We start from the raw sequence: 70,598 nt of genomic DNA, 5'->3' as shown, positions 1-70,598 counted from the left end.
CCAAATAAGCACGAATTAAACTGGAGTGGTTCAAAAAGAACCACACCCCCTACTCTAAAATAAAAAATAAAAACCAACCTACCTACAAAAAACATAGTCAATCGATCATAACCAGATATTTTCTTTCCTAACTAGATGAATTCCTTCTTGCAGCATAAACACGATAGGCAGCCAACCCGACTACAGCCACAGCAGCTCCGACTGTAAGATTGATAAACTCAGTAACAGTATGATGAATAAAATGTGCAAGTGCACTTCAGAATTTTAAACGCCGTGAAGAAGAAATTGAACAACAAATGAATATTACAATCATAAAGGCCATATCACAATCCAGAAAACAAGTAAATCGTTTATTCGAAACTCCCTTAATGCATCCCACAACTTATGACATGTCCCAGCCCCTCTCAAACTAGGATCAAACAACTGATGAAAATTCGTAAACCCATCAGTCGGGCGACACAGAATGGTTGTCAGTCATTAAAACTATGTTCGCATTCTCTGTCATTCTCCTTCAATTGGATCATTCAGTTAAAAATCATTTTCAAAATATGCAAAGTGTGAAAATAAAGCGCAACATTGCAACACATGAAAACATTTTGTAAGAAAGTTTATGATTGTCTGAAATGTAACAGAATGAAGGTTCCCATAAATTGTGAAAAGCACAAAAGAAACATAGGCGGCATCCGGTTGGGCTCCCGATCTGACTCAACACCAAATTTTAACAAACAAACTCAAAATGATTTTGAAATACTGTATGGAAATCAATATTGGAAGTTGATGTGATCTGCAAAGAGAGATATAATGTAATGATTACATGGAAAAAGTAAAATAGTATAATAACTACTATAACTGCTCCAAATAAGACATAGTTGTTCAAGTTTTATATTTTTTATAGTTGTATTGAAATATAAATGAACCTGTAGAGAAAATATTTGAGAAAAGAAACATGGAGGGAGATGTTTGAAATTTGTAGCCAACAATGGTTGGCTCTGGAGTTCAACCAAAAAAAGAGCCATAATTCTCTAGACCAAGATACCTGAGACAAACACAAGGGACCGGTTAATCATCTTGTGATACTGCTTACGGCTTTTCCCTGCTACCGTCTCAGGAATGCTCAAATGAGGGTGTTCTGCTGCCCTCACAATCCTCTGAAATATGTTACTCAAATCTCCCAGCTTTGTGCTCAGGGGTATAGGTGCCTCTACTCCCATATCTTGGCTTACCTTTGAAGAGAAAAAGAAAGAAAAGAAAAATTATCAGCTTCAGAAGGAAGAAACCATATTCAGAGCAAAATAACAATTTAAATGTGCACTAGTCCAGATGCGCAGCTCTTCTTCCCACATCAGAAAAAACAATCAAGAAAATAGCTCCCATATGGTGGACACTAATAGAGGCAAGCAAGTGAGATTACACGTATTCCACCGTCCATACTAGCACTTAGGCTGTTAATCCGTCCATATAGCTAAATCCATGACTTCTAAAGAAACTCAGTTTTTACAACTTGAGCCATACTAGAGGAATCAATGATAACATTTGCTAGAACCAATAGCTCAGGGAAAAACACTTTCTTGATTTGTTGCCAACAAACACCACGGATAGAGAAAAGAAGAGAACTTTGGGTCAACACTGAACATATTTTACAAAATACTGGTTATAGATTCCATGGTTTACTACACAAATGAAGCCATTCAAATTTCATATATTATGCAGAGTACAAGCTCTACAAATAGACAACGCCCAATAGAAACAAAGAGGGTTGAATTTGAACTCAATTTATGCTCATTCTACACAATATTACCCTTGTAGAATCTTGAATCTCTGTCAAATAGGGGTCAAGGTCATCCTTAGCAGCCACAATTAGGCAAGGCACCTCATACCCAGTAGCTTCCCCTTGACCAGCGACCTCCACAAGCATCTCAGTGGCTTTCTCCCAGGAAGGTTCACTAGAACTACAGAGGAAAGATCACATATTAACATTGAACTATTGAAGAAAATAGCTGTTTGAAAAAGGGAAAAAAGGAGCAGCAATGTTAAGATAAAAGAAAAAACAGTAAACTTGTGTGCTAATAAATGGGCGACTCTGGTTGATTGTCAATATTAGGGTACAAAGCAAATCAAGAAACTGGAGGCTTTTCCAACTTGTTCGAATAAAGCACAAGTGCAAATCAATTATGGAGTTCAAATCAATTCAACTTTCCATGTTCAACTTGAGGGGCATTGTACAGATCAAAAAATATATTTTGAATTACATCATATCATTCACATTATATAATTGTGATTTAGTTATAGTAGGAAATTTCATTCTACCCCTTGGGTAATAGCCCAGAGTGCATCCAAAGGTGGACGTGTATCTGGTTATAGTATTTATATTGATATAATTGTAATTTAGTTGTAGTCTTCACTATTCATATCAATAGTCGCAGTATTCATATCAATATATTTTAACATACGTATAAAGGTGATGGTTATAACATAAACCAAGAGAGATTGATAGATTTTAAACCTGCGTGCATTTATTGTATAATGAACATAGATCTCTGTGGTTGAATCACGTAAAACCTATAATGCTTTCTTCGCTATAGTATTATTATTAAATATTCAACATGGCATCATAAAAGAAATCCCCATCTCGGGTTTTTTTCATGTGTTGTCAGAAAAATCTATCCATGTAGGAAAAAATAAGGACAATACAGCAATACGAACAAAATAACTGTCAGGACCAATTACTGAATAGCATATAAGAACCATGGTTCTGACTGCCTGATTGTCATGGTTACAAGTTGAACAACCCATAATTTTACTGTCTACAGGTTCGATTAATCCTTTTGAATGCAAAAGTAAGAAGACCATGTTGCTACTCGGTGAAAGGTCTCAACCTGCCTGCACAGTGTCTCTCTAGCTATGAACACAACATTGCGCAATTTTTTTGAAGACACTTCTGTTCAAGTTGAATGCTTAAAACATGATTCTATGTTCAACTAGAGAGGGAGCGTTGGAAATAAAAAAGAATCATGAAATAAATTTGTAGTTTAGTTATAGTAAATATTTCCTACCACGTTTATTTTAATCAATTTTCAACTATGCGTAGAAGGCATGATTTTTAATCCAAATCAAGAGAGGTTAATAAAGTTCTGGTCCTCTAATGGCACGGGTGTAGGTTTCATGGCAAAGCCACGTAAAACCTTTGTTGTATCGTGTTCTTGATTCATTATATTTGTGTTCTTCCAAATTCAAAATTTATATTTTACTATCTATTCCTCTGAGTAAAATCTTTTGTTGGTTCCGATAACTAAAGATTTATATTTTGCTGCTTGTTTTTTTGTTTTCCATTTTTCCATGTTGAAATCTATGAGCTAGTGTTTTGATTCCTCTTTTTGACAGTACCGAGAAAGTGACAAATGGAATTTAACATGCCAGTAGAAAGAAAGCCAAGCACAAACTTAATATGATTTAGTCCAGCACAAGCTCAAATTAAGCTTAAATTTTCAACAACATTTAATTCAAACTCAAGTTAGAACTCTATAATACAACTAATAATCAACCGACTTGGCTAGTCTAGTAACCCTAATCAATAAAAAAATGTATGAAGTTAAGGAAGAAATTCTGGGATGAGCTAACTGATATGAAATTACAACATACAAAAGACCACCCAAAGAAGTAAAATGATGTATTTTTAACTCATCAATATCTTCAGGGTGCACCATTATTACTTTTTCGCCCTATCAGATGTCCAAAATCACATTCATTTCAGACTACTAGCACACAACCAGAACTCTATATACAACATGCAATTGTCAGCAAGAATATAAAAGAAGCCAGGAAATGGAAGATACAATTTTTTAACATTTAAATTTATATTCTTGCTCGCCTGTGTATTTTGACCTTAAATTTTTGGGATGCTTTACATAACATTTCTGAAACCGAGTTCAAACTACAAAAAGCTGAGGAACGAACAATGTACAAAACCATTCACGACAAGGGTTTGTGTCATAACCCATAGGTAAAAACTATAATTCATGCTATTGTATACGAGATACTGCTCCAGTAGTCAGTAGATTTAGTGTACATTGCTAACAGCGAAAGTACTCTAACAGAAAACATGAGTGGCCATGGGAAACAAAATGGAATATGATTTCTGATGTTAAAAAGGAAAAAAGGTGTCCAAATTTCCACGACACAAAGGCAGTTTTCTGGGACATTTCATCAAGATATTTCTGGTACCAGTGAAAGAAGAAATCCGCTACCTGTCATGTACAAATACTGCAACATCACAAGCTGCCAGGGAATCCTTTGCAGTTAGTAAAATTTTCACTCCTTCCTCTGGAATCTCTCGTAATACAAGGATTTTTTTGAGTCCCTGCCAACATAAAAATCGTAGCTTCTTCAAAAATCCAAGTATCTCCAGCACACGAAATTAGACTAACACATCCCACACTTATCAATCAAAAAGGAGCACAGAATGCATTCTCATGCCATATTCGGACTTCAGGAGACAAAAACAAAACCTTCTTAAGGAGGCCCCAGTCAATGGACCATAAAATAAATTCTTAAAAGTGTCAAATATTTCCACCAAGAGGTACAAGGCTCAAACGAAAACACTCAAAATAAATTTGGGATCATTTTCTTCTGTTATATTCGGATAAAAGAGAAAAATTTATGATGTAGCACCCAAGAAATCAGTATGACACTAGCATCATCAACTCACAAGCGCTTTTCTCCGATGTAATGTTCTGATTTCAATAAGCAGCTATTAATATCCTTACTTTTCAGTTAGAGTAAAATTCACATTTTTCCTCATGCAACTATTGTTTATCCACCTGCCAAGGTTTTCAAATCTCACTGTGAAAATCTATATAAAATTTTGATTGTACAATATAATATGTTTCAAAGCTTGCGCAGGTCGAAACTATCAAGTTACCTTGTTTTATATTTCAATGAATCATTTCTAAGAAATGACAAGATGTGACATACCGATGGTAGATCAACCACATTAACAGCATATCTGTCACTGGTGGTGGAAACATACTCTTCAGGGAAAGGCCTACAAAGAAAACAAATTCATAGCGACTAGCGGAATAATCGCATCTTGTCGACTAAAAATGCAACAAAATTAATCCTCATATAAAAGTTGTATATTCGGTGAAGACAAAACTTACTTTCCAATAAAAGAACTCAACAAAGCAGATTTCCCTGCTTCCTTTGGCCCAAAAACATAACACAAATGAACATTTCTTTCTGCTTGCTGCTTCTTACGATCTAATCGTCTTCTCCGAGTTACTCGCATGGCAGATGAAGGATCACCACCATATCCAATATATATAAGTGTCTCGATGCAATGAATTGGGTCCAGAAGCATCATAAGTGCCCACTGCAAACTTGTACGTCATTGTCAGCAAGCTTTAGCATTATTTTTACTAGTGAAAGTACATGATAGAAATTATTAAACAGACATACTAAGTAATTTAACAAATAAACATCAATAGCCATTATCACATAGAATACACTAGGTTAATTTTGCGAATAATAACAGAAAGAAGATATCAAGCAAGCATGAAGAAGAAGCTCAAACATGTGTTGATCATAATGCACTTTGTGTCACACCATAATAGCTGAAAAATAACAGACCACAATTGGAGCAGCTTATAAGGGTGAGGTGAAAGTTGAATATTGTAGTCAGAAATCAGAACCTGAGCCTAGAGTTGACAACACATACTTAAGACCAGGGGCAGATGAAACATAGTTTGTAAAAGCTAGGGAAAAGATAATTCAAACCTCTAATTCTTTTTCTTAACAGAAGCTGTCATAAATTTTCTAGAGTTTGGAGGTGGCAGGGATAGGATGTATTCAGTAAAATGCATGAACACAAAAGATATCACGTATTTTCCTCTTTCAACTAGGCTTATGAAATAAAGAATGCTTATGAAGGCCAGGCAGCTAAAAATAGCGAAATTGAAATGAAAAACATGGGCAATCAAAAACTTCAAGTGCAATGATTGAATTTCACACACCGTTGCCAAAAATCCATCCAGATATAACCATCCCAAAGCAGTCTTCTCTGAAGCATCCTCATATGGAGCTTTGTTCCAAGGACTAATTTCCAAAGAAGAAAAGGAAATGTTAGGGCAAGCGAAAAAGATAGGTTGTGTAACCCAACAAAATAGATGCATACAAACTTTCCAGTGGTCAAAATTCAAGATTGATCTAGCAAAAAAAAAATAAAATTGTGTAACCCAGCAAAACAGATGCATAAAAACTTTCCATTGGTCAAAATTCAAGATTGGTCAAAGGTTATGTGCAGAAGTCATTACAAGCCTACCGTTGCACCTAATCCACTGAACAATGCATTTTTTTAAGGGAAAAGTTAAGGTTGATGTAGGAAAATCCTCAGAAGGAAAAAGGCTTGGAAAGTAAACCCAAACTGCTTCGCAGAACATGACTCGATGACTTATCCATTAAAAGAAACAAAAAGTCATTAACAGTCAAGCCTGCAGTTATACGAGAGAATTTCTAACAGGGAAACAAAGAAATAGTTGTTTGTAGTTGTCCTTGGAGTGTCTAAATACATTAAAGAAACAAATATCAAACGGAGATGTAAAATGGTCACTCTAAATCATCTTAAGCCAACAACAAATTCTTAAAACCAATTTAAAATTAGTGTGTCACAGTTCTTTCCATGTCACCTAATCCTCGAATGAGTATTTTCCCCCCACTATCTTGGAGAATGGATGCTGTAAGCTATTCTGTTTGAGTTAATTATCTAAAAAACAAAGCTACATATGAATAACTGGCTCGTGCAATAAAAGTAGAAGAGCATCTATATTCGAGAATTTTAATGGGCTCTTGGGTAGTCTTTAGCAGATGTATCTCAAAAATCCAAACCAATCTATGAGTCTGAACCCACTTGTTGATAATTAACTCGACCTTGAGTAAAACGACATAGATGTAAATGTATCAAAAATTTCCCTTCTCATTTTAGCAGTTCATCACAGATATCAAAACTGTTCGATAGATTCATTTAAATATGATCTCCAAAACATCTGTAGTAAAAAGGGACCAATTTGTGGAAGTAACAAAATGTGAAGATGCCAAACAAAAATCCATTACTTTTCAGGCGCAGTAGAAAACAAATCTTCAAGCTCGGCAGATCGAAGAGCTCCATCCTTTAGAACATAGAAACAAAAAATCATGTTAACGTACAGCATGAAATAAGAATTTAATAACAAGCAATTGAATCACATTGATGATTGTAAGCAAATAGTGCAGATTGGAGCACCTTAAAAATAATGAATACCTAAGCATACCATGGAAATGACGACTAAATTACGTCTGGTTGAGAAACAATTGTGAGGCAAGTAAGGTGGCTGGAGTTGGAAAAGAAGCCGAAAGTGGAAAAGGACACAAGAGGTTCAATGGGACTTTACGAAGGGAAATGTATAGATTACATAGTGGTATAAACTACGAGAGAGGCTCAACTTCAAAGGGTGCCAATGTCTTCCCATGAAAATTTGCTCATGGAATATAAGAGGCGGAGGGGGAGTGAGAAGGAGACAATTGGTTAGGAAAATCATTCGCAACGAAAAACCAGATATTGTGGCTATTTTGGAGACAAAAATCGAAAAGGTGGACAGAAAGTTTGTTGCTAGCGTTTGGAAATCAAGATTTGTCGATTGGGTTTGCCTGCCATCAATTGGAAGATCTGGGGGAATTCTTGTGACGTGGGATCCAAGAGTGGTATTAGTCAACAATAATTTGATTGGGGAGTTTTCGGTATCAATTGAAATCAGTCGGAATGATGGCATAACTTGGTGGTTCACAGCTGTTTACGGACCTGTTAAGCCGAGGGTGAGAGAATTTTTCTGGGATGAATTGGCCGGACTGAAATCGATTTGTGGGGATAATTGGTGTCTAGGAGGTGACTTTAATGTTGTAAGGAATTCAGGTGAAAAACTGAATAGCCATTCGATAACCACAAGCATGTCTTGCTTTGATGCTTTGATAGAAGAGTTGCAGCTCATAGATCCACCACTGTTGAATGCCAAGTTCACATGGTCAAATTTTAGATCGATACCGATTTGTTGTCGCTTGGACATATTCCTTTTCTCGGGGGGTTGGACGAATTTATTCCCCAATTATTGACAAACAGTGTTACCAAGAATCACATCGGACCATTGCCCTATTCTGATTGATACTGCTAAGTTGAGTTGGGGTCCAACTCCTTTCAGATTTGAGAATGCTTGGTTATCACATAGAAAATTCAAAGATCTAGTCAGGACATGGTGGACCAAGGGAGGATTTGAAGGGTGGGAAGGATACAAATTTAGGCAAAAACTGAAAGAGATCAAAACAGAAGCTTGCAAATGGAATAGAGAAGTGTTTGGGGATGTGGGTATCAGACTCAAAGAGTCAAGCAATAAGATTAAGCAGTTGGATGGGATTGAGGCAGAAGGAAGATGGTCGGAAGCTCTAAACATTGAAAGAAGGGAAGCAAGGAGTGAGTTGGAAAATGTGTCGTTTACAAATTTCCAAATTCAAAGCCAAAAAGCAAAAATTAGATGGCTCAAAGAAGGGGATCATAACTCAAAATTTTTTCACTCGTTACTGAGCAACAGAAGGAACAGAGCATTGATAGACAAAGTGGAATTGGACAATGGTACAGTGATAACCGAGGAAAAACAAATTAAACATGAGATCCTAAAATTTTACGGCCAACTATTTAGGAAACCTGCCGGGGAAGGGGAGACTTTTGACGACGTAGAGAGGGGTCTTAATGGGCTCGACTGGAGCCCTTTACAGAGAGGAGATGCTGATGAGCTGGAAAGAAATTTCGAAGAGGACGAGATTAAAAAGGCAGTGTTTGATTGTGACGGTTCAAAAGCTCCGGGACCGGATGGATTCACAATGGCTTTCTTTCAAAAAAACTGGGATACAGTGAGGATGGATTTATTAAAGGTCTTTGCTGAATTTTTTGAAGATGGAATTGTCAATGGAATTACAAATGAGACATATATATGTCTTATCACAAAGAAAAAAGATGCGCTGACATATTAAAGACTTCAGGCCAATCAGTTTGATCACGAGTCTCTACAAAATCACGGCTAAGGTCTTGACAAGTAGATTGAAGAGAGTTGTGAGTAACACCGTTGCGAAGAATCAGTGTGCTTTTATCAAAGGAAGACAAAAACTTGATTGTTGACTTATTGCGAATGAAGTTGTGGAAGAATATCGACGAAAGAAATTAAAAGGATGGGTGCTCAAAATTGATTTGGAAAAGGCGTATGACAACGTAGACTGGCGATTTTTAGACTTCGTGTTGGAAAAAAAGGGATTCGGTGAGAGATGGAGAAGGTGGATCAAGGAATGTGTTTCTAATGTGTCTTTCTCAATCTTTATTAATGGAAAGCCGCAAGGAAAGTTAAAAGGGGAGAGAGGTCTCAGACAGGGGGATCCATTATCACCGTTCTTATTCAACTTAGTAGTCGATGGGTTGGGGAGAATGGTAGACAAGGCATGGGCAGATCATGAGATCATGGGACTCGAAGTAGGGAAAGAAAAAATTGAAATAACGCATTTACAGTTTGCGGATGATATTCTGTTTTTCGCGAGATCAGAAAACGACGTGTTGGCAATACTAAACATTATAAAATTGTTTGGCAACAACTCTGGGTTGAAAATAAATTTGGGCAAAAGTGTTGTGCTTGGATTGAATTGTTCGGAAAAGGATGTAGATGATTTGGCAGCAAGTGTTGGGTGCAAAAAAGATAGTTGGCCTATTAAATATCTTGGGCTACCACTGGGAGGTAATCCAACTAAGAAGGATTTCTGGGAACCCGTGCTCTCGAAAATGTCAAAGAAATTAGCAAGCTGGAAAAAATCGTTTTTATCGAGAGGAGGTCGTCTCACTTTGATAAAGGCCGTGCTTTGTGCGATGTCATCCTATTTCATGTCCCTTTTCAAAGTGCCAATAGAGGTTGCCGGTAAAATGGAAAAAATGATGAGAGATTTTTTGTGGGATGGTAGTGACGGGGAAAACCATTGCCATGTCGTCGGATGGAAAAAAGTTTGTAAACCAAAGGAAAAAGGAGGTTTGGGATTGGGGAATGTTTGTCTCAGGAACAAGGTTCTTCTTGGCAAATGGTGGTGGAGAGGTTCAGTGGAAAGGGGATCGTTGTGGAAAAAAATAATTCATAGTTTATATGGGATACAGGAAAACAAGTGGGATTTGGGGTTGGCGGAGAAGGCAACTTTTAGAAGTCCTTGGAAGTGTATTTCTCGATCTTACCAGGCTTTTCATGAACTTATCAGGGGGGTGCCAAAACAGGGGAATATCATTCGTTTTTGGGAGGATGTCTGGGTGGGAGATAACTCGTTTAAAATAAGATTTCCAACTTTGTTTCGTATTTGTATTTCTAACAATAAACCGATTAGTCATTTCATTGAAGTTGTCAATAGTGCGGGTAATGTTTCTACCATTTGGGACGTTAGATTTAGAAGAGATCTCAGCGAGGATGAGGTTCTTGAGTTCAACAACTTGTTTCGAGTCTTAGAGAGTGTCAGATTAGAGATGGGTACTGAGGATGTTAGAGTTTGGAGGGGGGACCCTTCAGGTTTGTTCTCTGTTAGATCTTTTTATTGCTCTTTTTCCCTATTTCCATCTTTCCATTATTCGATTTCTTTAATACCATTTGGAAAGTACATGTCCCACAGAAGATTAAGATCTTCTCGTGAATCGTGGCCTTGGGGAAGTTGTTGGTGTTGCTTGTGTCGAGAGCACGAGGAGAATCAAGATCATATACTTCTACACTGCTCTTTCACCACAAGGATTTGGATTAGAGTTTGCAACGAGCTGGGAATACATTGGGTTATGCCGAGGCACGCTAAAGATCTCTTTCATCTCAATTCAGTGTGCATTTTCAACAAGAAATACAGTGAATTCTGGTACATGATCATTCACGGCATATTTTGGTCCATTTGGTTAGAGAGAAACCGTAGAATTTTTGAAGACAAATCGGATTCTGTTGATCAAGTATGGGAAAATATCAAATTTAGGGTTGCATCTTGGACAACTACCTTGCAAAAGTTCAACCATTTATGCGTTTCAGATTTAGTGAGGGACTTTAAATTTATTTGGTCATGAAAACTTTGTCTCCTTGTAATTCTGGTGTATTTTAAGGCTGTTGTTTGCTGTAATGCTGTCGTGGAATGCTCATCCACGTACAAATTGTATTGTCCAAGTATTATAATAAAATTAGTTTTCTATAAAAAAAAAACAATAACACGACACTGTCACAACTTTCTAAGATCAGCAAAACAAAGTTTGATGTTGGGGCCGAAATGCTCCTCAACATATCAAAAAGGGTGTCTTTATGTGTGTTTTAAAGTCATGGCTAAAAAAAACTCCCTTAGTCGCACCATCTGATAATCCCACTTCCACCAATTCACATGATAAACTTGTTGCCAGTTGCCACCACCTGTGAACTCCGTTATTTGTTATTTTTCTCCAAAATATGGTGTGGCTCAAAATCATCATCCCTATCCTGGTGACTCATCCTACACTCCCTGTACAGTGGATTAAAAAGAAACTAAAAAGACAAATAAATTTAACTAATCCCAAAAACCCTTTTGTTAGCTCCTACAGCGATGCCAACCACGCTCTAGTTTACTTCTCCTATTACGACCAAACCATCTCAGCTAAATATATCTCCTTCTCCAGCTGCTTGCTGTGGGCGACTAGATGGCATGTTTGAATCTTCTATGGCTGCAGATGATCATCATCCATCTTATTTGAATCTTCCATGGCTGCAGAAGATCATCATCCATCTTATTTGAATCTTGTACGAAGAGTATCACTCCCGAAAACCAAAATTTATATTCGAACCCATTTTATGTGACATAAAAAATAATGAACCAAATGTCAATTTTATATTTGGATTTGTACCACTCCAAAGACATCGCAATATCAACTGAAACATAATCATCTAACGCTTCAGAGTTAAAATTCTGGAATGAAAATATGATCAAAAAGTTGATGTAGCGGAACTTCATCTGTTGAGTTTGAAAAAATTCTTTAGTTTTGAATTTAAGTGCAATCGACACAGATAAGCTAATTGATGACGGATAATAGCTTTTTCCAATGATAAATCATCAATCCAGTCCCATTTTCCACATATAAATAATAAATAACATTTTGATATCTCAGTTCCAGACCTTTAAAAAGCACACTCAAATTGACTAGTGTTATATGAAACATTAACAAGGAACTGTTCCAAAGGAGACCAAACTGATCACATAAAGGACAATATCAAGCAATTAAAATAACTCAATACTAAAAAAATATATAAAATCAATAGTAATCAGAATATTATAGTTATATATAACTTAATTATGAGGGAAGAGACTTCACTTACACAATCAACACCGTATGTGAAGAAAAATCAGAAGATTACAGTTATATATAACCTAATCAGTACGAAGAGACTTCACTTACACAATCAACATCGTATGTGAAGAAAATTTTTTTGAGAAACTCCACAGCTTCGTTAGTCAGCTCCACACTCTACAAAGATGGGAATCAAGCATTAGAAAATAAAACAAAAAAAATACACTGCACAATAAAAATTATCTCAGAGGAACCATACAGGAGAGGCAATTCACAAAACCATGAACTCACAAGAAAAAGGAAATCAGAACGAGTCATCAGAACACATCAGAAAGTTGAACTTCAATTGGTGTTGGACTTGTGAAGGTTTATGAATCGATAAAAGTCACAGATCAATTGATAGGAACTTTAATAATATGATGATTTGTTTGCTGATTCCTAAATCCTAAGCAAACTTAGCTACAATGTTTATCATTCCTCGGGTGTGACAAACAATAGGAGAAGAAAATGTGTGGTCATAAGAATGCAACATATAGTTTCAATGCAGCCGATCGAAAGTCAATGCAACTAAAATTGCTGGAATTGGGAAAGCAAAACAACCTTAAGATTGTTTCCTCTTTGAAATCATGCATAAACAAGCATAAAGCAGAGATTGTATCCAAAAATGAAGTCTATCCCAATATAATTTAATTGATGTAAAAGTAGAAATACTAAAAACTAGGAAACTGATTAATTGGAAAAGAGGCTACTTTGGACTATAAAAAAGTAAAAATTCATCTCTTTAAATGAATATTGAATAACCTTCAATCGCAAACCCACCAAAGAGACTTCCGTTACTTATTACTATAAAAAAGACATACTTCATTACAAATGAAGCCTCGCAATAAATTTTCAAATTTCAAAAATCCCATCAACTCAGGAAGGACCTTTCAAGAATAATAAAAACTTTATATTTCATCTCAAAAGTTGGCCTTTGAAATTTCAACAGGAAATGCCATCGTAACCACATATTAGTAGATACTTCTGGGCTATAGTGTTCTGGGTGACAGTTCTCCAATCATAGGTTCAAGTTTGCTTATGAATGCCATACAGAAAAGAAAAAACAATGAACCATCTCACCAGGAATGACGACTCCACGTTCTATTGACACTGGATTCCACCAATCAATTTTTAAATAAAAAAGATGTTAAAATCACTTTCAATTTCCAAATGCGAACCCTTTTAAACAAAGGCATCACCAGGTTCTTTCATATTTTCACATGTGACCCATTGAAATTCATGCTAATATCTTACAATTAATACCTGGTCAGGATATCTCTTTATTGGAGGTGGCAACTGATCATCCCGGAGCTTAATTTCGTTGTTATATCCAAATTTTCTAAGGACGGTCCAGGTTGTCTCTAATCTTCCCTTCTCAATAAAAAGTGCATGGAGAAACAGGAAGCCAGTCAATGTAAGACCACGTTCATCGACACCTTCCGGCAATTTATCTCGTACAACTCTCTTAACTCCAACTATTTCAGACGGCTGCAGTGGAGCATTGAAACACTTCACCTGCACATTTACTACTTACATAATTTAACTTTCCATATGAAAAATATGAAACTTATACATGAAGCCATAAAGCTAGTTATCCTTAATCAGAAACAACAGTGAGACATATATAGAATTTCATGGTATCCAAAGAAATTGACCTGAAAATCATTTAACTCTGAATCACTGAGGGCCCCATCCCTGTCATTGTCACAAAGAATAAAAATCCTTTTCAAAGCCCTCACACATCTCGGCTTCAAAACTTGTTGTTCCTGATCAAACAGAGGGGCAGTCGGGTGCAGTACTGCTTTTTGTGCATAGTAGAACACCTCAGGAATCTGCAAGAAGAAAACAACCACCATGAGAGAGAGAGAGAGAGAGAGAGAGAGAGAGAGATAAACCTATCACTAAACTCCAAACAACTAGCAGGCATGATAGTCAATTATTTGGTTGAAAAATACAAGAGCATATCAAAATAAATAAAATAAAATATACTAAAAAGTAGGAAAAAGGAGACATTGGCATTATATCTTAACCTGAATATGGTTTACTGCTGAACATTCAATACAAGTTTCAATCTCCCGGAACTGTTGCATAATTGGTGACATAACCTGCTCCAGACTAACAGGCTGTTGATCACCTCTTTTATCTAGCATGCAACCCACAACAATAACCGGCACTTTAACCTGTAAAAAATCTATTTTTATGTGCTATTTAAACCGAGGAAAGATGCTGCTTGAAATGTTAAAAACTCGTCGACTCCTGCTTAATTAATAAATTATATGAGCATGAGAAAGTAACCTCTAATCGTCGAAGTTCAGGAAGCCAAAATGAACTCAATCGATCCAGTGTTTCTGGTCTATCACAGGCGTAAGTGAGAACAACAGCATCAGCTTGTGTTAGTTGTTCAACAAGCTTGCCTCTATGCTCGGGACTGCATTCCCAATGGTATGATAAAGAAATTCAATTTTTTTATCAGATGGGAAGAAGAGAAACAAACACACAACAACAACAAAAGGGCTAAAGATACATTAAACACAAATTTGCGCAAACTTAAGGCACAGGATAACCGAAAACAAGAACACAGTTCAAATATGACTACAAAAAGAGGCATAACTTTACATTTTAAAGATCACAACCACCTTAAAAGCAAACCTTATGCGTATAAAAAAAATAAGTCAAAAGAACATATGAATCATATATCCAATAATAAATGCACTTTTCTTAAAAATCAAGTAACATATTTAAAGACCTTGATGAAGTGTCAAAAATGGTGACTGGGACACGGTCCGGGTACAAGTCCTCTGGCAGCCTGGTTGGTGGTAGCACTGGAGGAATACTTGTGGGAAAGTTCTCAGCCGCAGCTGTGACTATCAAACTCGATTTTCCTGTCTTGGCATCTCCAGCAACAACTATTCTCACCCCTGCAGCATTACCTGCCGCACCAGAAGCTGAAGAACCTCCCGCCATTCACCAACTCCACCCGATCAAATGATAAAATATCAAAGAAAAAAGGACTGATTGATTGGACAGCTTCCGCCAATCCTGGGAACAGATATATATAAAATAAACCAGAAATGAGATCCATGCCCACCACTGCTAGTGCTGAACAAGCATAAAGAGCAGAAGTCTGTTACCTTGCAGAAGGGGCAAGAAGAGGCAGAAAAACAATATCTTGAGAGAGAATCAGAATTCCAAATTGCTTGTTCGATCAATTTTAGGGTTTAAGCAGCGGAGATGATAATAAAAAAATTAAAAAAAAATTAGGAAAAAAAAATGGATGCACGGATCCGACGGTGGGGATGGGATAGTCGAGACAAACGTAAATGAGATTGAAGAGAGGCAAGCTTAACTCCATCCCCGAAACACTCGATTTTACAAATTTTGAAGAAGTGGGTTTTTTTTAAAAAATTAAAAAATTATAGCTTTCCTTCATTTATTCTAGATATCATTTTGGAAATATTATATGAATTTTTTCTAAATATTTTGGATAATTTTACGCACAGATAAAGTTTTTATTATTTGACATATATTTTTTTACGATAAATATCGATTGATTATGGAATTGATTAAATTTTATATTCAAGGTCAGTTTGGATACACAAGTTGAAACATAAAAAAATAATTAAATAAGTCTGATTTTCAAAGTGTTTTTTTTTTTTTTTAAAGAATAAGTTTTGACGTTTAGATAAATGATGAAAAATATTTTTGTTTTTATTCTTAAATTAAAATAGAAAAAGAAGCTCAAAGAATAAAAATTATTGTTTCCAAAAAACACTTTTTGCTTATGAATCGTAACTCAAATTACATCAAAGTTTCAAATTTAAGACGAAATATTAAGTTCGACCAAATAATATTGTTTTAGAAAATCATTTTTTATATAAACAGATATTTTAGTTGTTGGTTTCTCTAACTAAATGACTCTTCGTATGTTTAAAAAAAACTAAAATGGGCTTCTCTTTCTTTCATTATTTATATTTATAAGCCTTTATTAAGGAAAAAAAAAGAAAAAGGTAAGTTCTCGCTTTTATTATTCGATAATTTTCGAGTAGTCGTTGATATGGGTGGGAAAAAATACTGAATTTTCGATATACCGAAGTTATCGTACCGAAATATATCGATTTGTTGAAATTTTCGGTACGGTATGGTACCGATACCGAAATATTCGGTATAATGACAATATGAAATTTGAAATTTTTGGTATATACCGAAATAATATATATAAATTAAAATATATATAATATTTTTAAATAATAAAGTTAAATTTTTAAAAAATATAAGGTATTTCTTTGTATAAAATGATATATGTCGATACCGTATCAAAATAAATAATTTAATTTCTGTTTGGACTCATCATGTTGGAATAGTCCAAATCAAACTTCAGTGAAGCAACTCGACTCATAGTTGAGAATTTAAATTGTTGAGAAGTCTTATTTCTGTTGTGTAACCTTACAGCTAGCTAGAACACTAAATGTTGGGCTTTGACTGGTTAAAAAGCTGACAGGCTTCAGAAATCACAGGACCTCAGGATTGTTGCAAAGATAGCGGATGAAGAAGTTGCACATGGTGCTGTTGAAGTTTATTAGCGTTCATTGATGTCTTGGATCTCTAGACACATTTTGCATTTTGTGTTTATTGTCTTGATGGATTTGTTTTGTATATATATTTCTTGGTGTCTTTGATTGTCTTGAGATATTTGTTTAGTATTGGTGGTCACTGACCTTGAAATTACAAGATAAAGAATTTTTTATATATATACTTTCGATATGACGGTATTTTACCGATACTGTATCGAAACTTCAGCATACCAATTTTTTGATATATCGAAAATTCGGTACGTAACTGTATCATTTTTCTCATACCGATATTTTCGATATGGCATACGATATCCGATACCGTACCGACAATCTCTGGCTGTTGATTTGAGTTTCGGAAGGTTCTCGTTGAAAGATGTAAGTGACAACTTTAGGGTTAGCTCGTTGGATTTGCCAGAGCTTCACTCAAGTATCTGGATTGGTCCACTCGAATTCAACGTACCCATAGTTTCTTAAATAAGAAATATGGGCTACATCAAATATTATATTTGTAAGCCTATATATGAACATTTAATATTTTAAATAAAATATTGTGCATATTTTAAAAAATCAAAATTTTTTAACAAAAATTTAATGAATTTTTATTTTAATTTTCTTTAAAAATAAAAATAAAGATATTTAATCTCGTAATATTTTTATTGTTAATTCTAAAAAATTATTATTTCACGTTATTTAAGAATCTAGCTTCAACTTTGAAATTTATTGATGATATGTGTCTATTTTACATGTTTAAGTGTGTGATTTTCGTTCCATTATTGCATATTCTTGATGATATGTGTCTATTTCACGTTATTTAATAACTCAGCTTATGTGGAACACGGAAGGTTGGATATATGTTCATGACCATAGTGCAACAAGTCAAAAATTAGAGGATTCTACCGTTCGTTAAGGTGGTTGTAATTGTTAAATAAAGTAATGACACTCAGTTACTGCATGTCGATTAATTATAGTTCAATATAGTTCCACATAATATATTGATAAAACGAGGAATAACGTCAAGAATATAGTTCAAGAATTGAAATTCAATTATTAGAGAATATTAAGAAATTATGAACCATTATAGCATTATCTAACTAGTTCATTGTTTAATTGAAATTATTGATTTATCATATCTTTTGTTTTATTATCAATTGCTAACTTAGGCTGCGTTTGATAGGTTGGATAAAATAAACTAATGATTAGTATGTAAATGATAAAAAAAAATGATTGTGATAGAAATGTAATATATGATGTAAAATAGTATTATGTTTGGTATGATTTTTAAGTATGAAATAATTTTGAATGTTTTGATGAAATGACAAAATTGTCCTTCTCCTTCGACGGCGGCGACGGCGGAGGTGGCGGTCGGTTGGCGGCAACGGCCGGCCGGCCGAACGACTGGAAGTGGTCAGCTGGCGGAAGCGACGGCGGCAACCGGCCGGCTGGAAATGGTCGGTCGGCACCGTCTGCGGTATGCCGACGTCGTCAGTCGGCCGACGGAAGTTGTCGGCCGGCCGGAAGTGGTCAGCCGGCGGAAGCGGCGGCGGCTGCGGTATGCTGACGTCGGCGATCGGGCGGTGGGCGGTCGTGGCATGAAGTGGTGGTGAGTTTGGATATATGAGAAATGTAAAATTGGAAAAATATGATGGATTAAGTGTTGGATAAATAATCCTAAGGGGTGATGAGTGATTATTTTATCCCACCTAATACAACCTAATCATTTATAGGAAGGATTGAGTTGGTTAAATAAAAATCGTACCAAACGCTTGATTAGGTGGCTTTAGAAATCATAAACCCACCCAATCACCCAAACCAAACGCCCCCTTATTTTATTAAATTAATCACTTATCATTTTAGTTAAATAGAGAATAATCAGTGAGGTAAAATGGTCATATATATATATATCAAAAAATGTTGGGATGATATTCATATTTATTATATTATATTAAAATTTGACTCGTATATTTATGATAATATCGAGGAGCTTGGAAAAATTAATGTGTTTGCATATCCAACTGACTCACCCAAACTATTTTTGTTTTTTTATAATGCAAATATCACATACTTTTTATTGTATAGATAAGTTACATTGTGATTTTTGAAAATTTTCTATTTATTTTAATATTTGTTAGATATTTGACTTTTATAACAATGGTTTCTTTTATAGAGAATTAACGTTTTATATAATTAAATTATTAAATTTAAATATTTAAACTCATGAAAAATTGTCAGTGAAGTTTTGTTATTATACTTTAAATTAAAATATTATTAATACGTGGTATGAATTTTTATTTAATTAGTTTTTTAAAGAATAAAAAATAATATTTCATAATAAAAAATCATTGGGTTGATTCGAGTTCAGTTTATAGCTTTAGGATTGATTCGAGTTCGAAATTTTTTTCAATACTCTCGTTTTAACCCGATCCGAATTGACAACCCTAACAACACGACATCTCATATATCTTTTTTTAAAAAAAAAAGTTCTGAGATATAATTACTCATATCCTCATTATTTTTTTTTAAAAAAATTAACAGTGACATCTGTGTATGTGTTTCAAGCATGTACGTTCTATTAAATATATCATTATGATTTTGTAAATTATACTCCAACATATATCTCATCATCTCATGATTATGTCAACTGAATGTCGGCAAAATTTTAGTTTTGAAGAGAAATCTCATGAATGCCTCAAATACGTGCTAAAATTTGGATCTTGAGATGTTTGGTCCTCTTGCTCTTTACGTGCAACAAAAAATTCAATGAGACAAAATGAAAATTGACATATCTCATTTGGATTACACAGAATTGTTGTTTTTAATTAGAACGGTCAAAATGAGTTGGACCCGTTTGATGGTTCTTGATTCGTCAAATAGATGAGTTGGGTTGACAATTTCTCAATCCGTCCAAATAACAGGTGTGTGGTGGGCAGCGGATAATCTCGTCTCAAAACCATCAAATATGACTAAACATTGACGAGATGACCCTCCCACGTTACCAAATAGATAGATTGAATTGACAATTTTTTAACTCACTTCGTTATGAAATGATATTTTGACAGTTCTGTCATTAACGTTATAAATTTTTTTGGGATGTTTTCTCATTGAGTTTATTATGTAAATGTACAAATAATGTTACAAATATAATATAACGACGGATATAACATATTTGACAGGTAGAACCCCTTAACCTCCGATAAAGGTCGGGGTACCTTTGAATTTAGGTTCAAGCTTTAAACAGATCGAAATGGTATCGGGTCCTTTAAATTTGTAACGGGTCGGGTTTATGGTGTTAGTTAACCCGACCCATTCCCTCCCGTTTTAACGAAACTAGCTCAAAATATAAAATCCTTGTATATATAATATATACACGCAAAAATTGCGAAGCATATCATCAGCTCGTTATTTCACGAGCGACGTTTTGCAATTACAATACGGTTGTGGATCACTCCGGAGTGAAGAAGATGATGTCCGGCAACTACACGTCCATTCACAATCAAAACCTCACCGGATCTGTTCCGGTCGGTAATTACTTCTTTTACCTCATATATCAATTTTTTTTCCTGATTTACTGTTATTTTGTATTATTAATCGATTAATTGATTTCGGAGGAGGTGATGTTTTGCAGGCAGTTGCCGATCCAGCTGTTATTGGTATAATTTTTATCATTTTTGAACATGTAGCTCGTATGATTGCTGTCGACCGCGGTTTCAATTTACTTTGCAGTTAATATGTTTTTTTCCAATTATATTGTTTCCAGAATCGAATCTCCAGACATTTCCGCCCGTAGTTCCTCAGGGGAAGATATCTGGCGCCTCACGACCCCCTCGTGACGCTGACGGTATATTTCTTCTTTAATCATTTTTTGTGTTGGCAAGGTGGGTTTATTGATTTGAGATGTGATCAGTGTGGCGTTTTTTTCTGCGCATTGAAAGAGTACAACAACCCTGGTCATAAAGAGCTATACTAGATGTGAATGTTAAGTTCATTGGATGAATCTATTTTGCGAACTTCTTATATTGTTTGTCATTAAAAGTTGAAGTGCATGTCTTTAGGAGTTGATCACAAAACAGCAGTCACGATCCGAAAGAATATATGAGTCAGGAATACTTTTCTGAGGTAATATTTCTAGTGTTGTGTAGTCTCGTGGGTAAGGCAATGGGTTTCAGTTACGGGGTGGGTAGTTATTCTGTTGGTTTGTAGCAGAGACGGCTCAAGTTGTGAGTTATCTCACGACTCTCACCTGAATCATGGTTGGCTACGGCAAATAGTACTAAGGTTTGCTAATTGATTGGATTTTGGGTACTTTTTAATAGGGTTGGATTCACGGGTCACATCTTGAGGCACCTGGATCATAGTTGGCCAGGGTTAAATGTAGTAAGGTTTTCTATTTGGATTGAGTTTTAGTTATTTTTAAGCAGGTTTTATTTTGCTGAGCCGCACATATTGAGTTTGATAGTTTTCTTTTATAACCGTGAAAGGTGAATGGGTGATTATCTTAGTATTCCTCGAAGCTGTTTCTCATTTCTTGTCATATTGGTTTCACTATATTTCTTCTTATTTTTCTTGTCTTGCTTTCATGGTGATATCATTTTCTTCTCTGAATATCAAATTGTAATTACCATTGTTTATACAGATACATTTACCAAATCTGCATCTGGTTCTGATGAGCCCCAGCAAACTTCTTGGTTTCAATCTTTCACAATTGCTGCATATAGGCCTTATTTTGATGTTGACACATCTGATGTTCTAGAAAGGATGAAATATTCTCTATTTCCTTTCAGTGGAAGCTTCAATGAGAAAACTGCCAACCAACCAGATTTGTAAGTTTAACTACTATTTTTTAATGTCTAGGAATCAGAAGTGGTTTGGGCTTGAATACTTGCAAAGTTTTCGATTCTAGAGAAAGAAAATTGTTATCGAACTTATTCCAATGTATATATTATAGTCATTTAATCTAGTATTCACTTCTATGTTGGGGCTCACTGTTTGCATGATTGAATGCTACTCTAGTGCATCAACCAAAAAAACACAATCGTCAGCTTGAGGCAAATCTGCACCTTCAGTGGCATCTCTGTTATTCTATATGCATGACGGTATAACCTCATAATAACCTCAACCCAAAAAAACACAATCCTTAGCTTGAGGCAAATCTGCACCTCAAGTGACATCTCTGTTATTCTACATGCATGACAGTTTAACCTCATAATAATCTTTCTCGCTCTCACTGCTCTGGGCAAGGAGCGATTTGAACCCCCGACACAGTGGTTCGTAGTCACGTGCTCTAATCCTCTAAGCTACAGGCCAACGGATAATCCACCGATAGAGAGTGCCATTTATCATGGTCTTTGATCAACAAAAGAAACATTAAGCAAGGCATTAATATTTCAATTTGGTTCATTTGATTAAAATATTGAGTTTCTACTATATATGCATTTCTTTGTTTGTTTGTTGTGCTTCTGGGTTGCAATGTAACTGATTTTTGTTCTTGTATGTTTCCTCGTCCAGTACCTTTAGTGGAAATTCATATCCTGTATCACCCATGCTAATGAATTTAATTATTTTAGATTGCTTCATTATATCAACCGTTGTTGTTAGCTCCTGGAGGCTTAGTGCACTTTTGTCTTTGTTTTTACTTTTTACTGTTTACCCTTTTTAACATGTTTAGGTAATTATGATGAGTGTGAGTTGGAAAATACAATCCATATATCCCTTACACCTATCAAAAGATTGTGACCCTAGAAATGTTTGGTGGCTTAAATATCCTTGGCTGTACATATTAATTTGGCCTGTTTTTCATTCTCGTGTGAGGCTACTGAGCGCATAGATGACTTGATGAGTGTGTATTTAACAGAAGGGTGCCAATTTTGTATAACTGTACTGAAAATTTGAGTATATATTTGATACCTAGCAGATACAAAATAGTTAGTCTATAACAGAAAATGACATTGACCATAAAATTGATCGCGATGCAAGCTTAGCATATTTTCGATCACCGTGTTTGATTTGTTTTGAATTTTGAATTTTTTACATCTTATTTAATTCATATAAGCTGGCAAGCTGGATTATTCTTTTCCTTATTTTTATTCGCACCCTAATTGCAAATTACATCAATAATTTTTTTTAACAAGCAGTGTATAAAACATGTTTTATTTGTTAATTTTTTTGCTTTCAAATTAAGCGTCATTATGAATCTGTCATGATGTTCAGGTATGGACCTTTCTGGATCTGCACTACCTTAATATTTGTCGCGGCTTCCATTGGTACATTTGTTACCTATTTAGCACACAAACTGCAAAAAAAGGAATGGGATTATGATATTAACCTGGTTACATGGTCTGCGGGTTTGTTCTATGGCTATGTTATTATAGTGCCTCTACTCTTGTATATAGTCCTCAAATACTTCTCAGCGCCATCTGGTTTCGCGCAGCTGCTGTGTCTGTACGGCTACTCTCTGTTTGTCTTCATTCCTGCTTTGGTAAACTTAAAATTACAGTTTTTTTCTCATGGTTTTAACGCTTTTGTGCTCTCTCAATGTATGATCTTTCTTGTGCATTATGATTTACCTCCATGCACCTATGTTGCTGTTCTGGAGTTAAAAGGTTTTGAGTTCTTCAAACTATTTATGTATGTAATTTTTTGGTATAGTCTAAATATTTGAGCAATTCACATTACATATTTGACACTTTTTTGCCTGGTCATTTCAATTCCTGTTTCATGATCAGTTGTCTGTAAATCATCTGTTCAATGGTTTCCAAGGTTCCCAAAAATCCATCACGTTGACCGCCTGAAGTACTTCTCGCGACTCCTTCAAAGTATTTCTTGATCTGCAAGAAAATTCATTTGGCAGTTAGATGGAAAATATTGTTCTTAATCCCATCAAAAGCCCTGAGTTTTGAATTTTATTAAAAATTGAATACTGTGCTGAGATTAATCTAGTTTTCATGCTAATGTAATAACTCAACCTGCTTTTGTTTCAATTTCTTTTTCATGTTTGCATGATCTGATATGTTCTAATTCTTCTAGTTTGTTCAATGCAGTGTTTATCTGTTGTTCCATATGAAATCTTCAGATGGGTGGTTGCTGGTGTAGCGGGTTTAATGTCTGCTACCTTTGTTGCTATTAACCTCAGAAACCACATCAAGTCTGCAGGTGAAAGCTGGGTTTTGATTGTAGCTGCCATATTCTTGTTGCAGCTAGCTCTTGCTTTGGTCCTTAAGTTCTACTTGTTCAACATCTCCATATAGCGACGAGCAATTGTAGCCATTGGTGGTATCAATGAGGTACTCATCTGCAATGATCATGATCCTTTTTTGAATCAAATATATATAGCTTCATCATGTCACGAAAACCATCTGTATTCATTCTGTTTTTATGATTTCTGTCATTTATAATTGTAAAATGGGTATTTTTTTCTACGACATTTGAATATGGAGAGGTCTGATACGAGCATCGAATTTAATCTAGTATGTTTTTGGTTCAGATGTAGAATTTGTAGTATTTTTTATATCTTTACCTCTCATCAACGATCATAAATCCTATTTAAGACTTTAATTCAGACTATGTTGATGAGCATGGAAAGAATCACGCAAGTATTTCTCATTCCAACATCAAGTATTGAATGAAATCTTACCTTTTCCTGCATGTACTTTGAGACTGGTGGGTTTGCGCTTTGCACCCTAATTTTTCAAGGGTGAAGCATGACCAAAAGTAGAACTTTATGATGCATTGTGATGACCTTAATTCAAGTGTAAATTTACCAATGATTCGGAAAATAGTATTTAATTTTTAAAAAATCTGTTTTTTTCCATATCGTCTATTCCAATAATTTTTATGCTGAGTTATGCTAATAAAATTTAAATTTTCGACATTGTCGCTCATTTATTTTGTTGTTGTTGTTATTATCAAGAATAACAAATTAAATTTGTAAATACAGTCAAATCCAATTCCGAATTAATTGTCTACCTTCGCAAAACATCCATTAGCCATAATAAGCCCTCGATCAAACTCGGAACAAAAATCCGAAATTGTTTAAAGTTGATCCTAACAGTCGAACCTTCAATGTCGAGCCCCTGCAATGGACAAGCCACATTCGAACACAAAGGAACGTGAGAATGTTGGGCACTGCAAATAAATCAAACAAGTTTTGAAGACTATTTCCTCACAAAAGTCAACAAATTAGTATTAGTTTTGTAAATATTTTTAGTTGTTTACAAATACATGTAGTTGTCAATTTCAACACTACAAGAATAATCAGTTTTGATTACTTCACAGAAAATGATCTAATTTTTCCACAAAAAGAATTTATTTGTGATTTTGTAATTACTACTGAACAACAATTGTAATTATTTGCCCAAAATTTGAAAATTTATGTGGAATAAAATTTGATCATTCATGTTACAATGACCAACACGGATTGTTTGAAAATAATTACATCACTACAACACTTTGACTTAAATTAGTATCAAAATATTTGTCAACAATGAGTCAGTGCTCCCACATCCAAAGTAGAAAGTTTTGCCGATCTCTTTTGGTCCAATGAAGAAAATTAGAGTTTTTAAACGGGACAAAAAGATTTGTTATTTATGATAAACTTGTATGAATTTCAAAAATTTTATTTATTTTAAAAATTATTCAACAGCTTTCTCCAGACAACATTTTTGCCATGGTTACCAGAGTCACATAGAAGAAAAGGATCTCAATTTCGTCGGTCTGTATAGCTGCACCCACAATGAAACTGAGTGGAATTGGGTAGCATGATCATTCATTGGCAGCACAACCAGTTTGTGCCAACAAAGTTCTACAAGTGTTACACTGGTAAATAAAGGATAAAGATATTTTGGTAACTTATAAATCATAAAAATTTTAAAATATGCAAACAAAACAAGCATATGTGATCGTAGCATGAAAAGTCACAGCTTCACTCTTCACCAAACTTACAAGATGAAACAGAAAATAAGCAGCAAAACCTCATAAGATGTTTCTTTCTTCTTGTCACCATTAGTAACATCAACATTACTGCAAACTGCATATGTTTACCTCTCCGTAATTTTTTGTTTAGCATGCATCTACTCTGACCGTTAGAAAAATAAATGAAAACAAATATCAGCAAGATATTGCATCAACAAATGACATACATTCGTTAAGCTGTCATCCTTGCAATTCTGATCACTTAAAAAAGTATTTACAGTTGAAGCAATTTCTGGTTACACACAAAATACATAGAGAATATGAGCTAGTGTTACAGATTTCGATACTTACCAATTTTAGACAACCAGAAACTTGAGAAGCAGGGGCCAATCAGGCCTTTATCCAAAATTGTAGATCTTCTGCAAAAAATATATATGAATTTCATATTCAGTTACAAATCAAAATCACAAAAATTAGAGCAGAAGGATCAAATCCTGAGCTGCAATATTATATAGAGAAAGGAGGAATTTTTAAGCGCTAGGCGTAGCTTAGCTTCATTAAAATTGAGAGAGGGGAGATATGACAAAAGGAACACAAGGCAGGATAAACAAGGAAACAAAATAAAAAAAGAAAAATTGTGTTGCTTTGATAAATAGAAATCACATAAATTGATTCAAGATTCCGTTCCAATTTTCTGGGAGAAAAAATAGTCACGAATGGAACAAATTTTGGTATTTTCCCAAAGGCTACTTGTACAAAAAGTATACAGTTTTACAATGAGAAACAGTACAATCACCATTAACTATACATCGTATAGGAGAGGTCGAGGAAGCCTCATGAAATAAGAATCCCTAAATGATAGATCGAAGACCAAAAAATTTTAAAAAAATTTTCTTGAAGCACCTTAACTTTGATTCGACTGTATGATCTCCCCAACACAATCACTGGCACAAACAAGTATATTTTGACTCCAAAAAGAGTATTCCCGTTTTTTTTGGTTGTGATGTACCAACAACAGGCCCGAGGGGTGTTAAACTGCGTAGCTTGCCTCATGACTTGCAAGAACATTGATTTAGCAGCACAACGTAGATATGGATCATTGATGTTTCATGTACCACTTGTTTTTTACGAACCAAAGCTTAACCGTGGCAACTTTGGAGGAGTACGGCTTATCAAATTTCCCCACAAATTTGCAATGGTGACAAAGTAGCGCTCCTCTCCCCACTTTATGATCTTCACTCCTGGTTTAGATATAAAGGAGAAATTTAAAAATCACACACTGAACACCATCGAAAGATGTTCACAAAATCAGTGATAGATCATCTAAATGTGACCAACTGCAACATAATCTTTGGTTGAGGTGAAAACAGAAAATTGGCCATCAAGGGAACCGACACTGTCAACACAAAACATTTATTTTTATTTTTCTTCTTATTCTTTGTTCTCAAAGCCCTTTTGACATCGATTCAATCCGTATACATAATTAGAGATTTAGGTTCTGGTAAATATTTTGAAAGTTGTCAGTCCTGTTAAATTTGAGAAATTTTATACTAACTTCTTCCAATTATTCAAAATTTTGGGTCTTGACTCTTGAAGATGGTTCAATGTTTTCTTTGAAGAAAACAAAGCCTGTATAGAAAATCACAAATCACGGGACAAATATTCATCAGTGTTTGCTAATAGAAGAGAGCCATTTTCTGCAAACATGTAATGAGTTCTCGTAAAAGGAGAAGAATATGAGCTTTGTCATTAAAAAATGTCTACCTGGTGCCACTCCAGCTGGTAACATTGATAGACTACATGATGAATCTTTTTCCATGAAAACATAGTTTTGAAGTGCAGTTGCATCAAGAACACAGATGTCTTTAATGGACTTGAATAACAATGTATCCTCTGAAGCAATAGATACTTGTACACTAGAAAGGGCTTCTTCAAGTCCTGAAGTTGACCACATTGCATGGCATCCCTCCAGAAGAATGTATATGCTAGACAAATCTAGGGAACATGATATGGTCCAAGGCTTAAAAAGTTTGGTCGAAGCTCCAAGAATCACTACCACCCTGTAGATCTCTCCAAGTTCTAAAACAAAATTTCTTCCTGTAATAATTGCAACTTATTTTCAGTGAGGATTAATGGAAAAGTAAATATGTCGGGCATACAAATAATATCAGCGTCATTCATCATCTTTCTTCTCTGCGTAAAAATGAATATTACTGTCAATATCAACAAACTTTCTGCAAACCAAAATGTATTCATTACAGAAAATATCGTCAACGTCAAATGGATCCTTTCAACAAGATTAAAAATAGAGGTTTGATACCTTGGGTTTCAGCTAGCAACTGACTCTGAATATGCTTCTCTGTTGCTTTAGTCCAAATTGAGGCACCTTCTTTTAATTCTTGAGCACATACGGTGATTATGTCAGACCATACAGAAATATATGCGGTCTTTTCCTCTGATGTCCCTAATGTCAAAATCTTAAGCATGGAGCTTGTATGTCTAATAAGTTCCATCGCTGAATTCAGATCCTTCTCCGCCTATGCCCAGAAAAGTATTTCATAAGCCATAAAATTGCTATTTTCCATGTGCACAGAAAGAAATATATAAATATAGATCTGAAAAGTCAATCAGCCAATTCTTAACTGTAATAGAGATAAAAATCTCTCAACTATAATGGAAGTGGAAAAGCCAAAGAAGAAACTGAAACAATCTGTGACACCATAAAACTATTAAAGGATACTTCAATCAAAAAATAATTTTCCACGAGTGACTAACACAATATGCCTATTCTGGAATATATATCTGTAAATCTTATTCTATCAGCTTTTCAATACTATACATAAAAAAAATATGTATGAAATTCTGAATTAACTACGTACCAATATTAATTTTTCTGATAAATGATACTCAGACTCCAGTGTTTGAAACTGTGGCTCGAGCAAAATTTCGATGAACTCGCTGAGATTAATATTGTTTGAGGCTTGATCCTGCTTATCAAAGAGATAATTTGTTCAAGTTTCTTGCCAACCATCTATACAAGGTTTTAACACAATTAGGGTTAGAATGGTGATTTTTGATCCAATTATATTTAGTTTTTAATGTTCAGTGAAATTATCATCACACCACTGATTATCAAAATAAAAGCATAAACATTTTTATCTAAAAATTGTCACATGCCGTTGACACATAACCAACCACTTTAAAACACCAAATTCTCTTTTTCCTTCTTTTTTTGAAAAAATTCTCTTTTTCCTTCTTTTTTTGAAAAAATTCTCTTTTCAACATTACTAAACTACAAAAAAACAGGAACTAAAATTGAAACAACCGTCAGAGAAGCTGCAACTACTTAATATACATTAACTCATTACTGTATTACTACGAACACACCATCAAGCTGACTTTGCATCATGAGATCTAAAGAAGAGTTCATCCACATTATGCAATCAAAAGATAATCTCAAGAATTCAATAACAAATATATTTTGACAAATAGGAGATATATAAACTATAACCAAACTTCAAGAAAGTTCGAAAATTACCACCAATTATAGAACCAAAGTATTACAGTTATCACAGTCGCATGGTTGCAATTTGCAAAGTACAACTACAGTAGGTACGAATCGGTCTTTCTGACTGCAAACCCAGGAACAAACATAAAAATTCATAATGGCAATGGAAGCCTATGATAAGAGGTGGCAAGCACTCAGATTATTACCTGGAACTCACTCGTAAGATCTACTATGCTTGCATGTTCACCCAAAAGAGCATCATTACCTTGAGATTGCTAGTAACAAAGAGAAGATTACAGAAAATTAGCATTAATACAACCGGATGCACAAATATGATCAAGTTGCATAAGAATCAGCAGGAAAGTTTATCTAAAAACAGACTATGAAAACTCATTAACAGCGACAAGAGGATCAATTTTTTTTTTTTTACTCTCATGCATACCTTTAGGTGTTTGATATGGTTTTTAGAAACAAAGCATAACACTTCCTTTAATTTAGAATAAAAATCCAAATGATTGTTCAGCTTCATCTTGAAAGAAGTTCGTAGACGTGCATCCCCAAAGTTATAGAGAGATGCCTCGCTGTCCCCGCTCCTCTCTGAGAACACATCCTTAAAATCCCAAGAAGTATCATCAAGATGATCACCATCATTCGGATTCCTTAGGTTGGAGCTGGTTGTTGAACTGGAGAGGTTCAACTCAAATGTGATTGGTTCTTGGGTGGTGTTTAAAGAAGAAGCCTTCTCAGTTTGGTTGTATAAGCTTGATATCAGATCACTGATAGAAATAACTGATTTAGATGTATGATTATCACTCTCAGAATTAGACTGGTGCACAAAAGCATCTTGAGCATCTAGAAAATCATCGTTTTCAGGCTCTTCATTGCCAAAAATAGACATGGGCAGCGCACTTCTGTGAAAATTGAAGTTTGTATCCTTCCTCTAGAAAGTAAATAATCACAATCAGTAGAAGAAAAACATGAAGAAAGAAAAGTTCAGTTCCTTTTTTTTATGGCTAAATGCAAGTATGCAATGAAATGGCCTCCACCGGGAGATGACACAATCTTTTTCCTAAGTTAAAGAGAGCAAAACCTAAAAAAAGTGTGCATTCAAACGATCAAATAAATTCAGAAGTGCGAAAAGAATTTCAAAAACACACACTAACCTTCTTTAAACTAAGAAAGACAGAACAGCATGAGTGGATTACAAGGAAGTACATGGATGACAGCAATGAGATTGCAGAAGAAGGGTAAAATCATTATTGACAAAAAAGGCCTTTTGTCTCTAAACTTAGTCTTGGATTATGAATATGCATCCTGAAATTCCCATCCATAATCAGTGAGAATGGTTACTCAATTCAATTTTAACGGTTGCTTTTTCATTCACAACTCAAGTTACTAGTTCAAACATTTAAAAATCTCAACATGATTTTTCTATCAGGTCTTGATATGTCTTTACAGGACAAAAAATAGTATATGGTTAGATGGTTTGTGAAGAAAACTAGAACTTTACAAAACACTATCCCGTAATACAAGAGTCTGTCAGGAATAAAAGGGACACATGTGTGACAAACCACCTGCTCTGGCTTAGTTTCTGCAGAGGCAGCAGTAAACTCTCCAAAATCGTCATCAAAATCAGAACTTTCAACATCTTGACTAGGATTCAATATATCTTCTGTCTCATTTTCTTTGATGTTTGAATCATAATTGCTCACTTTGCTTGGCTGTGCACTGATTACCTCTACATCCTGGGAACCATGAGAACCAGCAGTTGAGGAGGCCAAAGTGTCTACAAATCTGGTTGACGCTGCAAATAGGTCTATAGATTCCTTCGCAGGCTCAAACAAATTGCGTATTTCATTTGAGCTACTCACACTTCCAGGTAAGAGTGCATTAATTGCAGAAACATCATGTGGAGTGAAGTCAGCCTTGTAACAAAGCAAATCACATTTAGTTAACCAAATGAGGAAGACTGTATCTTATAGAGTTCGCTTCAATATGTGTAAAGATATCAACAGCTGGAGTAAGTAAGGATTTCCAATCAAGCCACAATGGATTCCATGTAATATAAAATCATTAGTATCGCAAAAAAGTGCATATCTTGGCTTTCCAGCGATTTTAAAATATCAATACATGTAAAATCACATAATCCCAATATAAATGACAAGGGAAATTAACGCTTACTATCTCACAGCTGAACTTTGGTTTAAGTGTCAACATTACAGGAATAATTCATTACCTTATCACTCAAATCTACAGTGTTGGGTTCTGAATGTGCATCTTGAAATTCCCATCCATCATCATCACCATCATCATCAGGCGGAGAAGAAGCGTGAGCCGTCAAACTTCGCATATGATCATTCATATCCAAATTGGGACCCGAGGTTTTGACGTTTGGGTTAGAGCTGGATTCATTCAAATCCAGACTCCACGTACCAAAAAGGTCATATTTATGATCCGGATCAGACACATTTGCCTCAAAACTGAACTCGTTATTACCATTTTTTGAGAGCTGACTCTGATAACTTCTTTCTACCGTACCATCAATGTGAATATTTTTCGAACCAGTAGAGTCCGATCTTGCCACATTCAGATCTGAATTGGAATGAAATCCATTATCAACCAAAACCAAATCTTTTTTTATGAAATTGAACCTGTCTGCGGACTTGGAATCAGGCCCATTTTCCCCGTTGATCTGCGAAGTGTGGCTGAACATATTACCAGCACCGAGATTCTTAGATTTCGAAGCATTATTCTCAGTAAAAACCGAATTGAAGTTTGCGGCACTAACATTACTTCTCCCTAGAATGAAATCCGCAGCATCCTTACCTTCTCGCTCTTCTTCTTCCTCAGCAGCCCCGAAAAACGAAAGCGGCAACGCACCACTAGGCTTCATCCATCGGGGCGTCGGAGCCAATGGAGAATTTCCTTTCCCAGTAAACGAATTGATAGGAGGATCGGCGAATTGTGATTGCATCGGAGATTTCACGAAATCGCCCCACTCATCATCGTCGGCAACTGGATTGAGACCATTGGATCGAGAATCCAGCGCGGCGAGAGGGTGGCTGGGGCGGAAGGAAGAGAAAGCGAATTCTCCGAAGGCCAAATCTCCCGCCATAGCCCAAAAAGACGAAGACACGGAGAACGCTCTCCCACTATTCTCTCCGGTCGTTCAACACAATTACGCGCGATTGGATTTTACGCGCCTCAGCCTACCGCGATTGGATTTTACGCGCCTCAGCCTACCGTAATCAGCGATCGGCCAATGACAACAAGCCTTTGCTCGGTACGTTCCCTTAATCAGTACGATTTGTATTAGTTTGGAAATTTATAAGTGCGATTTAATTAATAATTAATAATAAAAAAAAATAGGTGTATTTTGAAAAGCGTGCTATATCTTATTTAAAATAGTTACTCTGTACACGATATGCATGTGTATAGTCTTTTTTATCATTATCGATGAACTAAATTGAAATTTGACAAATTATGGAATGACTAAATTGATATTTGAATTGTTGAAATAAAAAAATAAAAATAAAAGTGTGTGTTGAAATTTTTAAAAAAAACAAAAAACAAAAATGTAATATTAGTATCATATAAGGATAAAGTTGGAAGAAAAAGTTGGTGTCCTCCTTAGATAATTACTATCATGTCCTCAACTTTAATAAAATAGAATAAATAACTCTTATTTGTACGAATTCATGAGTGATCATTTTGTTTTTTTTAAACAATATTCTTGTTCAAAAACGAGATATAATATTGCTCAAATTTCATAATAAAAAGTTTAATATTGGGCTCTGGTATTTCATTGGTGTGAAAATGGCCATAAATTCAGTGTTGTACGTCGGCTCCTACCATCCGATCCAAGCCGGAAGCATCGACGGAACTGACACACGACAACAGCGTATACAGAGCTCTTCTCTGTTCCAATGCCGCATCTTCACTATTTTTATCTAATGAGACACCGTGTTTATATTCTAATATCGATTTTAAAGTGTTAAATATCAAAATTTCGACAATCGGGTTGTGCAAGGAACTAATCACTCGAGTGAAAATCCAAGAATTGTGATACGTTTCGAGTAGAATTGCTGCACTTCATAGAACTTGCAACTTTTTTCTTTAAGTGCCACGAGAAGAACTTGCACCTCACTGAAACTTTTAAAAATAACTACACAATTCTTGCTATTACTGCTGCACTGAGAAGAATCTATGACTGAAATGAAAATTTGAAGAGCAGTAAAAAAAATTGATTGCGGCAACTAATGTCAACAAATCATGTGAGAGATTTGCGCAAAATCAAAAGGTAGGGCTGCACATTTATTATATTAGGCAGCATATTTGAATATTTGTATTCATGTTAAGACGATGAAAATGTGCGGATGTTTCTAGCGTTGAGATGAGGAAGAGCGTCTATAAATATGTGCATAAATTCACCTCATCTCTCATTTCATTCTCAGTTCTTCTCTCGTTCTCATTCTTCTTTTCTCTATACATTTGCTAGTGTGAGAGAACTGCTCAGGGGATTTATTTGTTAGTGATATGCGTCCTAAAACATTTATGTTTAGAAGAAAAGAAGCATTGACTTGGCATTTCTTGCAGGATTGTTCTTCCTTAGTTGTTTATTTGTAATATCATGTAATCATACAAATTGTTATTGTTGTGAATCATGTTTTCTCATGTCCAAACGCAACGAAAGTTTTAAAAATTTTTAAATCTTGACATTCAAGATATTGTTTTGAGTACTCGCATGTTTTAATAAACAAACATTCATAGGGTGTGTGAAATTTTTACCTTTAGTGAAATATTCACTTGGCTCCAACTATTCCGGGATTAGCGGAGATAACTCTTGATGTATTCCCTATGAATTTTCTTCGAGGCTCATTTCTTCAATCCTTCTATCAAGTCCACGACTAGATCATTTGTTCCTCTTCTAAATTGCACTAGAAATTTAGAAGGATTTTACGTTGAGATGGTGGCCGAAAGCAAAGAGAATGGAAGGAGATGTTTTTCGAAAATCCCTTGGCTTGGAGGCTAGGGTTTCGAAAATTGCGTGGGTTAATTGTGTTTAACCCTAAACCTAATACACATATATATAAGCTTAGGGTCCATTAATTAAATTAAATACTTTATGGACTTAATCAATTAATTATTATAGTTCAACTAGTTTAATTAATTAATTAATCTTTTTAAAGTCCAATTAAGAACCTTAATAATTTGTATGTTGGTTATGTACTCCTACAAGCCCATAATACATACACCCATTATATTTAATTTAAAATCTTTTATAAATTCAACATTTGAATTTAATATTTAAATTATAAATTCAACTCCTTGAATTTATCACCTCCAAAATTTAATAGTCATAAATCAACTCTTTGAATTTATTTCTCAATGTTTTCTATAAATTCAACTCCTTGAATTTAGTATCTCAATGTTTTATATAAATTCAACTCCTTGAATTTATTATCTCAACGGGGACAAAATAATCCAGTACTTGTGCGACCCTCAATGGTTCAGGGATACAGATAGTCGTGGTTTCACAACTATTTGTGATTCAGGACATAATCTTTTATTCAGACTTGCCCTAATTTGCCTCATTCTATGTATCAACAATTGATCATGAGAATGTCAGAAATCATATTTGTGATTAAATCCATCGAATCATGCTAAAAGCGTCTAGTAGCATCGCCCCATGATTCTCTAGGTATCACTGATAGTGCCTGCAAGAACCAGTCGGTTATGATTAACGTACAGTACGGTCCCTTCATCTCATATATCCCTATCGAATCTGCAACCATTGGTTCATCGAGGGTTGCATAAGAATTCGATATCTGTGTGACACATCTTTGAGAATAAATAGTGGCATCGCATGTACAATTGGAGAGCTCCTTCCCTAATAAACATCTTATACTCTGGCTAGATATTTCATACACTATTATTTCATCAGATCACATAGGATATTCACACCCGTAGATGAGCGGTGAATTCCCGACTACAATGCACTGGCTCCTATATGTGTCGCAAATGTACCCAATCTCGCCACCTAATGACCCTCCTGGAATCGGTAAACGAGTCAAAGCACAACCCTAGTATATAGAGCCTCAATGTTGTCCCGGGTCGTAAGGACTAATGGTGTACAATCACAACCATGGACTTATCCTCTCGATGAATGATAACCATTTGGAAAGTCCTAGGGAAGGCAGTTCGGTATAATCATCATATAACTATCCATCTGCGTGTTTGGACATCTATATGCTCTTACCAAGAAACGCGGTACACAACATCACATATGCTAGTCTCGAGCTCAAGCAACATTGATTCATGTTTTAGGCGGCTGAATCGACTAGGAACAAATTTAGATTTTGCAGTGTTTACAAATAAGCTTCAACATCGAAGTACGATTCATTTGTATTAAAGTATAATCAAGGTCTTTATCTATGTTAATCACATGGGTATACGGATATAGAATTAACAAACCATGAAATAATGCATTATATTAAAATAAAGATTGTTTATTACAACTCAGTCAATAAATTCTCCGGTCAACAGTTGGCTTACAGGACATCTACTCTAACAGTTATCATCATGCATAATTTCATTATGAATAAAATATTTCTTGTATTGAAGTACGAAATTATAATGATCTGATTCCTTGTTAGCTTTGTATCATATTGGTCTTGACTTTTGAGAAGCGAAAGGATGTGAAAAGATTACTGATAGTATTGGAATTGTTTTAAAGAAATTTCAAATATTCAATGTTTTTCTTATTTCCTTTTTACCTTGAGGATCAACCTTACCTCAGTTATCTGAAGCAACCATGTTTTGTTCTATTCACTCTACCTAGAGTCTCATTGATGATTACGTGTTGTGCAAAATTTCAGTATGCTCATCATACTGTTATTGACGATTCTGATATCATAGTTGATTACAACAGGCAGCATTTGATGCTGGTTGGATTCCAAGAAGATTTGGTAAGTCAAAAGTTTCCTTTCACAATGTTTTTTGTACTCAGGAACTGAAAAGTTACATCATATTTGATAGGAGGTAGTCTTGGTGGCAAGAAAGAATTGAGACAACTTCGTTTTGGGGGACGAAAAAGACCGTTCCTTGCTCCGCTGTATGTCCATCTTTCCTTGTTCACTAGCAAGATGTTTAATGATTTTATCCTGGTATGAATTTTGTGTCTTAAAAAAAACTTGAACTCTGGTTCTCTGTAATATTTGTCATGAGATGCAATCCCTTGGTTGTTAATTTTCGGTGCACGTTGAATAAATCTTCGGACTAACATAATAGTCTGTAAATCACACTGATCAAATAAATCATACTGAACAAATCTTTTACGACATGTTCTCTACAGAAAGTGTTGACTGAAATATTAAACACATATCTACTCTATCAAATGGTGCATCTCATTTTGGTTTGAATAGAACATACATATTTCATTTCTCGAAGCACATGTCGCTTTTAAATGATTGTTTTGTGTTTAATTTGAATGTGTCCACAAGTTTGTCTTCAAATAATCATTCACAAATTTTGTATTTTATATTTATGTATATAATACAAACACACACACGAGATATTTGAAACTTGAATACCATCTAAGTGCAAAATTTTCAATTTTACTGTGTTACTTTTCGTTTCTTTTGGCTGCGACATACTGATTTTATGTGAAAATCCCTGAATCACTAATTATGGTAATGCGAAATGATTGTTTAAAAACCATTTCTTTATTTAAACAAAAAGTTTTAAATTTTATTATATTTTTTTAAAAAATAATTTCAATAATATGTAATCAATATAAAGTAACGAACTTAAATTTTGAACTAAATAAATTGATTGATTGAATTCAAATTTTATTATCTTGAAACGTAAATGGATAAAATAATTGTTGTAAATAAAATGGGAAGGGTTATTATGAAATATACTTTTAAAAGTAAGATTTAGAGTCGATGGGTTGAATATTAGTTGCACGACTAAAATAGAGTCACGGGGGGTTCGACAACCCCCACAGTGGAGAGATAATAATGAATTTGGTGACCACATTTTCCAGAAAATCAACCTATTATAGACTCTGCCAGTTTGCTACCGTAGCAGGAAAATCATTGAGCGGAAATTTACTCGACGATACTGATATCCTCTGATTGGAATACGGCGAGCCTACTTTTCAGTGGTGACTGCTATATAGAAGGTGGGATCCCGTAAGGGCGATTTTCGGGACACGACACATCTGTCTGATACGGGACTTGCTTGCTGGATACATCATATATCATGTTGATTGCTAAAGACTTCATTTTGTGTTTGTTCCTGGATAGAAGCATCGTACATTACTAGCGCTTTCATGTCTTGCTCGAAGTTTAGTCCCCCCTTGGGACTTCCTATCGATAATGATGTACTAGTCCACCTGCTACACTGGAGGATTTTTGGAAAAAGAATTGCAAGCGATCGATCTTAACTTATAAATGGCTAGAGATGGAGTAGGCAGAAGAGAGTCGTATAATTGCGTAAAAGATTAAAATCTTCTTGTTATTATTAACAAGAGAGGCGAGAAAGATATTAAACATGTATCAGCTATAATAACAACGAGAATAATCAGTTCGCTCTAAAAAGCATAGATTATAGCAAAGTGGATATATAGTTCACGAAAGTTAATCTGCATGACACAAACTTAAAAATGCAGCTACAAAGACGACAAGAAGAAAAGAAACGACATGCAAACAATAGTTGATTTTCAAATTTAGAAAGTACTATAATGGGCACAATGTAAATGCACGAGATTTCATAGTTTTCTCGAGTGAAGGGGGATATGATATCCCTGAGTCCAAAAAAGAAGTTAACTTCGATGAAAACAAAACATAACCTACTGAAGTCAGGACCAACAGAACCAGGGAAACACAGCACACGTCTGCATGTACTTATTTGACATTATACATATAAATCTTACAGCGTAGGCGTTGCCTACTGAGGTTAGGAAGAACCGGTAAAACTAATTTCCATGCCCCGTCCACCAATTCCTGCGATCAAACATTGAAACCCACTGGATTCTAGCTCTGCAATCACTTTATCAACTACTGATCCTGACAATACTGAGTTATGCAGTCAAGGAAAACTTCAGATAATTGTACATCATGGATAAATTATACAAATATAACTAATACTTAAGCATGACATAAATGAGTAACATAGCCAACGGTGAAGCCAGGCAGTTGGGGGCGACCATCTCACTTTCCTTTAAACTTTTCTGAAGGGCTTTTAAATTTTTAAAATTTTATAACATATATATTTAAAACTTCAGCCTCTGCCACTGGATAGGACAGGAGTAAAGGAAAGAAACAAGCAGAACAAATGTCGGATACAAGCTGGCAGTAGTGTCAAAACACAGCCTCCACCACCAGCTCCAGTTAGTTTTGAAGGAAGTTTATATTTTAACGTTGTCCGAAGCACACTTTCTATAGACGCGTGGCTGACCCCCATGCACTGGAGTAGTCCTTGATTCATTTCCATTAGCTCTCCTAGTTTTTCTTCTTTCTCAGTTATGGCAAGATCATCAGAAACAGGTGTTTGGATAATTGCAGCCAGCTCATTGCTAATGGAGTCAACAGCATTAAATACAGCAGTCATAGCATTAGAATGTCTCATTGTCCTTTCCGAGACACCAGCTACCAAAACTTTTGTATTTCTCCCGACTTTTGTATTTGTTATGAGCATTTTAAGAGGCATATTAGTCTTGATGCATGTAAGCTCACCAGATCTAAATTTGATCATGTTGCCTGATAAATAGAAGTCATTGGTTAGACGGTCGTCCTTCGTACTATTTAACATAATAATCAGGCACGGTTTGGTAGGTTATGTGCTTAAATTATACAGCTAGGCCTGTCGAATTAGTCCGCGCAAAACATTTGTTGTGAATGATATCTTAATACGTGTGGGAGGTACTTCCAAGCAAAGTCTGCCAATCTCTAGATGAGGTTGTATCATTGAGTTTATGAAGCCCTTTCTATTATTCTGTGAGAAGACACCTTATACATCTCTAAAAAAAAGTCCATTTCTGCATGGATAAAAACGTATTAAATTGTTTTCTAAAGTTATATGCAATTTATTGCTTTGCTTGTGTTCAAATAAAATATAAGGCGCATTCTCAGAAATTATTCCATCCATGAGGATGAACATCATATGGTTCAATTACGAAAGTGAACCTCCTGATAACTCCTTTAGGAAATGTAATTGGACGTAATATTTGAAATTAGGCATGAGTCATTCTCAGTTTCCCGTGGGAATAAAAACCTATTGGAGTTTCTTATTTTACCAGATCTTCCTATTTCCCCCTTTTTTACTAACGAATTTTGAGAATGAGCATGATGAAGCAAGATGATAGGGATTAAAGATTGAAAAACGAGAATGTAAACTTACCATGGGTGCTTACTGTATTGTCTATCCCCGATGGCTTGCCATGGATGATCTTTTCGCCTTCAAAAGCCCATTTATTTACCAGTTCCAGCTCATCTTCCCCAAACATTTGCCAACCTTGATGGCTAAAATCCAATTTTACAGAATCGGATAAAGCGAGGAATGCAGCTGAGAAGGCTACACACAAGGCAGCAGATGAACCCAAGCCAGCGCCCAATGGCAATTCAGAAGTGACGATGACTTTAGCAGGCTTACACCTGATAAAGACAAATAATGAAACTAAATGATAGCATTTGCTTGTGCTTAAACAAAATTCATAAGCCATCTAAAAAGTTTAAATTACAAACCCATGAATCGAAGTGTACAGCCAGATAAAAGCAGAAACACCCGAAGTTAGTCCAGAATTTTCTTCTGGAATATTTTGTTCTTCAACTAACATAGCAACTGCTTTTACACTCTCTAGTGAACATGATGAGGGAGAGGAATTGGCATGACTGCCTAGTTCAGGCAGAACTTCTTTAATTCTTCCAACAGGCCAAGAAAACTCCAATTCCATATCCTTAAGTTGGAGTTTAAGCGCATCATCATTATCTATTCAAAAGATATCGATAACTAGATGTAAAAATAACAGAGACAATTATCAAACAAATTAAAGAATCAAGTATGAAAACAAGGACTGCTGATTTAATGCAATTCAAGTGTTCTGCAATTGATAGTACGCCCGTCAGAGTTATTAACATATTATTTGAAGGAGCTAATTCTTTGCTCGTGAATAAAAGTTTCTTAAGGAACAAAGAAGGGAACATGTGATTTCCATCAAATCCATATTATTTCAATTGAATCCACAGCTCAACGAGATCAAATATGAACCCTTGATTTAGTGGATTGATTTTACATTGGAATTGGAACAAGAATCATAGCAGATGTCATATAACTATGAGAATTCTTCATCTCACAGATTAAAAAACTTCGGAAATATATGTTCAATCATGAAGTGAATCATACCAATGTTTGACATTTTCTCCACAATTTCAACACTAATAAACTTAAGTGCTGGCTTGAGCAGATGAAGCAAGCCTGTGTTTTATGAGACGGAGAGGAATATTCACAATTTTAAGTTGATGTTTGTTTATCCATAGAATGCAACTTCTAATTGTTTCCCATGAACTTCGTTAATTCATGCTTTCACTTTTACAATCGTTATTTGTTCAACTGATACACCTAGTTGTCCTCCATAAAAAGAACGTTTAGGGCAGTGTTTTAGACAAATTCAAGTAGGAATGACTCAGTCTTTAACAAATATCGCATCTGAATTTTCAAGCACAAAACTAAGTTCAAATATAAAAATTGTTAAATCTCATGTCTTGCACCGGTATAAAAAAACCTTCAAAGTATTTTTTTCCATTTTCAATTCCAAGAGACAATCTTATACTACCATGTGGAGCATAAAGTTTATACATCCTTCTAATTAACAAATTTTAACCTTATCTGACGAACAGAAACCCTATCATTCATGCACCATAGTTTTCATGCTCGTTACAAAAATTCTATAAACTACCATTCCCAAATGTAATCAAGGCCTAGTCACAGGCAAACAGTAAAATTCAAAGTTATTCTCGACATGCTCACAAGCTTCACCCGCAGCTCAAAATAGTGTGAAGATCATTTTAATTCATCCGAGTTGGGGAATTCCAAGGTCCTCCCATTTATTGAAGAATAAACACACTTGAACTGAAAACAAGTCCTTCGCAAAACAGCTTACAAAAAGTAACAAAAAAAAAAAAGACGAATCTTGCAAGTAAATCTCAAGTAATGAATCATCCGAACACCACTAAAAAGTGTGGAAATATAATGATTAAGCAAATTTTTTAATCAAAAGATCCATACAATCCTTTTTCCAGTGGTCAGAAGAAAGAAGTAATGTTATATTATTAGCACACATCTCAAAATGAATCCGACCACTAATGGTAAAACAAACCATGCCCATGCTTGATTTTGCTAGTAAAACGATTAAAAAGCATGCAAAAGATCAACAAACAGCAAATGGAACTAAGATTCTGATATTCATGTAAGCCCTATTGACGAGTAGTTTAGGACCGGAAATCAAATTTCCTGCGAAACAGCAAAACATTCAACGTGATTTCCTCGAAGTTACAATTTCTCAAACATTGTCAAAGGGGAGCAATTGAGTACCAGATGGAGTCGGGAAACGAAGAGACACGTAAGTGTAGAGATCAATGGCGGCAGCGACGGCGGTGGATCCGTGAACCACCGCATGTTCGCCGGCCAATATGATTTTTCCGGGGGCTCTGGCTCTGACCTCCATGGCCTTTTTTGTTGACAATCTAATTCGATCAATTAACACGTTTATTTTTTCGAGTTGACCGAACACAGCTCAGTTGCGAGAATTCACACATTTATATAATTTCTATTTCTATTTCTATTTTTATTATAACAATGAAAAAGTGATAGTTACGGTTCATACTTACTTGATAATTTATAAATTACGTCAGTCAAATAAATTAAATAAAAACGTTCGATTTTATAATGTTCGATAATATTGATCAATATATTTGATAAACAAAATCAAAAACAAATTTATTATTGTATATGTGCCTAACTATTACAACAGATCATATAAGGTATCGTTTGGTTTGCTATATTATTTATCCATATTTTTATCTAATATAATATCATGTTTAGTGCACCATATTATTTATCCATCTACTAATCATTTATCTTATATCAATCAAATCATCAATCATTTATCTCACATCAATCAAATCATTGAATTGAAATTACAATATTATATTTAATAAATTGTATTATGAATATTTTATTAATACTTTCAACAAGACAAAACGGTAAATATTATTAGGTGATTTATCTCGAAAAATATTTAAGAAATGATTAGAATAAAAAGAAAATGATAATATAAGCACACATATACATGACTTGTGCTAAAACTCAGTGTTCTAAAAATCAATAAGTGGTAGCAAGATGACTACCTCCACCTAGCACCTAAGTAGACGTCAAAGCGGTTTTTTAAAATTATTTTTTATAATATTTAGTAACATTATATATTAATATCTTTAAATTATTTTTTATTTTATTTTATTTTTATTTTTATTTTTGGACATTAAATCATTGTTTGATTTTTTTGCATGATTTTTATGGATATGTGTAAAAAATTTCATAGATCCATATGGATTTTGTAAATTATGATTATGATTTTTAAAAAATTTATTTGAACTAATAGTTAAGCATGAATAACTTTTATTTATTTTAATTTTTTTTATATCAATATAAATATTTTTTGCTTATTGATTTAATTTATGAAATACAATAAATAAATCAGTATTAAATATGTTGCATTCAATTATTCAAATCAATTTGACATGATTATTTAATTAATTAATATTTGTAAAGAATACATAACGATAATTTTCAATATTAATAAATAATCAAACTTAAAATAATTTAATATATTTTAAGTATATATATATAAGTGAATATATGAATTTTAGATATTTCGCAATTAAATGTTCGTCCAAATCTTTAGGTTGAATCAAAGACAATTTTTAGTATTTTATAGTTGTACTTTAGTTTATAATTCTTATACTTAATATAATTTCATTGCGTCATTAAAAGTACATTTTAAATAGATCTAAACTTTTGTAGACCTAGACTTTTACATATTTAAAAATTTAATGGTATTCAATCTAAACTTTTGTAAAATTTTAAAAGATCGAATACCAGTAAATTTTTTTTAAATATGCAAAAAATCTAGATTGAATATCTCTAAACTTTTAAAATCCACAAAAATCATTAAAAATTTAGTACCAATATAGCCTTGATATTTTGTAAACCCGATTCCAAATTGGGTCAAAACTGGTTGGAGCAAAAGTTTTCGCTAAAAAATCTAGATTGAATATCTCTAAACTTTTAAACTCCACAAAAATTATTAAAAATTTAAAACCAATATGGTATTTTGTAAACCCGATTCCAAATTGGGTCAAAACTGGTTGGAGCAAAAGTTTTCGCCTACTAGCCCCTCGCTTTTCTTTGACTGCTCAAAAGTAAAATATTCATAGGAGTGGGAATTGGACACTGAACTTATTATTATTATGTATTTCATATTTCATTAAATTCCCAATTTCATAACTTTTACTATAATGGGAATTAAAAATAAGAGTTGTTAGTTAAAAAAGGAAAAGAAGAAGAGTTGTTATTCAAAGCTACACGACTTTTTTTTCACATTAGTGTCAGAAAGAGCAACAGCTGCATGTGGTGGAATGTAATGGCCAAATCATATCAGTAATTCAGAAATTCACACCGTACAACGTGGTACTTTTTTTCTCACTTTCCTCAAAAAGAGAATGTTGCAATAACTAGACTCAGAACCATGAAAACAATGTAGAGGCCAACAAGGCAGAAACCCCAGAATCTAGGCACTCGAAATCTGCTCCAAGTTACCACTAACAAAGATCCCATCAAGCTCAAGATCAAGAAAACAAATGCCACTACAATACTCGTGTGGAAATGAAGCTCATAAGCCTCGGGAAATACAGTAGCAGTCTGTATCACTAGACCAGTTCCGAGTCCAAAAAGCATATTAAACATCGGCCCGGCAAAGCATCCAGCCATAGCCATAGCCGGCTGCCCAGCTTTAGCTACCGCTACATCAGCAACAAGATCACCGACAGAATTTCCCCAGGCAAGAACTGTCAACCCAAGAAGTGAAGCAGGCAATTTCAGAAGTACACCAAGAGCCTCCAGGCAGTTGAGCAATTCACCTGCTGTGGTGGAAATCCAGAACACGCTCATGATGAAAGCAACCACCACCGACAGCATTTGCTGGGATTTCGGAGCTTCTTTTTGGACTGTGTAATGAAGAGTAGCTAAAGAGAAGCTTCCACAAAAGACAACAAACCAAAGAGGGAGATGAGTGTTCAGAAGAAGAAAGATAATCGGGTGGTCTAAAGGCATAAATGATTTGCAAGAGTATAAAACCACAAGTGGACAAAGAGCAATATTGGCAGATTGATAAAATCTGCTCCATTCAGCTGGTGAAGTCTGAGGGATGGTGAGTTTTAGAAGTATTGAGACAGGAATTTCCCATGTCAGTGACATCTGTCAAAACATAGAATATTTAATCAAACTAAAATGGTCAGTACACATTATAAGAGGTTTAATTATGATAAAAAACAACAGATTTAGAAAAAAATCCAACTTAGCTTGATATAGCATCAGGGAGTATGTGAAGTTAGGTGTTAAGATTATTCACACTTCTTGAGAAAGGGATTAGCTCATCAAATCAAGGTATTTTATTATCAAATCAAGGTATTTTATTCGATATAATATATGCTCCTCTTTATGTTTATCAATCATCTATTATCCGACGAAAAAGTAAAAAAAAAACATATTATGTAGCAGCATAAAAAGGAAATGATTTTAACTTGGCTCATTCAATGTAAAAGAAAGTAAACTCTATTTTCACGGCAAAATAATTCTTTTATCCGTTCTCAAGACTTTGAATGATTAAAGATTTTCCTTTGGGCACCAATAATATGTGTGGGAATTGGACCGGGTAATTCAGATTTGGGTCAGGTATGCGACATGTCCCATGAGCAAATATTTCTACATACAGATTTTATATTTGTCTCCCAACCAATCATCTTATTTACTATTTGTTACATCATCTTTCATTCCTCATTCTTCCAAAACAAATCCTTTTCAGCCTCCTAAATGTTAAGAATTGAAACTCTCCTGCAGATCATAAAAGCTAGTTTCAAAACTTGCCCAATTGTTTCAGCCTAGATAATCAAGATTTTTGGTTTTTTCAACTCAAGAAATTTCAAAAGCTCAATCTTTTTTATTTTCAAATTACGAACACTTCAAAAATTCTAGAGTGGTTTATTCAACCATCCCTTTTGAAACATTTGCTTATTGTGGGTAGCAATTGCCTTACTATCCTATATGCCTGCTTATGTCACTTGACAATTGAAATATAATGCTTCGTATGTCGTGTGATTTAAACTTTCAAGTTACAACATCGCTAATTACTATAACTTTTGATGGTACAACATGCACACATCGTGAGTTCAAGTCCCATGGGTTGAAGGGGCAATAGGTAAGAACTGCTTAAATGGCATAACAGCCAAAACATACGATTTGGACTTAAAACATATAGTTTTTTGGTACAATAGCATGCTTTGACAAAAAGTCTCAGTAACAGAGAAATGCAGTAGCGACTCCCGATTACCTCTATTGTTCAGGACAAGACAAATGTAATAGCTACTACAGCAAAGATAGAAACTGATTCCTCATCCTGCTTTTGTTAAAGGGAAAAAACTTGGCATCCAAAAAGATAAACACCAACATATCCTCAGACTTTCAAAATTTTAAAATTATCTAGCCTCCAGTAATCCCTCAAATAATAACAGAAGTGGACAAAAGGGAGATGATTACAATTTTCCAGCACTTCAATTACATTTTATCATAAATGCATCTTCTCCAGAATAATGGTAGTACTTGGTCGGGCTTTCAACTTAAATAAACTAAAAAAAATTGATAATATTTTTGTAGCAATTTCCTAGATCATTTCAAGATAGTAGCTGCATATGAATTTCAAATGGTGTTTAATACAAAAGCAAATTTATTATTGTGATTATAAGGAAAAAGTGAAGTTGTATACCGATTCCTAGCAAGGTAAGGGTAAAGTTTAACTGAAAAAGTCTTTCAAAATATATGTCAAATAGTCCGAACAACTTTATGAACTGATAGGATAAAATAACATGCACGGAAGAAATCCTTAATTTAGATGCAACCAATAGTTATAAAAGGGCTCAGAATGGCAATCCCATCACACTGTCAATTCACACCTACACATGGACAATTGATTACTGGACAAAACTAAGTTTAAGGTATATGGAGTAAATGTCTAGGCTTTCATTTCATCAACGGTGGTACACTCTGGACAAGAAACCACCACGATTTACTATAAGCTGACATCTCCCCATTGGCAATCCCATAGTCAAATAATTAATACCATTCAGCTTAGAGTATGATTTTTTGGTTGAGATAGATCACATAATTCAAGTATAAGTAATAAGCTAACCATCTCTTCCAATTGCAAAATAAATTGTGACATTAGTCTACACAGCATGAAACTCTCTATACTTCCCCAAGTTGCTACCGAGAATTAAATTTGTTTACAATCCAAAGTGATTTCTTATGACTATTAAGGTTAATCTTGCCTAGAAAATAATCCTTTGGAATAGCAATAGCAAGGTATACTTTCTGACTGTATTATGATATCACCGAGTAAAATTTCTCTGTGCATATTTTTAAGCTACATGTATGCAATAAACGATCCACATCTACAAAGAAAAAGATGTCCATCTGCTGTTTATTTAAATAAATAACACAAACAGTCAATTATATTATTGTGCTTAAAATTTTAATGGAAAACAGCACAAGTTAGACTACAAAGGAGATGCTGGTCTTTCAGTAAATTTCTTGAACTTTGACATTATCATAATGACATAAGAACATAAAATTAATCATTCTTCTGAGTTCTGATAAAATCGAGCATTAAATTTTTATTATGAGAAAAAGAAGCAAGTTTCTAGTCTTGCTCATACTTTCACTTTCAAGATACTGAAGCATTAACTGATCTGGCAGTGTGTTACTGTGACTTCCGTACAAAGAGGGTTAGCTACAAAATTCACATGAATCTATCAACAAATGCATATAACTTTACAGCACTGATAAGTGAACATAGATTTTTAAGAAATGAACAAGAGATCATAGGTTTTTAAGACTAAATTTTGAGCTCAAGCATCTCCCACATGCAGCAATTAAATACTAAAATTACTAATGTTTTAGCATTGGAACAAATTCGATCCATAACGAAAGCATACCTTTGCAAAGGCTTTAAAGAAGCCAAACCTGGGCTCCCCTCTAATTTGTAATCTGCTTGTAACTTCACCATTTTCACAATCTAATTCCTCCAACACTCCGCTCACTGTCTCTCTATTAGAGACCAACTGCACCTCCTCAACAATGGAGATATTCATCTTCTTCCCACTATCGTATCCCAAATCCATGGAAAACACAATCCCAACAAAGAAAAGGTAGAATCCAACAAAACCAACCGCTTGCCATAAAAAAATCTCAGCGCTCAAGTACACGTAGAACAGAAATAATGCAGCAGTCAAGTAAAACAAGACATCCCTGACGAAAGGTGCGGGGTCAACGGCAAAGGGCGCAGCGTAGATAGCGACACAACCGACCACTAAAGCAGAGACAAAAGTCCCCGCGGAAAGAATAGCACCAAACCCGGTTCTGGCTTGTCCCCCCTTAACAGCAGCCACGGATGCAAACACATCGGGAGCCCCATTGCCGAGAGCTAAAAGCGTGACGGCGCCCATTGAAGGGGAGAGCTTCAGATGCTTGGCCAGCTTGGTGACAACGACGGAGAAGTAATCTTGGGCCGTTCTGACCAGGATGTAGAACTGAATAAAAAGAATGAAAATGAGGAAAGGAACAGAGAAAAATGGGTTGCTAGCAAAGAGGCAGAAATGGAAGGAGGGATAATCGAAGAGACCATCGGAGGAAGTGAAATTGGAAGGCGAGCAGATTGAGGTAGCATTTAAGGCGACGGAGAGGGACCTGCGGTGGACTAAGAAAGATGTGGAGGGGTGAATAGAAGGATCTGGGCGGGGGTGGAGAAGGAAGACAAGGAGAGTAGTGAAGAGGATCAGTGAGATTGCGGCGTTGTTAAGGACAACGCTGGTGCTGAAGGCCATGCCATTCCAGTTTCCGAGGATTACTTGTTTCTTGCCTATACGCGGTTTGTGTTCAAGTATATTTAATTATTTGTTATTTAACCCTTTCTATGTTACAAATTTTACAAGTCAAATTAAGAAATAGACAGACAGGATATAAAAGATTGATTATATTTTTATAGGGAAGTTTCCGGTTTTAATTTTTATTTTTGTGCTTTAAGAACTTATACAAGTCAAACCATATACATTTGGAGACAGATATGAAGGAAAAAACATCACAATTTTTGCTCATGAATATAACCTTGCAAGTCTAACGCAACACACAGGAGAGACTTTTTTTTCGATTTCTAAGAGCTTTACTGGATATTTTTTTGTAAAAAGATACATAGCAGCGCCCACAACCCTCCCATCCAAGATCATAGATTCTCCTATGAGCACGTAAGTTGTAATTAGCAACATTAAAAAACACAGTTTTCAGCCTTCAGATAGAGGCCAGTTCTTCAAATTTACTGTAAAATGCCGAGTCTGAACTTCGATGCCAATCACAAGTTCTTCAGATTTAGTGTAGAGTGGCGAATCTAAACTCAAATTCTATAAATATTTCATGGTTAAAACAATATTTTCAATACAGACGAGAATAAAACCACTTTTTAGACTCCTGATTTTGTTACTCCCGCGCATGAATCTTTAACTCCCGTGATACTAAATTATAGAAAATTCCACAAGATAGTTATTTATCTATACGCCTCAGGTAAGCGGTAGCCATTCATCACTATTTTGTCCGCAAACATCTTTCCAGTCTTCGGCATGACATGCCAATGCAATGTTAAGTTGAACTCTTTACCGCGTAGATTTCTCCCCTACGCCACAAAAGAATATACATCAAAAGACCGAATCAAAAGATTAGGTACGAATGCATAAAACAGTACACACATCACTTACTTGGTCAATAAAACGATATTTGTTTGTTGTGTGAATCCAAAACTTTGCATGTTCTTTGGAAGGTATGATACCGTCCCACAAGGACACCTACAAAAGTGAATTCCAATCATTTAGAGATTCGTCCCACATAGAAATACAATATTTTATGGTACTCGAGCTCTCATTGTCTAGGAAATACCACGCATTAGTTTTGGACATCAACTTTCTTTCTATCCAATTAATGGAGAAATATAAATAGACTAAAATAAAGAATATATATTAGAAGGGTATGAGTGGTCCAGAGGCAAAGAGATCAACAATTTCAGTACTCCAGATGCCATCCAGTATCAAATCAATTCATACATCATCTTTTCCTTCTTGTTTCCTACATTTATTTCTTTTCCGCAATCTCTCCAGTATCAAATCAACTCATACATCATCTTTATCTTTTTGTCTCCTACATTTATTTCGTTTCTGCAATCTTTCAAATGAGATAGATCAGTTACGAAGTCTCCCCATCTATGTGCTGAGGACAAACTGGAAAGAAAGTCGATATCCTTTTACCGAAGTCTAAGAGTGCCCAAGCATCAAATAGTTTATCGATAAAGTACACCTAGACACAATTTTAACAAATCCAAGGACTAGTCTTCAGATAACATATGTTCTTGCTTCTGTGATGCTTTCATTCTTGAAATTCTAAATAGATTATAATAAGAACCATCTTATTACAAGGCCATAGCAGAACAATAGCATAGAGATATCTGCAGAGTATATGTCTCAAGTGCAAGAAATACTCTGGTAACAAGAAGACATTTCAGTTAGGCCACTAATTTCTACAGTGACCAAACCATGAGCAGATTACATACAGTAGATTCGAGAGAGAAATATACAGCATAATGAATTCTGTAAGCACAAAAAAACTCATGAACCGGTATACACCTGATTCAGCGAATTCTTTGGTGTTTCATATTCAGCAGCTAAAAATACAAAGACCTGCAAATTCCAGAAGAGATGCTGTCACATTAAATGAACTTAAATGCCAACAAGAGCTCATAAATCCAAATTTCTAGCATCTGACGGTTGACATTATGTTCATATCCATTTTTTATGAACTTCCTACGTAAGATATTTTACATACGATTTAGTTAAAAATTGTGTGCTGACATAAAAAGTCAAAATTTGCTGAAGAAAGTAAAAGAAGAATTTTCAACACTAACACTTACCAAAAGAATAGTATAGATACAAGAAAGCATATAAAAAAAGAAACATCAAGGCTCCAGCCCCGAGAACTATGATAATTTATGAAGGCTAATAGAAGGCAAAAGAAGATATCATGGATATGCATAAAATGGAGAATTTAATAAAATTTCTATACAGCTCGAAAAAATTTACTAAGGATGGGTCCGGGAATTTTCGTTCAAGTTAAGGAGGGAAGGCATGGAATGGAAATTTTTTAAATATTAGATATATTTATTTTAGCTGAAAACAAAAAGGAAAATGAGATATAGGTAGATGCACACACTTTATTTCAGGTATTTGAGTAGGAGCTGGGACAGCTGGTCAGATCACACCCATAAGCCTTTCCTTGCACCCTATATGTCACTACCTAAAACAGGAGCCCTGGAATAACCATGAAAGAGAGATGCAAAACATAACCTTCCATATTTTTATTGCATATCCTACAATCGATAATTACTTGAGCAAACCACGTGGCATGTTTCATTGCATGTATATTACTTCCAGCGACCAGACAACAACTGAACTATGCCCATAAAAGTCAGATGGATAGGCAATGACAATGTTCTACTATTTGAACTTCATCTCATTACTAAACCAATCTTTGTGACTATATTAAAAGGCAAACCCATGAAAATCATGGATTTATCCACAGAAAGCAAGCAGTCCTCTCTATCCACATTGAATATCACCAATAGTATCAAGAGAACAAACTATAGGTAGTCAAAGTTCAAAAATCAACAAAATATTCCACATACTAAGTTACCAACAAACCTGCTTTGTATTCCATGTAAATAATGACTGCAAGTTAGCAGATATATTCAATGTCAGGCTGACCTGTATGGTACAAAAATCCTAATCAGTCAACCAGGTATGTTACAAGAAATTGACCACGCCTTTGCAAATTGAGCACTGCTAAACCTTTTGCAAGTTATTTTCTGTACAAGCACCATTAACTTATCAGGATAATCCCCATCCATTAGTCAAAATACAGAGCTAGTAATCCAAGTTTTTTTTTGCAAAAAGGAAAGAAGCATATGCAAGAGACTGGATGAAAGAAAACAAAATTCTCAATCAAGCTGTTACTTCCTTATAACTTTTCTTTGGTAGAGGTAGTGACTAGTGAGCGAGGAATGTAAAATCCTTAAGCTTCATCTCCTTAAGCTTTATCACCTTAAACTTAACCAAACCTAAGGACATATTTGCTAATCATGGACACCTCCAACAGTGACTACGTTCGAAACTATGATCATAAACTAAGGCTTTTAGAAATGATACAAGGCCCATAGTTAGGATTAAGAAAAACATTTTACAGCGTAAATTTGATCCAAAGTTCAATGTTATAAAAAGTAAAACACATAAAAAAGTCCAAGTGCAGAAACTTTGACTTGTACAAAGGTGAAATTTTGCTCGGGAAAGGAAGAACAAGAGAATGAAAATGTATGTATGCAATACAAATCGAGTAAATTCAGGGTATGCATAACAACAATCGAACTTTGAATGCAAGATATACTGACGTAGCGACCAGAATGTACAAAAATAACAGGAACATAGAAACAGAGTATGACGAAATAAAGATGAGGCAAAAATTAACATAGTTCATATGCTAATATACGAGCGGAACTCCCAGAATATCGGTCATACAAAATAAACAAATAAAAGCTGTCCCAATAGGCTGACTTACCTCCTCATCTCCGTCGGGTTTCTTCTGGAACCAATTAATATTCAAAACCTAAAACTCACAGGAAAAAAAAGATCGAAATGAACAACATTATCAAAAAAAAGGGACGAATTAACAATTAAACATATTTATGCGTACAATCATATATACCTGGACTTCAGAGGTGGGGGTCGGCGAATTGAAATTGTCAGATACAGAGGCCATGGCGCACATCAAAGCGAGAATGGTGATGGCGAAGGTTAGCAAAGAATTAGCTCTGTACCCAAAAGAGTGCATTTTTGTCCCTGATTAAGTATATACATATAATCGGAAAGAGAAAAAATAAAGGTAAATCTTGAGTTGAATCAAATAAAAAGGAATATAAAATCGTCAGATTCTTGAAATCTCGCAACATTTGTTGTAAACCGACAATGAATCTTTTCACCTTGTGAATCGTAGGTGCTGGCGGAGACTGAAACCGATCGGACGACGAGTGTAGACTTGAGAAGACTGGAACGAGAGAAAAATGGTGACTATATGGGCTGGGCCCAACTTGAGCAATCTATTGGATCTATTATATTTATGCTATTGGGCCCACATTAGTCAAAATATTTCTCTCAAACACTTATGTGCTCATTAATTCATGTCATCAATCAAATATCAACATATTAAAATATATCACATTCCACGATCAAATATGTGAGCAATCAAATATTTATGATTATCGCTATTATTTTATTACCATTCATTTATTTTTTATTAAAATAAAATAATTTATATTTTCTAAAGTTTTTCTTTAGTATAATTAATTTAATTTTAAAAAAATTCATTAATATTTAAATTTAATATTAAATTGTATATATATTTAGTTTGACAATTGAAAAATAATTGAGTAGGTCTGTGAGACGGTTTCACGAATCTTTATCTGTAAGACTAGTCAACCCTACCGATATTCACATTAAAAAGTAATACTCTTAGCATAAAAAGTAATATTTTTTCATAGATGACCCGAATAAAAGATCTGTCTCACAAAATACTACCCGTGAGTCCATCTCACACAAAGTTTTATCAAAATTAATTTAAGATTTTTACAATTATAAAGCAATATTTAAATTTTTTAGAAATAAAAAAATAAATTTTTTTATTGTGGATAGTGTCGAACACTTCACGTGGGGAGAATCTCCCGGAGGACATTTGGAGATTTTTCTCCAACCATCTTCTATTATGGTGGATATCAAAATAATAGAGGTACGGGATTGATTGATTTTCCCAACTCTAAATTGAATCTCATATTGCCACTGTAGTAATAGATGAAATAAATTACGATTTTTAAAATTGCATTTTGGTCTTTTTTTATGTATTAAATTTATGTTTTTGCCTTTTTCAATTTTTTTCGTTTTTAATTATTTTTTTTATTCCTTCTAATTTATTTCGAGTGTTTTTTCATTAATTTATTGTAGTTCGCTATTTATAATAAACACGAAAAGGAGATAGTAAATAAGGACATGGAAACAAAATACTTGAAAAATTAATAAATTATTTTCGAAAATCGGAACTAATTAAAGCCAGCCAGCCAGCCAGCCAGCCAGAAAGCAAAGTCCCCTCTCTCACTCAAGCTATGCAAGCCTAGGTAGCCAAAATCCAAACAGGGATTGTGCAGTTGCAGTATCGCGTAGAACAATATTAAATTCTCGGAATTCAAACCAAATAAACCATAAATTTGACCAATCCACTAATAATATCAAGATTGATCTCAACATGCGATTTTGGCAGCGAGGAAGAATTCTCGTGCGAACATAAAAAGGAAAGGCAATACTTGATTGAGCTACAGCAAAGTAACCATAGGAAAACAAAAAAGGAACACGACAAAACAAATTTAACTAAAGCAAGACTACAATTTCACATGACACTGCAACTATCGGTGTTCTCATCACTGAAAATATGGGTGAATTTATCGTTTGCCGGAGGTGGAGGAGGCCCGTAGTACATCCCCGGGTGCACCGGTCGATTGAACATCATCGGATTGTACATATCGTTCCCATTCGGACGTTGCTGATTCATCATCATCATCTGAGCCATGTATTGTTGTTGTTGCTGTTGGTTATAAGGATTCCCATGTCCTAGGCCGAAGTGATCCGCCGCTGGTGGTCGCCATTGTGCCGCGCCAGGAAAATTCCCCATATGCGCAGGGGCAGGGAAATTACCCATCGGATAGTTACCCATCATGCCTACATTTCCACCATTCAACCCTTGATTATTTGCATTGAACTCCTTGAATCCTCGGTGTTTTTTGTCCATTTTTGGAACCATGTCAAATTTCTCACCCCCTTTCTTGCCCCAGCTATCATTGTTTTTCCCATCATTCTTGCCGTTTTTCCCACCAGATTTACCATTTCCGACCACAAATCCTCCCTTTTTACCACCTTTTTTACCACCCACTTGATCTTGATCCCCCTTCTCTGCCTTAATCTTCCCACCGTTCTTCCCACCGCCATCTTTAGCCCCAGTTTTACCCAACATACCCTTCAGAAAGTCGAATCCGCCACTTTTCTTGCCATTTTTAACTCCATTCTTGCCCTTCAAATGGCCGCCATGGTCACCACCACCCAAACCATTTGAAACTTTATTAGATACTTGATGACCGGTAACGAATTCCTCATCAGAATCATCGTCAAATTCATCGTCAAAATCATCCTCATCAGAATCATCTTCAGACATATTGAACTTGCCAGATTTATTATTATCTTTACCCAGAAATTTCATATCTTTCCACCCTTTAATATTCTGCTGATGATGACGACTTTTCTGTAGATCTTTGCCACCCTTTTGAGATCTATTATCTTTTCCCCCATTACTCGGGTTTTCAAAGCGGATATTGTTGAGAAAATTCGCCGGATTCTGTCTATTTTGTACTCCCAAGAGCTCGGCATGTTTGCCTGATTTCTCAAGTTTCTCTATGAGAACTGCTGGATCAACATTCCCAGAAACAAAAACTAGTCCTTTCTCCACATCAATATTTACCTTATACACTCCTGAAAAGATAAGAAAAATTAAATCTTTGATCCAAATTTTTTTGAACAGAACACTAAAAAAATACACGAGACAAACTAAAACTCGATTTCTTAATAAACTCCAGCTGAACCCCACAACATACCCTCAACCTTCTGCAGCTTCTTCTTGACCTTATCCTTACAGCCTTCACAGTGTATATTTACTCTAAGAACACAAGTCTGCAATTGAAAACAAACCAACACAACTAAGTCATTAACAGAAACAAAAACCAGACAATTACCCCAAGTGGGCTGTGCACAAATCTTGAAGGAAAGAAACCCCTTAATTACCTGAACCTTCAACATATCTTGCTTATTCATTATTGATCTCTGGACCACAAAACAGGAAGAAAAAGTGATTACAAGAAGCTTAACAGCAAAGGAAAGAAGAATCTGAGAAGTTGGTATATATTTATAATATCATGGTCCTGCAAAAGAGAAGCCGGGCTTTACAAGATCAGTAACCGACTCTCTCCTCGCTTGCTTTTGTAGTCGGCCACTCCGTTTTGTAGTGAGCAAACGAAGGTGGAATAGGTTTACACAGAACTAAGAAGGCGGTCGCAAGAATTTTAAAATATCGTCTCCAAAACAAACGAAAAACACATTTTAAATATATTTCTGTCTGAACACCCTTCAGCCACTTCTTGGCACTACGTAGTAAAAGTGTCATTTTTTTATTAATTAATAATTAATAATTAATTAATAGTTAAATGACAAAAATTTGTGTGAGACGGTCTCACGGATCGTATTTGTGAGACGGTCTTTTATTTGGGTAATCCATAAAAAGTATTATTTTTTATGTTAAGAGTATTACTTTCTGTTGTGAATATGGGTAGAGTTGATCCGTCTCACAGATTAGGATCCATGAGACGGTCTCACATGAAACTCACTCTAGTTAAATTACTCACTTTGTCAAAAATCTTATTATATAATATGTTTATCTTTAAAAAGAATGTAAGATTAAATTAAATTATTTGTTGAGATTTTATTTTTTATTTCATATATATACATGTTACCATAAAAAAAGATAAATTTTTTGTCTTTTGTCTTTTTTATTTTCTTTTTAATATTTGACCAATGACATCTCGGTTCTTTATTAGGATTTTTATATGGCAAAAATTTGTGTGAGACGGTCTCACGGGTCGTATCTGTGAGACGGATCTCTTATTTGGGTCATCCATGAAAAAGTATTACTTTTTATGCTAAGAGTATTACTTTTTATTGTAAATATGGGTAGGGTTGACCCGTCTCACAAATTAAGATCCGTGAGACGGTATCACATGAGACCTACTCTTCTTATATTATTCATATTTGAATAGAGATCATAATATGGGAAAAAATTTGTGTGAAACAGTTTCATGGGTCGTATTTTGTAAGACAGATATCTTATTTGGGTCATCAACGAAAAATTATTATTTTTTATGCTAAGAGTATTACTTTTTATTGTGAATATCGCTAGGGTTGATCCGTCTCACAGATAAAGATTTGTGAGACTGTCTCACAAGAGACATAATCCATATTAGGGGTGTGCACTAAACAGTTAAAACCGAAAAAACTTATCGAATCTTACCAAATCTTTAATTTTTTTTAGGTATTTTAAAAAGAATATACAAATATTCACTAACAACTTATCCTAAAACATTGAAATTAATTTAGTATTTTATTTTATTTATTACACCGTGAAAACAAACCAAATGAATCAAACCGTGACATAAAACGATCCTAACCGAAATTAAACGATCCGATTTTGGATTAAGAATTTGGAAAACCGAGAGCCGAATAGAAATTTGACAAAAGCGAGGAAAAAATGTTGCACGACGAGGATGAAGGATTAATTTGAAGAAAAAAATGCTTAAATGAGGTCAAAAGCTTTGGAATCTTGATATTAAATTCGATCGTAGTTGGGAAAAATGGATAAAGTGTGCATGTGAATATGAGAAATACTATTTTCTAAAATTTTAAAAATTATCTATAATTTTTACAACATAAAAAATTCAATATAAAAATTTCATTTATCAAAATATGATTATAAATTCAATACAAAATCTCATAACATAATAACAAAATTTAACAATATAATTATTATAAATATTGATATTAATATATTTTAATATTATTGTACAAATATTTAGGCCTAAATTTCATCCAAGATGCTACGAAGGACAATGAATTTACGACTAGCTAAGCTAGTTTTCGATTCATTGACCGATTAATTAAAGAACAAAAAAAAGTTTGTCGAGTTAAAAAATGTACAACACGGAGTTGTACATTTCTGTATTCTGACAACTGACAGCCACATTTCACTGCCCTTTTACCAATTTCTTTATTCATTTGCATTTGTTTCCCTCTTCACAGTTGTCTTGTCTCGTTCCCATCTTGTCAGATTCTTGCGTTTATATATAATAATAATAATAATAATAATAATAATACTTCGGAAATTCAGGTTGTGAATTTCCAGAATCGTATCCAATTTTGTAATTTTAATTATTAATTTTTTTTTTATAATATTAGCCTAAATTTCACAGAGTTGTTCGTCCATTGGCTTCATCTGTTTTCAAACAAAGAAATAAGAAAAAATCCATCACTATTGTTTTCCAATCTGAAATCCATTATCTAATTTTCGAGACTTTGAACTTTTACGGATACATATCATGTTATACTCTCCATATTCATTTATTTTGACATGAATATATCCTATCATTGATCTTTTATACACAACTGAATCGATCATGAGGTTAAACGAGTCATCGTCTAAAAATCCGACTCTACAAAAGCACTTCTCCACCGCTTGTACGTCTCCGGCCGCCACCATCCCTTCGCCTGCAGGCCTCATTCAACATAAACGGGACTCTGTTTCTATAGCACATTCATGTCTCAGTGGAAGAGATCAGCCACACATGCGAATATAGGTACAATGTCTAGGCAATGGTTGGTTATACAAATCTTCAATACAAAATTATATTTTGTATACATTGATAATAAGTAAAATCTAGCCATCTTAAAAGTTATTTCAGGCAATAAAAGGACAAAAGTGGTTAGATTTAAAATGTCTAAATGAAGGTAGAAAATTCAATTCATCGAAATTATTTGTTTTTTGAATTGTCTGTTTATCAGGAGTGATTGATTTTTGGTATTCAACCAATCAATATTATGAACTAATTTCTACACACATTTTTCATTTAAAAGTTGATATATTTTAAGACATGAAACGGGTGTTTGGGTTTTGACTTGATTAACGATGATTTAGAAACCACGTGATTATTAATTATTATATAATTCCAACCGACGTGGGCTCGTGAGTGGGATCGCGAGAGACGGCGGTCCTCTCTTTGACCAATTTATTTATATATTTTCTTCTATTATATATATTATGTGTATTTCTTCTACTTTTTTTTTAACGATGAAGAAATCATTGTCACTATTTTTTATCTATTGAATAAATTCTGGATTAACATGATAGTCAGTAAATCACGTTAGTTAGATAAATAATGTTGAAGAAATCTACAAACCGCAGAATCTATCATGCTGAATCGTTAAGAATTCGACTGAAAACTTAAGTAGAAGCGTACCTAAAGTCATAATTCTGAATTCTTTGAAATGTGTCTTGATCTTCCAGATCTACGCGTTTTTTCAGAAAATCTTCTAATTTTATTTTCTAAACTATTATCTTGATGGGGAAAATAATAGGGAACGTGATGTCGCGCGATCTGTGGATCATGACCTATATATAGATAATGTCTATCATCATCTTCTGATATTTCTATGTCAGAATATCATAAAAACAAAAATTACCCTTATATATCTACACATTAAAGACTCACGACATATAAGATACATTAAAACCCAATAGCCAAAACCTTAACTGATCACTTTAATTTTGTGTTTAACTTAATAGACAACCAACAACGTATAATTATTCACATATAAGCTCATATAAATAAAATTGATCTAACAAATTATATTTGGCAAACTCCGAGCGATAAACTCACTCGATAAAATATTGAATACACCAAAAAAAATTTATACAATTAAATCTACCGTGTCGTGAACCAATTACGAGTGATGGGTTACGCTAGAATACCAGCCTGAAAGAAAATTAAAAAAGTAATGTCTCAATATTTTCAAAATATGACTATAAATTTAATCCAATAAAATAATGTCTCTTAGTAATTTCATAGAAAACTCATTTAAATTATCTTGGACATATCATATTTCTAATCTAGAATTTCAATTAATCTTCTTAAATCAATATGTTAACAAAAATATGAAGATCATGTCTCTTGTGAGGCGGTCTCACATATCTTTATTCGTGAGACAAGTTAAGCTTGCTCATATTTACAATAAATATTAATATTTTTGGCATGAAAAGTAATATTTTTTATAGGTGACACAAATAAAAAATTTGTCTCATAAGATCGTCTCACGAGAGTTTTTGTTAAATGTGAAATAAATATTCACGGAACTTTAGCTCAAGTTGCACCGCAGCTATCACTTGCCAGTTGAGGCTCGAACCTTATCTCCCCTCCTCCACCCTAAAAAAAAAAAGAAAAAAGTCTGGAACAAATTCCTCCAATACTTACAAATATAAGAATTTCGAAGAAATTGAGATGCCAAGTTAAATCATTTATGAAAATAGATCTAATTAATGTCAAAATTTAGAGATGCCAAAAATGTATATTTTTTGCCAATGTATATCATCTAAAAATTTTGCAAATAAAAACAATTTAAAGTTGTAGATGCTGTGTGTCAAAATAATAAAATTTACAAGGGATTAAAATATTTATATTACAATCGCATAAACAATAAATAACAACGGTTGTTTGAAAATATACATATAATAGAGTAGGTCTCTTATGAGACGGTCTCATGAATCTTTATCTATGAGACGTGTCAATCCTACCGATATTCATAATAAAAAGTAATATTTTTAGCATAAAAAGTAATACTTTTGTATATATAACTCAAATAAAAAATTCGTCTCACAAAATAAGATTTGTGAAATTGTTTCATATAAATTTTTGTGATTGTAATGTGGACAAATGGATACTGGTTGTTCAATAATTGATTTACTGGAAACCCAAATTATTTGTTTCTTCTTTTGCCCTCGAAAAAGCAGCTGGATTATGATCATTGTCCACGCCGCCACCAGCCTTTCACACACGCAGATATATATAAATAAATTATCAATAAATTCTCATTAAACTTGTGCTCAATTCCTGTTGGATCTAGTATTTCTCCGGTGAGATCATGTGCTTGATTCAGTTTGTACAAAATGTTGAAAATTTGAAATAATTCTACGATATTTTAGAATTAAATATTTTTCATCTAGTATTAATATATAATTTTTGAGTACTCAAACATGTATAATTTTTTTTATATTAATGACACGACTTTTTCGGATGAAAATTCGATATAAAATATAAAAATCTGGTATTAATATAAAATATTTTGAGTACTAAATGTTTTAGATATGTAAAAATATATGATTTTTGAGTGCTCAAACATGTATAACAAATTTTGGCATCATCGACACTGTTTTTCCGGATGATTTTTTTTTACAAATATTCAATATGTGATACTGATATATGACATTTCATAATAAACTCTTTCAGATCGGGTACTAAATATGATATTTGAGCACAGAAACAAATTTAGTAAGTGTTGATATTAATATATTTGTTTTAATTTTATTAGCAAAATTTTATTTTTTGTATCAGGTTTAAAACAATTTGTTCTGCAATATCATATATATGTTCCATATTTTCAATGTTTTGTACCGGAATTCATCCGAAAAATAATCGTGGCCAGCGAGTGCAAAAATATTTTTTGTGTGCATCCGAAACTGCAGAGAAAGTTTCGGTTTTAAAGAAACTGAACATATATTTAACTATATTGTTGGAGATTTAAAAGCAAGTCTTCAAAATTAGATAATTTTCGTTTAAATTTTGACTATACTTTTGTTCGCATCCTCACCATCTAATTAAAACTCATTATCGACGGCTGAAGAAGAACAATACTAGAGATATTTTTAATTACATAATAATGGTTACTATATTTTCAAACAGCTTGGATTCCGTATTTTATTTAAACATAAACTTAACACGGTTGTTTCTTGCTTTTTTGTCTCTCTAATCGAAAATTTTTCTTTATCCGAAACCAGAAATACACATCACCATTTCATTTACATTATTTTTCTCTAAAAAAATATATATTCCTCTTATGATGTATTGTGAAACCGAATACTAACTGTTTACCAAAAACTATATTTGATAGCAACGATATAAACTCAAATTTTATAATTGTACAACATTTCGGTTTGATGGTTCTTAAATCTCAATAACAAAACATTTTACTGTATTATTAAAATTATAAATAGCGATAACATGACTGATGATACCCCGGATATATCCGGTAATCAAAGAGGTAATCGGGTCATTTTTAGTCTTGATTTTGGGTAGTTAGGAGGCTAGAAAAGTTTAGCAAACCAACCAGTGCTCAGAAGGAATTGGGTTCCCTGCTGAGCCTGATTGTGAGAGCTCGGGTTGTACAGCTAGTAGCCAATGTTCCACATCATGGTTATCCACTCGAGCACCTCGGTACAGGTGTTATCTCCGAATTCACAGGTATGAGGTGTCATGTCTTGATCATCATTGAGAAGTCTTTAGACGAAGGTAGGGGTAATGTGACTAAGCTGAAGTAAGTATGGGTTGTCATACTTGACAGTGTCAGTGAGTAGAGTATGAGCGACCATCTCACCATGAGTAGCAGCTGAGCACTGAAAACAAAGTCCATAATTGATTTATCTCCTATAAATATTAGGTTTTCTTGATATTAATGCGTTTAGATATTCTTGCAATAATGTGCATATTCTTTATATATTTTCCAAAGATAAAACATTTGAATTGACTTAACGTCGGTATGGCTACGCCGGAGAATCTTCTGACGTCCACTAACATTTTCTACTATGTGTGCAGATATTTCATGCTCAGACACTTTTTTCACTCGAGTTCCAAAATATCGGTACAGAAACCAACATGATCCGATGTAATTGTCGATCGAACTTATATCCAATACAAAGTATCAATCGGTCTCTAGAAACACAATTATTGCTCTTACCTTACCATGGAGTCCACTCTTCACGGCTATCGAAAAGATTATGTTATTACATTACATATATTATGATTTTAACAAAGGTAAATTAAAGAATAATAAATAAATAATTATATATAAAATTTGTCCATTTTCCTAATGGTATTGTCGTCTACACTTTATCATAATGAATGAAGATGTTTTAGGCCTCGGGATTGCCTAATGCTTTCACTTTAGTAGCCTTTGAATAATCCACTCAACTTGTGCATGCTTTTTCGAAATTTCGGAATAGCCCATTACCATATATATCTATGCCTCCACCAAAGGGGTACCTGAACATCCCCACTTTCACTTTTGCAGAATCATACAAGGGATGTGTTTGTTAAAATAATGATATATCTTCATCTATGAAACATCGAAAAGTTGTACGAACATCTTCTGCATAATCTAAAAATGTGAGCTGAATTATTTTGATAATATCTCATTGATTAGTGAATATATGATCAATGAGCAAAACAGTTGGCAATAAAACATAATTTACAACAAATCATATTTCAGACCGACTAATTTAGTTCGAACGTTATTTATGCTAAACAGACGTTATCGATCGATGTATCCGTATCATCTTGCTTGATCTTGCGGAGTTGGGTTAGCATAGATAATGTTCGAACTAGTATAACTTGTAGAAAATTAAATTTTCTTTCTAACCGTTTTTTCCGCTGGTCATTTAGATAACTGTTCTATGAGATATCATCAAAATACTTCAACTCGCTAGATTTTAGTTTATGCAATGGATGTTCGTGCAACTTTCATAAAAATTAAATATCTAGAAAGCTTATTTAATTTTCATAGAGGAGAAGTTCCATATTTCACATGGAAGTTTAGTGCAAAAAAACCTCATTATTAATTATTTCAAAAACAAGAAAAATTTATGAAAACTCTGGGTGTTATTTAATTTTTACTTTGAAAATGTAACATAACAACGCTATTGTTATTTATGAGAATTTAGGTATGTTGCAATGTAATAAAACATGTAAAATTGGATTTTTTTTCTGTTTTTTTTGTGGGAGATGGGGCATGTAACCAAAACTTCTTGCCACACACATTTTTAAAACAACTCACAAAATTTAAAAACAAATCACAAAACATCTGTGCCAACCAAGCTACTCAAATGTTTTAACTGAACATACATACAAAATTATAGAAGTAAGAAGTTAACAGAAAAATAATGAGACTATTATGATATTCCAGAATGTATATTACATTGTCAACTGTACAGCATCTTGATTCAAGATTCTTCCAAACTGCAGACTTCGGCTGATCATCATGCAAAGAAGCGAAGCTGCGGATCACTTCTCGTTGTATACTACGATAATCTACACTCCCCCCTTAAGCATCGGCTTCTGAAAGCGATATCAAAAATAAAAATCACGAGGGATCAAGTAAAACTCTTTCCGAAAAAATTGACCAGTAAAAGACAAATCATTCTGAATAAATCACAAGCCAAAATTTTGTTACCTTCATCAACCTTGATCTCTATAAGTTCTTCAATGGGCTGGCGACAAATCGGGCACTTGTCTGATTGGAGTCTCAACTCTTTGGCGCACTCACTGCACATACACTGGAAAGCCAAAACAAAGCGAGGTTTTAACGTACATGTAAATTATTCATAATTTGCAGAGAACGTCTAGAAACCCCTTCCAGCCAAAATTATACAAAGTATCTAAATGTAAAAACAGTAATTTTTTGCCTTGAAGCTCGAAGGAATCCTGACACTAAGTAGTTCACAGAAGAAAGCCCCCATCGAAAGAAGATTACCAATGTTAATGTTTTAATGCCATAATAATGGATCAATTGATGATCAAACGTTGCCACTTTTTTTGTCTACTAAGAAAGCAATCACTTAAAAGTCAAAAACCTCAGATGCCGCCAATCAGAATTCAGAAAGACCATAATATGGAAACTAAAGTTTTGACGCATACAAGAACATATTGACTGGTAAAACTGAACTATATCAGTTGGTCAATTTCATTGTTATTTGCGAAGATGGATCTATGGTTCGGTCATTCTTGACTCCTGTAACAAATCCTGTTTTTTCTTCTTTCTACCGAATTCTGGCAAGCATACGACATAATATTTAGAAGATAATATACGTTCTTTGTTAATGTGGGAAAAAATCACGTGGGGAAGAGCAGAAGATGGAGAGAAGAACAAGAAGGCATTGTACCCCTCCAATAAAGTGGTATCATTAGTTGTTGTCGACCTTAAAGGCAATAAAAGGAAGGGACTTTTATGACTTGGGGAATGTTTGTGTTCGATATAACATAATCCAAATACTCCAATTAAATTTTTCCCAAAAATAATGCATGTTCAAATAAATATTTGGACAAGCTTTTTTCACCTTTTGTACTGACAAAATGTTAACTGAACAAAACAAAAAATATAGAAAGTAACTTATGTTGCTGGTGATAAACTACGGTTGGATGTTAGCTTAACTTCTTAAACAGAAACTAACATAGAGTGATTCAGTTAGTTTAGATTGGAGAAGTTGATTTGTTAGCGCTGTCATAAATCCTCAATCTTAGTTTCATTTGCCTCCATTCCCTATATCAATCCTCTCCATGAGTGCTGAGAAATAAATTTAAAAAATAAAATATTGGATGCACTGAGGTTGTGGCTTTTCATTCATCGATTCTCTCCGCGTGCATTCAGAAATAAGAATTAAAAACATAAATTACTGGATGCACTACGGTTGTTGCTTTTCATCAGATCGGTGATTCGATCAAACAAGAAAAGCTTGGACTTTAGAGTTGCCGCAGCAGCACCTTTTCATCGTCACGGCAACACCAAAAAAAAATTTTTAGCCTTCTAAATCAAAGTTCAATTCTATCAAAAATAATATCGAGTCGTTAAGTTAGTTCATCTTGGATCTAGTAACTTCTAACTCCAGTAGTTCAGCAAGTTCAACTACAATCTATATAAAGTTCGGTTCAAGGAAATATGAGCAAATGGGCTTCAATTTTTTTCCTGGAGGTATTGTATTTTAGCTGGAAATCAATTGTCGTTTAAGTTTCTTAGTTCATACTCCCTCCGTCCTACTCATTTAGGCTACATTTCCTTTTTCAGCCATCCCAATTATTTTGTCCAGTTTCCATATTTAATGTTATCTTTCCTATTCTTTTACCAATTTATCCTCATTAAATTATTATCATTATCTACTTGTACAATTTTTTTATCCTGTTAAAACCTTAATTATATATAAGGCCAAAATGGGAAATTGCTTTATAAAATTTACATTTTCAAATACTTTCTTAATCTATGTGAAACACACACAAACCTAAATGAGTCCATTATTAGAAAATATATCATTCCTATTGAGTAAAAGCTTATTTAGAATTCCATCAATCATTAGGTATTGTTCTTAACCTCATTTGAAAACGGATTCTTCAATTTTCACTTTCTTAACCCCGAATTTTACTTTTGTTTCTACTCAATTTAATTCAAATCCAGAAGTAGGCCCCATGTGATTCTGATGCTCTCCTAAACTTAAAAATGATTATGGTATTTGGATAGATAAAATAAATTTTTTGACACTCTAACCCTTTATTTTATCTAATCCAAAATTACCTTTTACATTAATTTAGGATTCTCGGCGCACCATCAAAAACCCAATCTTTTGCAAACATTCCAATAAGGATATTTTTAGCATTTTATCAAAAACTAGTACACAAAAACTCCTGTGAGACGGTCTCACGGATCAATTTTGTGAAACGGATATTCTATAGGAGTCATCAACGAAAAAGTATTAGTTTTTATGTCAAATATATTACTTTTTATTGTAATATGAACAAGATTGATCCGTCTCACGAATAAAGATCCGTGAGACCGTCTTATGAAAGACTACTCAAACTAGTATCCGTGAGACCGTCTTATGAAAGACCTACTCAAACTAGTATTAGAACGACTTATTTATCAAACACTCTATTTCGGAAAAAATGTCAGTTTTTCAGTTTGATTTTCAAACACCACTGCTTCTGATTTTTTTCCACTATTCACAATCTATAAATTTAATTAGTTCTATAAAAACATAATCTTTTGCAAACTCTCCCCAAGATTCTATTTGATTTGTTTTCTTATAAAATTAGGCATCTCAACCTACACAAATGCTTGCATCTATCCTCATTTGTATGTCGACAACAGATCAAGAATATACACTACAAAACTCTCCAGTTTCCACATTACTGTAATAGTATCCTTTATCTATCAACAACTATAATGGACAAGGTTTGGGTTGTTACCAGATGTCTACATGGCAAGACGGCTGTGTTTTTTACCTCAGTCATGCAAATGACACATTCTTTTCCCAAGTCCATGCCACTGATAGTTGTTTCATCTGAATTATNCATCGATTCTCTCCGCGTGCATTCAGAAATAAGAATTAAAAACATAAATTACTGGATGCACTACGGTTGTTGCTTTTCATCAGATCGGTGATTCGATCAAACAAGAAAAGCTTGGACTTTAGAGTTGCCGCAGCAGCACCTTTTCATCGTCACGGCAACACCAAAAAAAAATTTTTAGCCTTCTAAATCAAAGCTCAATTCTATCAAAAATAATATCGAGTCGTTAAGTTAGTTCATCTTGGATCTAGTAACTTCTAACTCCAGTAGTTCAGCAAGTTCAACTACAATCTATATAAAGTTCGGTTCAAGGAAATATGAGCAAATGGGCTTCAATTTTTTTCCTGGAGGTATTGTATTTTAGCTGGAAATCAATTGTCGTTTAAGTTTCTTAGTTCATACTCCCTCCGTCCTACTCATTTAGGCTACATTTCCTTTTTCAGCCATCCCAATTATTTTGTCCAGTTTCCATATTTAATGTTATCTTTCCTATTCTTTTACCAATTTATCCTCATTAAATTATTATCATTATCTACTTGTACAATTTTTTTATCCTGTTAAAACCTTAATTATATATAAGGCCAAAATGGGAAATTGCTTTATAAAATTTACATTTTCAAATACTTTCTTAATCTATGTGAAACACACACAAACCTAAATGAGTCCATTATTAGAAAATATATCATTCCTATTGAGTAAAAGCTTATTTAGAATTCCATCAATCATTAGGTATTGTTCTTAACCTCATTTGAAAACGGATTCTTCAATTTTCACTTTCTTAACCCCGAATTTTACTTTTGTTTCTACTCAATTTAATTCAAATCCAGAAGTAGGCCCCATGTGATTCTGACGCTCTCCTAAACTTAAAAATGATTATGGTATTTGGATAGATAAAATAAATTTTTTGACACTCTAACCCTTTATTTTATCTAATCCAAAATTACCTTTTACATTAATTTAGGATTCTCGGCGCACCATCAAAAACCCAATCTTTTGCAAACATTCCAATAAGGATATTTTTAGCATTTTATCAAAAACTAATACACAAAAACTCCTGTGAGACGGTCTCACGGGTCAATTTTGTGAAACGGATATTCTATATGAGTCATCAACGAAAAAGTATTAGTTTTTATGTCAAATATATTACTTTTTATTGTAATATGAACAAGATTGATTCGTCTCACGAATAAAGATCCGTGAGACCGTCTTATGAAAGACTACTCAAACTAGTATCCGTGAGACCGTCTTATGAAAGACCTACTCAAACTAGTATTAGAACGACTTATTTATCAAACACTCTATTTCGGAAAAAATGTCAGTTTTTCAGTTTGATTTTCAAACACCACTGCTTCTGATTTTTTTCCACTATTCACAATCTATAAATTTAATTAGTTCTATAAAAACATAATCTTTTGCAAACTCTCCCCAAGATTCTATTTGATTTGTTTTCTTATAAAATTAGGCATCTCAACCTACACAAATGCTTGCATCTATCCTCATTTGTATGTCGACAACAGATCAAGAATATACACTACAAAACTCTCCAGTTTCCACATTACTGTAATAGTATCCTTTATCTATCAACAACTATAATGGACAAGGTTTGGGTTGTTACCAGATGTCTACATGGCAAGACGGCTGTGTTTTTTACCTCAGTCATGCAAATGACACATTCTTTTCCCAAGTCCATGCCACTGATAGTTGTTTCATCTGAATTATTAATTCCAAAAATCTCACGCAACTCGTAACGAACACCATCAATCCATAGAATTTGCTTCATCACTTTCACTTGGAAATTCCCATCATTCTTCTTTTCTAGGACAGCCTGAGAGATTTGTGCATGTCGAGGCGCATTTATCACTTCTAGATTTGAATGTACATCCTCAGGCGAGATCGATACACACGACTCTGCTAATATAACAAGAGGATAAACATCCTCCCCTGGAGAAGGTGTAGACAGGTCATCAGTATCGAAGAAGCCTAGGTCCACACCCGTTCCTGGTGTCTGGCTAAATTTTTGGCCCAGTCCTTTCCCGAAGGGGATTTTAACAGGCTTGATCTCGGGATACACGGGAGTGAATGAACAGTTGGGGCCTTGCCAAAATAGAAGACAGTGATGCTGCATTAGAGGAGCAAGGATACTGAGTAAAAGAAAAAATCTTGCAAGCACCAAATCATGGAGAAGATAATTATTTGACAGCACAAACCTCAACTGATTACACGTCAACACATGATCATCTGTCGACCAGGTAATAGTTAAGAGTTGTTATACATAATGGTGTCTGAATTTTCTTGTTCCAAATGCCAAAAATCATAACTAGATCCAATATTTATTCAACTTCTTATTAAGGCCACAAGCAAACCGAAAGGCATTTCAACATTGATAGGCGACAACAGCAGACATGTGATAAAATGTCTCATCACGTGATACAAAATCAGCAAAAACAGAAAACAGGAACAACATGATAACATAAGAGTAGAAATACCTTCCATCAACCAAAGCATCAAAAGTGAAGGTAACCAAATGGCAATCTTCGTTCTGAACATCCAATTGAAGCTTTATGGTGTCCTTATGGACATTCACATCATTCTTAATCTTTTTGGCACTTTGATGATCAACGTAGGGAACAGGAGGATGTGGGGGTGGCGCCGGGCGCGGAAGATGGGCCGGTGATTGGCCCCACCCGTTGATCTGAGGTATATAATAGGGACGGTAGTTCGAGTGCTGACCAGTGGGTCTGGGGTAGTAATTTGAGAAGTTGTAACTGTAGTTGTTGTAACTAAATGGGGGGAGGGGAGGTGGCGGAGGAGGGGGAGGAGGGCAGGGATTTTGCTCCGGTGGTGGTGGGAATGTAGTAGGATGCGGCGCGTTGGCCGCAAAAGCATAGCTTGGTGGTTGGATAGATTGAGCTGGTCGCGTTGGATAGATAGAATTGTGGGGTGATGCGGACTGCGTTGGTGGTAGTGGTTGTGGAGTTGAAAGGTTGGTGGTGGTGGTGGTGTTAGGAGAAGAAGGTTCTGATGAAGAGGAGGGCGGAGGGGGTGGTTGGTGGTGGTGGCGATGCCTTTTACTACAGATTATGCCCATATTAGGTGGCGGTGGCCCCCTGTGGTCGACGGTGACGGTGACGGTGACGGTGGATGAGGGAAACTTCTATGCTCTGTGATTCAGAGAGACGAGGAATAAAGTAGGAGGAAATCTCGCTTTGACAAAATTACAAGACAAGGTTAAAGAGAGGGGCTTTCCTTTGAAAAATATAGCTGGAAAGCGTTTTTGATTTTTCATAATATTGATTTCGTCTCGTTTTTTTAAAACTGTTTATATATTTAATAATTAATATTTAAAATTATTGATATCATATAATAAATATATTTAAATTTTAAATATTATTATAAAAACAATGTATTTCATTTGAAATAACAATCAAACAAGGAAATCAATCTTTTGTCGTTAAATTGGTTTTTTTTTTTTTTTTTTATCTTAATTGAATGGAACCGTTACAATTAAAAATATTTAAAAGATCATATATCATTGTTTTTATCAAAATCAATTTTTTGTCATTATTAATTTTTTTAATTATTTTTGAACACATGTTAAAAAATAATTTTAATTAAGATAAATAATAATAATAATAATTTACAAACAGTCAA

The 70,598-nt window shown here is 34.3% G+C and overlaps 7 protein-coding genes and 1 pseudogene across 10 annotated transcripts in view; 1 reads left to right on the top strand and 7 right to left on the bottom strand.

Annotated features, from left to right (window-relative positions):
- The window catches only part of LOC140984272 (mitochondrial Rho GTPase 1-like), a 15,800-nt gene extending 77 nt beyond the window's left edge, over nt 1-15,723 (bottom strand). Inside the window, exons 1-15 of the mRNA XM_073451552.1 lie at nt 15,547-15,723; nt 15,162-15,454; nt 14,711-14,843; nt 14,446-14,595; nt 14,071-14,247; nt 13,679-13,930; nt 12,485-12,553; nt 7,105-7,160; nt 6,009-6,090; nt 5,157-5,368; nt 4,972-5,041; nt 4,245-4,357; nt 1,799-1,949; nt 1,037-1,223; nt 1-201 (exon numbers count right to left, since the gene is read on the bottom strand). The exon at nt 1-201 is cut by the window's left edge and continues 77 nt beyond it. Coding sequence (XP_073307653.1) covers nt 128-201; nt 1,037-1,223; nt 1,799-1,949; nt 4,245-4,357; nt 4,972-5,041; nt 5,157-5,368; nt 6,009-6,090; nt 7,105-7,160; nt 12,485-12,553; nt 13,679-13,930; nt 14,071-14,247; nt 14,446-14,595; nt 14,711-14,843; nt 15,162-15,379 — 1,944 coding nt within the window. The 5' untranslated portion in view covers nt 15,380-15,454; nt 15,547-15,723 and the 3' untranslated portion in view covers nt 1-127. The remainder of the gene's footprint in view (nt 202-1,036; nt 1,224-1,798; nt 1,950-4,244; nt 4,358-4,971; nt 5,042-5,156; nt 5,369-6,008; nt 6,091-7,104; nt 7,161-12,484; nt 12,554-13,678; nt 13,931-14,070; nt 14,248-14,445; nt 14,596-14,710; nt 14,844-15,161; nt 15,455-15,546) is intronic.
- A 4,625-nt stretch (nt 15,724-20,348) lies between these two features.
- Nucleotides 20,349-24,462, top strand: LOC140984681 (uncharacterized). Its single transcript, XM_073452227.1, has 6 exons — nt 20,349-20,501; nt 20,609-20,633; nt 20,741-20,821; nt 21,617-21,803; nt 23,191-23,458; nt 24,021-24,462. The coding sequence occupies exons 1-6, from the start codon at nt 20,445-20,447 to the stop codon at nt 24,225-24,227; spliced, it is 825 nt and encodes a 274-aa protein (XP_073308328.1). The 5' UTR covers nt 20,349-20,444; the 3' UTR covers nt 24,228-24,462.
- A 2,315-nt stretch (nt 24,463-26,777) lies between these two features.
- LOC140984680 (uncharacterized) lies at nt 26,778-32,747 on the bottom strand. Of its 3 annotated transcripts, none has more exons than XM_073452224.1 (9): nt 32,638-32,747; nt 31,635-32,607; nt 30,970-31,323; nt 29,841-30,338; nt 29,605-29,673; nt 28,770-28,877; nt 28,211-28,427; nt 27,655-27,987; nt 26,778-27,131 (listed from the first exon to the last, which is right to left on the bottom strand). In XM_073452224.1, exons 2-9 carry the CDS (start codon nt 32,511-32,513, stop codon nt 27,016-27,018), a joined length of 2,574 nt encoding a protein of 857 aa, XP_073308325.1. In that variant the 5' UTR covers nt 32,514-32,607; nt 32,638-32,747; the 3' UTR covers nt 26,778-27,015. The 3 variants fall into 3 exon arrangements, with proteins under 3 accessions (XP_073308325.1, XP_073308326.1, XP_073308327.1); XM_073452225.1 differs by having other exon boundaries at nt 30,973-31,323; XM_073452226.1 differs by lacking the exon at nt 28,770-28,877.
- Nucleotides 32,748-38,095: 5,348 nt separating this feature from the next.
- LOC140985298 (mevalonate kinase-like) lies at nt 38,096-42,196 on the bottom strand. Its single transcript, XM_073453113.1, has 5 exons — nt 41,993-42,196; nt 40,147-40,390; nt 39,803-40,056; nt 38,749-39,162; nt 38,096-38,478 (listed from the first exon to the last, which is right to left on the bottom strand). Exons 1-5 carry the CDS (start codon nt 42,123-42,125, stop codon nt 38,360-38,362), a joined length of 1,164 nt encoding a protein of 387 aa, XP_073309214.1. The 5' UTR covers nt 42,126-42,196; the 3' UTR covers nt 38,096-38,359.
- Nucleotides 42,197-44,067: 1,871 nt separating this feature from the next.
- On the bottom strand, nt 44,068-48,673 carry LOC140985085 (cation/calcium exchanger 5-like). The gene is made up of 2 exons (XM_073452839.1): nt 47,725-48,673; nt 44,068-44,932 (listed from the first exon to the last, which is right to left on the bottom strand). The coding sequence occupies exons 1-2, from the start codon at nt 48,610-48,612 to the stop codon at nt 44,168-44,170; spliced, it is 1,653 nt and encodes a 550-aa protein (XP_073308940.1). The 5' UTR covers nt 48,613-48,673; the 3' UTR covers nt 44,068-44,167.
- Nucleotides 48,674-49,149: 476 nt separating this feature from the next.
- Nucleotides 49,150-52,976, bottom strand: LOC140985312 (signal peptidase complex subunit 3B-like). 2 transcript variants are annotated; one of them, XM_073453130.1, is made up of 7 exons: nt 52,854-52,976; nt 52,580-52,713; nt 52,433-52,480; nt 51,523-51,585; nt 50,452-50,505; nt 49,534-49,620; nt 49,150-49,451 (listed from the first exon to the last, which is right to left on the bottom strand). In XM_073453130.1, exons 2-7 carry the CDS (start codon nt 52,703-52,705, stop codon nt 49,326-49,328), a joined length of 504 nt encoding a protein of 167 aa, XP_073309231.1. In that variant the 5' UTR covers nt 52,706-52,713; nt 52,854-52,976; the 3' UTR covers nt 49,150-49,325. The 2 variants fall into 2 exon arrangements, with proteins under 2 accessions (XP_073309231.1, XP_073309232.1); XM_073453131.1 differs by having other exon boundaries at nt 52,580-52,726; nt 52,854-52,967.
- A 1,291-nt stretch (nt 52,977-54,267) lies between these two features.
- On the bottom strand, nt 54,268-56,054 carry LOC140984927 (uncharacterized). The gene is made up of 3 exons (XM_073452626.1): nt 55,750-56,054; nt 55,563-55,638; nt 54,268-55,440 (listed from the first exon to the last, which is right to left on the bottom strand). Exons 1-3 carry the CDS (start codon nt 55,777-55,779, stop codon nt 54,308-54,310), a joined length of 1,239 nt encoding a protein of 412 aa, XP_073308727.1. The 5' UTR covers nt 55,780-56,054; the 3' UTR covers nt 54,268-54,307.
- A 7,626-nt stretch (nt 56,055-63,680) lies between these two features.
- Nucleotides 63,681-70,183, bottom strand: LOC140985192 (probable E3 ubiquitin-protein ligase LUL4; annotated as a pseudogene).
- Nucleotides 70,184-70,598: the final 415 nt, after the last annotated feature.

The sequence above is a fragment of the Primulina huaijiensis genome, chromosome 9 (assembly GCF_012295235.1).
Source record: "Primulina huaijiensis isolate GDHJ02 chromosome 9, ASM1229523v2, whole genome shotgun sequence".
Lineage (NCBI taxonomy): Eukaryota > Viridiplantae > Streptophyta > Magnoliopsida > Lamiales > Gesneriaceae > Primulina > Primulina huaijiensis.
This window is presented reverse-complemented; position numbering and strand designations above follow the sequence as displayed.

What these genes read in the sequence shown, in the direction of transcription:
- LOC140984681 (XM_073452227.1), top strand. Translation starts at nt 20,445, where the DNA reads ATGATGTCCGGCAACTACACGTCCATTCACAATCAAAACCTCACCGGA. An exon ending in ACTGCCAACCAACCAGATTT is followed by an intron (nt 21,804 to 23,190) that starts GTAAGTTTAACT and finishes CATGATGTTCAG; the next exon opens with GTATGGACCTTTCTGGATCT. An exon ending in TTGTCTTCATTCCTGCTTTG is followed by an intron (nt 23,459 to 24,020) that starts GTAAACTTAAAA and finishes TGTTCAATGCAG; the next exon opens with TGTTTATCTGTTGTTCCATA.
- LOC140984680 (XM_073452224.1), bottom strand. Translation starts at nt 32,513, where the DNA reads ATGGCGGGAGATTTGGCCTTCGGAGAATTCGCTTTCTCTTCCTTCCGC. An exon ending in AAACTAAGCCAGAGCAGGTG is followed by an intron (nt 30,339 to 30,969) that starts GTTTGTCACACA and finishes TTTACTTTCTAG; the next exon opens with AGGAAGGATACAAACTTCAA. An exon ending in ACCAGCTGGAGTGGCACCAG is followed by an intron (nt 27,132 to 27,654) that starts GTAGACATTTTT and finishes TATCTAAACCAG; the next exon opens with GAGTGAAGATCATAAAGTGG.
- LOC140985298 (XM_073453113.1), bottom strand. Translation starts at nt 42,125, where the DNA reads ATGGAGGTCAGAGCCAGAGCCCCCGGAAAAATCATATTGGCCGGCGAA. An exon ending in CAATACAGTAAGCACCCATG is followed by an intron (nt 39,163 to 39,802) that starts GTAAGTTTACAT and finishes TCTATTTATCAG; the next exon opens with GCAACATGATCAAATTTAGA. An exon ending in TTTGACACTACTGCCAGCTT is followed by an intron (nt 38,479 to 38,748) that starts GTATCCGACATT and finishes TGCATAACTCAG; the next exon opens with TATTGTCAGGATCAGTAGTT.
- LOC140985085 (XM_073452839.1), bottom strand. Translation starts at nt 48,612, where the DNA reads ATGGCCTTCAGCACCAGCGTTGTCCTTAACAACGCCGCAATCTCACTG. An exon ending in TCTTTAAAGCCTTTGCAAAG is followed by an intron (nt 44,933 to 47,724) that starts GTATGCTTTCGT and finishes ATGTTTTGACAG; the next exon opens with ATGTCACTGACATGGGAAAT.
- LOC140985312 (XM_073453130.1), bottom strand. Translation starts at nt 52,705, where the DNA reads ATGCACTCTTTTGGGTACAGAGCTAATTCTTTGCTAACCTTCGCCATC. An exon ending in TTACATGGAATACAAAGCAG is followed by an intron (nt 50,506 to 51,522) that starts GTTTGTTGGTAA and finishes TGGAATTTGCAG; the next exon opens with GTCTTTGTATTTTTAGCTGC. An exon ending in CAAAGAATTCGCTGAATCAG is followed by an intron (nt 49,621 to 50,451) that starts GTGTATACCGGT and finishes TCACTTTTGTAG; the next exon opens with GTGTCCTTGTGGGACGGTAT.
- LOC140984927 (XM_073452626.1), bottom strand. Translation starts at nt 55,779, where the DNA reads ATGAATAAGCAAGATATGTTGAAGGTTCAG. An exon ending in AAGATATGTTGAAGGTTCAG is followed by an intron (nt 55,639 to 55,749) that starts GTAATTAAGGGG and finishes TTTCAATTGCAG; the next exon opens with ACTTGTGTTCTTAGAGTAAA. An exon ending in GAAGCTGCAGAAGGTTGAGG is followed by an intron (nt 55,441 to 55,562) that starts GTATGTTGTGGG and finishes TTATCTTTTCAG; the next exon opens with GAGTGTATAAGGTAAATATT.